A 72,089-nucleotide genomic window follows, 5' to 3' on the forward strand; every position below is an offset into this window, starting at 1 on the left:
TGATAAAAGGCACAAGAGAAGCCCAAGCCCGTTTTCTGATCCGTTGGTCAACCTGCACAATCACCGCTGCAGTAAGGGGCTGTGTGAACTCAGGACTCGTTCCCAGGCACACATTCCAGAGCAACTACCAGTAGTGTCACAGTACAAATGTTTGTGTGGGGTAGGGGGGAAGGGGAGTACAGGCCGCCCCAGGTGTCACACTCAGGGCACCTCAAGTGACTCCTACAGCTGGAAAAACACATTTCTTATGTATAAATGTTCCAGGTTGACGGGCACAGCCGAACCCACATATACGTTCTCCTTTTGATTTTGTGTTGCAGGAAAGTCATAGCGTGGCAGGCATCAGTTTTTGACTTCCAATGCAGACATTTCAGGCACTAGGCCTGAAATGTTACTTGTCACAGTGATGACACTGAATATTTTGGGCATGTGGGGAAAAAAAGAATGGGTGGGAGCGAAATCATTTCAGTGTTATCAAGGGGGAGGGGCTGCCCACACTAAAGAGAAGCAGGCGTATCCTGAGATTTCCAAGTCTCTTTTTGCAAAGGCGGCGTGACACCAACCCATCTGTTTTCAGAAGACACTTTGGGAAAAAGCTGTGAAATGCTTCTCATGGGGAATCTGGAGCCTAGGCTACAACAGGGATATGTGGGTGGGCTGGTGGTTTGCACACAGCTATATCCTGTGGCCAGAGAGGGTCCAAAAGGAGGAAAGGGGTCATGTGCTTCTATCATTAGAGGCGAACCCAGAATTTCACTGGGAGCTCTGTCCTCTGATCTATACCACCAGGGCCGTGTTCATGCCTATATGCCACAGGCATGCATAATAAGGCATGGAGCCACAGTTAAATTCCTGCGCATCTCAGCTTTCAATTAAAAAATAAATAAACAGGGTTCTAGTCCTTATGGCTGCAATGAAAGGCTTTCAGTAATGGGAATAGCAAAAAGGCAACTTCCTAGCCTAGCAAGGCCTTAGTCTGTAAAGTGGTCAGTTTTCAAAGGCGATGTGATGTGCTAGCCCTTACAGTTCCATAGTCAAAAGCACATGGAAAATCCCTGCCAAAGCTAGGGATGTGGCTTGTCAAAGTCAGAGGTGTGGCTGAAGATTGCCGGTACGTGGGGTGGAGCTTCAGCTTGAGCTCGTTTCTCAATGGTAAATTTGGTTACTGCAATAGAAATTTCAGAATAAATTTGGGAGAAAAATGAGAACTTGCATAATTTGGGGTGGTGGTGGACAGGTCAATGAAAGTGTCGACCCAATGTGCGGCAGCAGTGAAGAAGGCCAATTCTATGCTTGGGATCATTAGGAAGGGTATTGAGAACAAAACGGCTAGTATTATAATGCCGTTGTACAAATCGATGGTAAGGCCACACCTGGAGTATTGTGTCCAGTTCTGGTCGCCGCATCTCAAAAAAGACATAGTGGAAATGGAAAAGGTGCAAAAGAGAGCAACTAAGATGATTACGGGGCTGGGGCACCTTCCTTATGAGGAAAGGCTACAGCGTTTGGGCCTCTTCAGCCTAGAAAAGAGACGCCTGAGAGGGGACATGATTGAGACATACAAAATTATGGATAGGGAGATGCTCTTAACACACTCACATAACACGAGAACCAGGGGACATCCACTAAAATTGAGTGTTGGGCGGGTTAGGACAGACAAAAGAAAATATTTCTTTACTCAGCGTGTGGTCGGTCTGTGGAACTCCTTGCCACAGGATGTGGTGCTGGCGTCTAGCCTAGACGCCTTTAAAAGGGGATTGGACAAGTTTCTGGAGGAAAAATCCATTACGGGGTACAAGCCATGATGTGTATGCGCAACCTCCTGATTTTAGGAATGGGTTAAGTCAGAATGCCAGATGTAGGGGAGAGCACCAGGATGAGGTCTCTTGTTATCTGGTGTGCTCCCTGGGGCATTTGGTGGGCCGCTGTGAGATACAGGAAGCTGGACTAGATGGGCCTATGGCCTGATCCAGTGGGGCTGTTCTTAGGTTCTTATGTTCTTATGTTCCTCCCGCTGAACAGGCCTTGCCGGGGCTGAAGCAAACATGCCATATGGATGCTTCCACACACACCCCCCAGGAGGGGCTGTAACTTAGTGGTACAGTCCTTGCTTTGGCATCTTCAGGTAGGGTTCTGAAATCCTGGCTGCCAGGCTGCATGGATCCAAGTCGCTCTCTATAGTCTGTTTTAGTGGAAAGCAAAGCATGACCGGTGTGTGATTCTCCAGAAACGTGGGGTGTTTCCCATCATCTCCGATTCCTTCAGCTGCCAGAAGTAAAGGATGGCAATGCTGCCCCCTCCCTGCCCTGCCCCACCGCGCACACTTCTTCTGGGTTTGGCGACAAGCCCAGCCTTCCTCCATCTCAGCACAGCCAGCTGGTGCTGTGATGCACTCAGCAGCCTGAATCATCTGGAGAGGACAGAGGGATGAGGGGGGAAAAAAGAGAGACAAACCTTTTCCCTTGTCTTCCTCTCTGTGCCTCCATCCCAGGGCCTGTGCCATCATTAGGCCAACTAGGCGGCCGCCTAAGGTGCAGACCCCAAAGAGGCGCAGTGGTGACTTTTGAGGGGCACCGTTGAATGCAGATTAGTATTTTTAACCCATGTAAAAACTGTTACCCTGCACATGCCTGATCTCATCTGATCTTGGAAGCTAAGCAGGGTCAGGCCTGGTTAGTACTTGGATGGGAGACCGCCTGGGAATACCAAGTGCTGTCGGCTTATACCATAGTCTTTCGAGACTGAAGGTGGCCAACCAAAAAACCAAAAAAATGCAACTGACAATTTATATTTTTTTAAATTTCATTTTTATTTTTCCCATGAGACGTCTGTTTATGAAAATTGAAACTGGCAATATTTGGGAGGGGAGGGGTGCAAGTAGGTAGCTTTGCCTAGGGGGCAAAATAGCCTGGCACCCGCCCTGCTACACCCCCAGCCCCCCAACATCTCTGCTCCTTTGCTTCTCCAGGGTTACATTCCTCCCTTGCTTTCCTGGCAGTCTCCTTCTGCAAGAGGCTGGCTTGGGGTAGCCACGATCCCCTGTCCACCCTTCCTTCCACCTTGCCTTGTTTTATTCCTGCAGCATTTCCCATTTATGAGATTCTGTGGTGTGTGTGTGTGTGTGTGTGGCGGGGGTCAAACAGGTGGAGGCTCCCTCTCCCCTCCATCTCATCTCGCTAAGTGCTGTGCAGGGGGAAGCAGGAGAGGGGATTAGTTCCGCTGCCAATTAACCACTTCCCTGCCACTCCAGTTTCCATTTTCCAGCTCCCCCTTTGCCATCATTCCCCACCTCCCCTCCCATGTAGAAGATTCTGGGGCAGGTAGCAGTTGGGAGGCTGCTCAACCCTCTTTGTTCCCCCCTTTTTTATCCGGATGTCTGACCGCGCTCCACCCTGGCCTGGAGGGAGGTCAACCTGCAGCCAAACTCCAACAGCTGTTTAATGGCAGAGCAGCGGCTTAGCCAGAGGCTCCAACTTAATCCGGGCCTGGCTTCTCCATTGTCCTCCCCCCTTACTCTGATGCACCCCCGCCCATGCCATTTTTCCCAGTCCAATGGGAAAGTGCGGCCCCCCCACGGGCATTGCACATGCCCCCCCCCTGCTCTTGTTCTCTGTCCCCTCTTCTCCCACCTTGTGTTTTCAGGCTGGATAAGGGATTCCTCATTTCCAGCCATTTTTGCCCCCTGGCACTAGCAGGATTCTGACAGCCTTAGTTCAATCCCAGAAGAACCAAGACTGCAGGGGAAGTGGGAGTGGCATGAACCCTGGCAATTCTGCCAGCCTGATCCACAGCCGTCCTGGGCCTCTCCTGTCTCCCTCCCCGCCTCCCGCCATTGGGTGCCGCTACTGCAGCCACCACCCTCTCAACTCATTCTCCAACCACCTTGTCTCTTCTCAGCCCCTGCTCTGGCTGGTTCTCATCTTTGGCCTTGAGCCACCCCGGCGCTGCCACTGCTGGTTTCTCAAGCTCTGGACTCCCATCAGTGCCCTTGCCTTCAAATGCTCTGCCTAGCACCAGCGGGAGTTCCTTTCTGCATTCTGGGTGCTTCCTGGTCTGTGGCCCTTGGAGCAGCAGCATCGCCAAAAGGGGCAGGGGGCTGCACTATCCTGGGTACCACGCCTTGAGTCAGAGGCCTCCGAAAGCCACTCCCAGTTTTCAGTAAAAAAAGACACCCCCTCAAGGCGTGGTACCTTCCTGCCCCCGTAGGTGCACCACTGATATAGGGGATGTTAAAATTTGGAAGGGGCATGGGTTGCAATGGGGGCATGGCGGTATGAAGGCTTTTTGTGCCCCTGGGTGCCTTAGCTACACCACCGGCATCGAGAGTTCTTTTGGCCAGGCTGGATGAAGTCATGAAAACCATTTTGATTCCAGAGCTGGGCAGTGGCATTGCAGGGGCCACAGACCGGGACCCCTTGGCAGGGTGGGAATCAGGAGTCTGGGACAGTACCTGCTTCTCAGCCCTGATGCTGGCAGGTTGAGCTGCTCACTGCCAGATGTGGAGGCCCCATCTGGACTTGCCCTGAGGGTGACGTCCTGAGAAGAGGCAGAGATGCGCTGAGACACTGGGACTCATTAAGATGGGAGGGACAGAGCCAAGATGAGAGGGGTGCTGGGAAAGGAACAGAGGGGAAGGCCGGAGAGGGGAGGGAGAGGAAGTAGAAGGTGAAGCAGGGTGGGGGGGGGGAGAAAAGGAGGTACCCAGCCAGTGGGAGTGGGCCCAAGCCGAGCAATGGCTAAGGGAGGGGCTGGTGATGCAGTGTTCATTTCCATCTGGGAGCTGGTCTCCATGGCAACAGAGAAGATCTGGCAACTCCGTGGGGAGTGGTTACCACAGCAACAACATCCCTGCCCACCAAGTGATGGCGGTGCAGACAAAGGGAGGGGGAAGGTAGAGGTGGAGATTTGGGTTGGCAGGGGAGCAACAGCAGGAGAGGCCTCTTCATCCTTGCTCTTGCCAGGCATCGGACTCTCCTGGCACTGCAAACACACCCACGTGTGCCAGGGAGCGCAACAGGAGGGATGAGCGGTTTTTGAAAGGTGCTGGTCTCTTTCCCCTCCCTTTGGTGTGTTGCAGGGGACGGGAGCGGCACTCAGGCCAGCGCTCGGGGACCCCCAGGTGGCCCTGTTCTGTGGGAAGCTGGTCTTGCATCTCAGTGTCCAGATGGGGCACTGGCAGCCCCACGCCTTTGGGACCCACACTTGTTTCTGCACCAGGGAGGAGATCCGCAGCTGCTGCCAAGAGGTACAGCAGCCCCACACACCCAGCTGGACTCCCAGAGCTCACTCAGACCCTCTTCCCCTCGTCCCTTTTCAAATCCTGCTCCCCGAACCTTTGCCTCCACCTGCACACCTGGCCTTGTCTCCTCTTGCTGCTGCTATTAGGATGAGGACGATGATGATGATGAATACTGCTTTTCAACAGTTAGTAGCAAAATAAATCAAGAAATGGTTTCCTGTCACCAAAGGGCTCACCGTCTTAAAACAATACAGAAGAGACACCAGCAATAGCCACTGGAGAAGATGCCATGCTGGGGTGAAGAGGGACAGTTGCTCTCCCCCGGCTAAATAGAAGAGGACACCCCTTTGAAAGCTGCCTCTTTGCCCAGTTAGCAGGGGTTAACTGTTCTGACTTGGCCCTAAGGTTCCACCAGCACGGAATCCCCACTTTGTCCCTCTCGTCCCAACAAGGGCTATTTCTCTCTCTTCTTCCCATGTGTGCCATTGGATCTGTTCAATCTCCGTGGGTTCAAAACAAGGGTCTGATGGTACTGATATAGCTGAATATAGGTGCCCCCCTGAAGCTTAGCAGGTGGGGTAACCCGGGTGAGGGACCAACTGGAAACCCCACATCCACTGGGCTGAGCACCTTGAAGGAAAGACAAGCTGCAACGGACCCAGTTGTAAAATAAAGAAGCACACTTGATCTGTGGCATGGTTCTTGTTTTGCAAGCCTGTTGGAATGCCACAGTGGTCCACTTTATGAGATTGGGACAACTGGGCTATACAAGACTTGCTGGCATACAAAGCTTGGGTCAGGTGTTCCCTCGTTAGGGGTGCGCACTTCCAGTCTCACATGCATTGATATGAACCCCCTCCAAGCATGCAAACATCTCCAGCTGTTGCCACCTGGTTACACACACACACACACAGAGTAGTGATGCTTTGGTGTACTATTCCTGCACAAGGGAAAACCACTCCCCCTTTATTCACAACCCACGTGTTACACCCTTCTCACAGCCCGTGCTCATTCCCATGAGTGTCAGGCCAGCACATGAGCACCGCCCATATGAGCATTACTGGCAGTGCCACCCCTTCTTGGGGCACATATTCTCTGCAAGGCACATCAGAGCCTGCTCATCAGCCGTTTGTCCTAAGGCAGGGTCCTCTGTCTGGGTGGCCTTGATCCTTTTTCTCCTACTCCTGTTGATCGCACCCATTTAGCTGCACTCTCTGAGGTGTCTCGCTGTCTTTGCACAGTTCAGTGCTCTCCTTGAGCACGCAACTCTCTTACCCCACAAATGCCTATGTATGATATGCGCATGCTGAGTGCTTCCTTTAGGAATCCCGTTCATGGATACCCCTAATATTTCACTTTAATCCCACCCTCCCACCAAGTAGCTCCCTAAATAACTCCAAGTAGCAATACGTAGCTTCACAGCAATCATGTGAAGTGGGGTATGACTTAAAGTAGCCTGAGGTCACCCAGTGAGTTTCATCACTGTGCAGGGATTGGAATCCAGATCTCCCCTGGTTCTGGTCTGACACCACACCGGTAAGTTGCTTCTCATTCTGGAAGTCCAGTCGACCTCATTCGATAGTGCTGAGCCCGATGTGTAGCCTGCAGGAGCCAGAGTTACTTCCGTCTCTGAAACGGAGCAGGTCTGGACTTGTCCAGTTTCTGACTGGTAAACTATTTAGGGCAGTGGTTTTCAACCTTTTTCATCGAATGGCACACAAACATGTGCTAACATTTCAAGGCGCACCATTGATTTTTGGACAATTGACAAGGCACACCATGCTGTTGGATGGAGGCTCACATCACCCCGTGGCCATACCAATAAATGCCCCTTCCCCAAGTATACCTGCAAGAACATTCGTAGCACACCAGTGTTGAAAATCCAGCATGAAAATCACTGATTTAGGTGGTCTGGGTATGCGGCTCTGAGTCTCTTTGGAGCAAGGAAGGTCAGCGTACAAATGCAACCTTGTTCCTTGTCACGCGCAGTGGAAAGGGACAAGAGAGGGTTAAGGGACAGGGAGCCATTAGTTATTTGATTTTTTTCTTCTGTAAACTGCTTTGTGAACTTTTTGTTGAAAAGTGGTATATAAATACTGTTAATAATAATAATAATAATTAAGGGGTACCCATTTGACCCCTCCCCATTCCTCAGTTTCCTGCTGTGATGATTATCCTCTTTTCCATCAGGTGTATGCTGAGTTGCAAATCACTAAAGCCGTGGAGGGGACCCAGCCAGTCACAATTGACAACTGGGGCAAGAAGGGGAGGCCCAACTGCAAGGGTCATCAGCACATTGTAGTGCCCTGTCGATGCCTGGGTAGGTGCCTCTGATGCAGAATGGACCCCTTGTGTTCCAGGGGACAGTGAAATCTGGATTCTTATTCCCTGCCCACTCTGTGGGATCCTTAGTCTCTCAGTTTGTAAAATGGACATGAAGATGAACTTTGGTGCTATGCAGATAAAGGTAGTTACTTTCAGGGTGCTGCAAGTGTTTGTGCCTTATGGGGCAATTCTACACATCCCTTATGGGGCAATTCTGCATGTTTTTGACTCTGAAGGAAGTCCTGCTGAGTTCAGTGAGGTTCACTTCTAAGTATGGAGGCATAGGGTTGCAGCCTGAAAGTGCAAGACTGCCCATATTAACTCAGAAGTGAGCCCTACTTTGCCCAGGGGGGTTTGCTCCTGGTTGCATGTGTGTAGGAGTGCAGATTGAGGCTGCAATAGTAACCACACTTTCCTGAGAGTAAGTCCCATTGAACAAAATAGAACTTACTTCTGAGTAGACCCGGTTAGGATTGTGCCCTAAGTCCCTTTAATGTGGACAGCTGTGAAATCACTTCTGGGGAGTATTTCTGATGTCTAGGGCTTCTCTTGCAAAATGGTTGTATATTACCTGTTGACAAATTGGTACTGATGGATGTGTGCCATCTTACATTATATTCTGGATGGTGCAATTTCTTATGGGGCAATTTTACACGTGCCTTACGGATCAATTCTACACATCTTTCTAAGGCCTAGGCAGAGACACTCTAGTCTACCACTCTCTTATCTTCCACACTTCTGCTCTGTTCCCCATTTCCTTTTTGAATCTCAAGAGCGGACAAAGACGTTGCAGAGTTGGGTTGATGTGCACCTTGCCCCCCCTTACCAATCCACAACCTGAAGCATCCATCTCAGCTGGCCTTGTGGATGAGCCAGCCCTGTCCTCTGTCACAGGGCCTTGAAGGAGACAACAGCTCTATCTCTTGCTTTCTCTCTTCCCCAGTGGGTGAATTTGTGAGCGAAGCCCTCCTTGTGCCCTTCCTGCACCAGGAGAAGACAGACTCCTGCGAGAGCTGCTTGTATTGGCACAGTGTGGCCAAAGAGGTGAGTTGTCTTGATTTTCTTTGTGAAGGACGGTGGGTGTCTACCCATCAAGCAAACTCTGCTGGGGGCGGGGTGTGTGTGTGTGTGAAGAGCCTCCAAGTCTGTTAAAAGATGCTGAGAGCACAGCACAGTTGGCCCTGCCGGCATGGAAGTGATTTCAGCTGACTGAACTCACAGCTTCCTTTGAGTCGGGTGCCAGAAACAGTGGTTTGCTGAGAGTTTCCTGTTAAAAATCCCTGAAAGGTGCCACAATGCTCCATGTGTGCGTGCCTGCCTGACATCAGGAAAGCAACGGAATGTGGTATTAGTGGTGCAATTCCAATGAAGAACATCAGTTTTGATTATTTTTTTTAAAGCAAGTTTAACGAAGGCTAAGATACCATTGGAACAATGCCTGGAACCTCGAGAGGGAGGGCAGCGCATCAGTGGCACTGGTCAGAAGGGTGGAGGGTCTGTATAGCTCCTTGTCCTTCCCCACTAGTGGCAGAATTCTGCCAGCGAGTTAAAATGTCAAATATAACATGCGCAGATGACACTTTGGGGGCTTGAACCTGGGGCTTTTTGTGTGTAGAGCACACACTAAGTGTACGGTCTTTTTTTCTTGTAGTGCTCAAAGAGATCAAGCATGTGTAAACTATGCAGGCGGAACAATTCAGCACAGTTTGTGTTATGTTGATGCACAGTTGCTTTTTAAATGTGATTTTATTTGTCTTTTGAGCATAGAGTGTGCGCCACCCAGGTGGCCAAAAAGTGTTGCTCTGCGAGGGTTCTGATGTTGTCCTCCAGTTCCTAGGCCTGCAGCAGAGAGCAGCTGGAGCTTCACAGCTATGGGATGCCACTGCCCTGCGGGGCTGACCACTTCCGAGGGGTGGAATATGTCTGCTGCCCCGCTCGTCCTTTGCCGGTCAGAGTGGAGCAATCCACCGAGGCCGGCCCCCCCGAGCCTTGCTCACCTGAGGGAAGAGGCCTTGCACAGGTGAGCATCTGTCTCACTGTTGGGACAGCCCCTTGCAGGGGTTGGCCAGGTACAGGCTACTTCCTGATTTGGAGCTGGGGAGAAGCTTTGCACCTGCTAGGAGAAACACAACCACATTTGCTTGTGTGTAAAAATTTTGCGCTTTGCTCCCCCCGCAGGGAATGGCTCCGAAGGGAGGGGCCACTTGCCCGCTGCACTGAGGCTCCCTGCCAGCTGAGTGCTCTGCCCCCCCTCCAGCTACGCCACTGGGTGCAGGCAGGTGTGCGGAGCCAGCTGCTTGCAGGGACCAGGGCGTGCCACCTTCTGTGACAGACAGAAAGCACCTAGTGACACCAGAACACTCATTCCGACACTGCTGAATTCCAGGGCCTAAATCTGGTTTCTACTTCCACATCAGCCATGGTCATGATTCTGCAGGTATTTGACTGATTGCGAGTTCGAAGCACATACTGTACTCACCAGTTCTTCCCTGCAGTATTCCGGTGGGTGCTTTCCTGTTGGCAAACACAGCCTGGCACAGTGGGACAAAAAGCCCTTGAAGCCTTTTTTACTGTGCTCCCTGAAGACCCGGTGTAAGATGGTCTTGGTGGCAGCACCAACCAATCAGCCTTCCTCATTTACATCACTGGTTTGAAGCCCTGAATGGGTGAGAGAGAAGGCCAATCAATCAGAGATGCCTGCTGGACCTTTTTCTTCTTTTAACTACAAAGTCTGTTTTGTTTCTTATTTGTTTGTGCCTATCTCCATGCACTGAAATCCCCTTTTCTGTCCAACTTTCTCAGTCCATCCCAAGCCACCACTACCCTCTTCTGCAGTAGCTGTAATCGCACCGCTGTGTCCCTGAGCTCTTATACACTCCTTCCTGGAAAGTGGATCCACAAACTAAAGAGCTACTGCAGCAGGCCGGTTGCCTCCTGGATCTGACACCGTGTTAAGGAGTGTCATGTATGCATTCCCTGGCCCGGTGCATATGGCTTGCAGCAGCCAATGCCGCAGCAACCCCAGCATCCCAAGTCCAGGTGAGAAATTTCTGTGGCCCCTCCTTTGGCTGCTGGGCCCCCTTTTTCACTCTGCCTGGGTACAAATTATCCCCTCTCATGGGCACTGTTGCCTTGACAGACACCCGCTAGTCATCGCCACAGGACTGCCTCCTCCTCCCTGCCACCCTCTTGCAGTGGCTGCAGTGGCTGTCCTAACTCTGTCGCTGTTTCACCATGTTCCTCCGAGCTTCACCGAGATCTTTCCAGACTAGAGGACCACATATTTTGGCAGTCAATAGCAAGCAACCTTCAACTGATCTAATGGAGGGTCAAGCAACTGTTCAATACGGGATTCTCTGATCTCATTCCGATGGAGGCCAGGGAGGAGTTGCAATGAAGGGGCATCCGTTGTATGGTGGGATGAGTCGAAGCTGTTTCTTTCCCTTGCAGACATGCTGATAAATTCCTCCTTGAACCAAGACTCTATCAAGAATGCACTCCGCATCCTGAATGCAACTGATGTAGCGCTACCAACCATCTTCAGGAACAACAGCTGCATCCTGGTCAGAGTAAGTTAGCCACACAAGGGACAGAGTACTCCTGACCCCATATGAGAGTGAGTGACAGCACAATCCTATCCTTGGGCTGCTCTGCTGGAACTTGTGTTCCAGCAGCACAACCTGACTTATCACATTGCGAAATAGAACACTTGAGCACACTGCTGGGTGGCTGCCAGAAACAGTTAGTGGTGCTGACCAGGCAGCAGTGGGTTTCCTATATCCCCCAACAACAGGTCAGCGGGGAGGGCAGGTGTGTGCACGGAAGGGGAGGACTGGGGCATTCCGTGGGAGGGACAGAGGCAGGAGGGGGTGGATCCAGCAGCAATGGTGCATGCTGAATCTAATCCCCCCTTTCAGAAACCTCCCTGCCCCTTTTCCCACCTTTGGACAGGTGGTGTATGTCCAAAGAGACCCATCGCTAGCCCCAGGGCTTATGTGGGGTTAGTTAAAAAAATAAGTAAATGCTTTTTACTTGCCTCCCATAAGAAGATAAGAACAGCCCCACTGAATCAGGCCATAGGCCCATCTAGCGCAGCTTCCTGCAGTGGCGTAGCTAATGAATGTGTAGCCCAGTGCGGAGCTCAAAATGATGCCCTGGAAGTGATTTCACAGCAGGAAGTGATATCAAGCCCAGGCTTTTTTAAAAGTGCAAATTGGGGGGAAACTTGCCTCCTCCCCCAAGGAGCTCATCACCCACTTGATCTGCCATCTCCCCCCAGCCAGTGGCATAGCTAAGGCATCTATCTGCTACCTGGAATCAAAGATTTTGTGGCCACCCCCATGACAAAATCAAACTTTATTAAGTAAATACATAAAAAGTTTTCCCCTTATTGGTTCAAGACACTGTGCTGGGGTGATGAGGGACGGTTGTTCTCCCCCTGCTAAATAGAAGAGGAGCACCACTTGAAAAAGTGCCTCTTTACCAGTTAGCAGGAGTAGCTGTATTATGATACATGGAAAAGAGAGCTGACTCATATTCACACCTTACTGGTTCCCTTCTGTATCATAAGAACATCTCATTGGCTCTCAGAAAAATCAGTCTCATAAGTCAGTTTTGAGTTAAAGTTGGTTTTTGTTCTTTAAGGCAGTTGTATTTTCGTTTTCTGGTTAATTGGCCATAACTTTTGATATAATACAGTTATTCTAATGTGGTTTGTTTAACTGAATTCTGCATTAAATAACCTTTCTAATGATATATAACATGATGGTATTATTCGTATATACAAGATTTGCACAATGTTGGCCACTAGTGTCAAGCTCAGCTTGTTGCCCCCCTAAAGCTTGTTGCCCGGTGTGACTGCTACCCCCTGCACTGCTACCCCACTGGCTTCCTGTATGTCACAGTGGCCCACCAAATGTCTCAGGGAGCACACAAGACAACAAGAGACCTACATCCCGGTGCCATCCCTTGCATATGGTGTTCTAAGGTAACCCACTTCTAAAATCAGGAGGTTGCACATACACTTCACGGCTTGTAACCCGTGATGGACTTTTCCTCCAGAAATTTGTCCAATCTCCTTTTAAAGGCACCTAGGCCAGATGCCATCACCACATCCCATTTGTCTTCAGGTAGTCCCCACCTACCATAGGATGCAGTGTGCTCCTTTGAGGTGCACCTGCATTGCTGCTGCTGGTGGGTGAAAGGATTGGGGCCTGAGTGTGTGTGTATATGGGGGACATCTAATTCATTCCTAATTCATTCCTCCCTTTGACTCACCATTCATTTTTTTGGCTTTCTACCCCTTTGTTTCTTGTGTCTGGCTCTATAGTTTCTATCTATTAACCTTTCCACCCCTCCCTGGCTATGCAACATTTTACTAGTAATAATTTAGACCCGTCTCTTGGTCCAAAGGAAAACATATGAGAAAAGCAAGGAGGAAAGGGTGTGAAGCCTTCCATGGTCTGAGGCCTCACTGCGTCCTAAACTTCAGGGTTCTTCCAACCTGGAAAGGAAGAGGAATGGGGCTGAAAGACTGGGGGAAAATGTAGGTGCTTGGAGGTTAAGCCAGTAGTTCTCAACCATTTTAGCCCCATGATCCACCTTCAGCATGGAGCTGAGCAACCCAGATGTTTTGGCGGTGGCGTAATGATGCCATCACATCGCTGCCCAAACATCTGGGTTGCTGAGCTTTTGCATTTTTTTAAACACAAAAAGCTCACCTGTGGAACATGTTTTTGTCAGCAAGAACACAATGCATCTCAGCCCAGAGGGGGCCAAGCATTCTGCTTTCCGTTCTACAGCCCACTCTGGTCCTTGTCGCGTTGTGTTCTTGCTCATGAAAACATGCTCAATGAGAAAAACACACTCCAGAAGGTGTGCTTTACAAGTAATAAAAAAAAAAAAACCCACAATAGCTCAGCAAGCTCATGCCATGTTATGCAACCTGCCAAAAATCAGTTTGTGACCCACTTGTAGTTGTGACCCCCAGTTTGAGAGCCACTGGTTAAGCCAGGCGCAAACACAAGATGTTCAGTTGTGTTCAATACAAGATGTTCAATACAATAATGTGTATTATTGCTAACATGGCAATAATGAAGTGAAGGCAAATAACCTTAACTAACCATTTCCATGCTTTTTTTGGTGCACATAAGCACCTTCATTGTTGGCTTAAACCAGTAGTGCGCAATCTTTAGGAGCCTGCAGACCACTGAGGCAAAAATGAGAATTGTCGTGGACAATGTGGAACCCCCCCCCCCTCGTTCCCACCTCACCCCCTACACACAAAAAATGCACAATCAGAGAGAATGGACCGCCCACAACCACAGCTAATATTTCAGTGCTGGCTGTGGGCGGTCTGATCTCCACGCTCTATGGTGGTCCATGTGGAAATGCTCACTTGGCAACATGGAAGTGATTAAAGGCGTTTTTTTTCCTGAGACTGTGTGGACCACTTCTCAGGGTCTCACGGACCACCTGTGGACCACAGCTTGGGAACCAAAGGTTTAAACCAAAGGTGGTGGTGTTTTATTTTCATCTTAATCATTGTTAAATATTTACAGTCACATGAAAGCGTAAGACCCAGTAGTTGAGAGACAGGTTGGAAATAAGAATAAGGGCCCAATCCTTTCCAACTTTCCAGTGCTGATGGAGGCACAATGCAGCCCTGAGGTATGGGAACAAATGTTCCCTTACCTTGAGGTGGCTTCCTTGACTGCTTCCCCACTGCAGGATGCGGCACACACCCCTTTGGTATGCTGCATCAGCACTGGAAAGTTGGATAGGATTGGGCCCTAAGGCAAATTCATGGCTCCTGACAAATGTGACTCAAATGGAACCTTCTCAGTTGATGAAAAGGCTTTTGAACTGATTAACACAGTGGTCCCCAAAATGTGGTTTGGGACCCACTGGTGGGTCACGCCCTGATTTTTGGTGGGTAGCATAAGGATGATGGAATGATCAGATAACTAATTGCCTCAAGCCCTGAAGCTATTCAAAAATGAATGAGTGAATGAATAAACCTTGATTGGGCATAGACAGAGAAATCATAAAAGCAAACATAATTAGTCCTAATCCCGTTGATCAAAAACGGAGTTAAGATATTAAATTACTAATAAAACATACAGTTCAACATAAAATATCAACATTTTTGACAAATTACATTAAGAAAGCTTAGAAATCACCAAAAGTAAAAATTTAGAAATTCCCTCTAGCACATCTGGTGAGCAGTCATTTAGGAGACACTTCGGTTTTGCCTCATCCGAAAGCCCATTCATTTTGCCGATTAGTGGAGTCATGTAAGTGTGGCGGGATCTAGTGTGCCAAGGACAATAAAAAAGAATGTGTATGATTGATTCAACATTTCCCAAATTACAAGGGCAGAGGCGTTCTTTATATGGTATTTGCCTATATCTGCCTTCTGTGACCTTGGATGGAAACACATTGAATCTTGCCAAGGAGATTGCACGACGTTCAGAAGGGTTGATCAGAATACTTAGATAAGGAGCCATTTGCCCATACTTTAGCGGGATAGAGAAATTAAGAGGGGAGCAAATTCTAGAAGCAAGTTCAAAGAGGTTTTGTGCCTCAATGTCTAGTATTCTTTGCTTTACCCTTTGATAAACTCCAGGGAATGGATAGAAACTTAAAAAATCCAATGAAAAACCAATTGATTCGATTTTTGATTTAATTTGGCTATACCATTTAGAAGAACCAGACTCAGATAGCATTCTGGATAGGAGACTGCCTGGTTTCACGTTATAATGGAATTGGAGCCAATAGCGTACGGTTAAAAGCCATGCTCTTGATACTAAGAGCGATTGTCCGGTCTCCAAACATAATGCAGAGTATGGTACAGATTTAGGTAAACCCAGGATAGCCCTCAAAAATTTAGCTTGGATACTCTCAAGGGTGTGATTTATAGCACTAATCCAGATAGGGCACCCATACAGGAGCTGTGCCGATAACTTGGCATTAAATACCTTGAGAGCAGCTGGTATATAACGATTGCCCTGACTAAAAAAGAATCGATTGGTGCTCTGCAAAGTGACACGGGCCAAGTTGGTAAGCAATTTATGATGAGTACCCCAGCAAAGATTGTAGTGGAAGTGAATTCCAAGATATTGAAAGCTTTTGACCTGTTCCAGTTTCTCCCCTCCAATAGACCAAGTGCCTGGGCTCCATGATTTTGAAAAAAACCATAACTTTGGTTTTCTGAGAGTTCAATTCGAGTTTGTTGCACTTCAGATAGTCAGAAGTTCTATTTAAAAGTCGCTTAAGTCCACTAGGTGTACAGGAAACTAGCACTGCATCATCTGCATAAAGCAATGTTGGAATATGCATTGAACCTAGTTTGGAAAAATGTCCATCTATTCGAAGCAAAAAGGGGGTAAAATCGTGTAGAAAAAGATGAAAAAGAGTGGGTGCTAAAATGCACCCCTGTTTCACTCCCCTTTTGACTTGAATTTGGGGGGTCAATTTCCCCAGATGTCAATTTAATTTGGCAGGTGGTGACTGTATAAAGTTTCTGAATAAGAGATAGAAGTCCAGGGTCTATATTGAGTTGAACTAGTTTGTCCCATAGCAGCGATCTATTAACAGAGTCAAAGGCTCCTTTAAGATCCAGAAAAGCAACATATAATTTTTGATTTTTTAGCCTTGTGTACTTGTCAGTCAAATGAGCTAAAACAGCACAGTGATCAATTGGTGAAGATCCTTTTCAAAATCCTATCTGATCCCACCCTGGAAGGCCCAGATCTTCCATCCAGGATAGCAGCTTGTTTAAAAGATGTTTTGTATAAAGTTTTGCCCCCACTGATAAAAGGCTTATAGGTCTAAAATGGGAGGGATCAGGATGGTCGCCTTTTTTTGTAAATAGGCTCTATAGTAGCATTTGTCCATTCAGCTGGTATTATATCTGTTTGGTCCACCACTGTGAATAATGAGGATAGAATAGGGGCCCACCATTCGGGATCCACTTTCAGGATCTCTGACAATACCAAATCTGGCCCAGGAGCTTTCCCTTGTTTACTTTGAGAGACTAGCTCTATCATTTCTTCAGTGGATACAGGAGGCCATGGGGTGGTTGCTGAAGGATTTAAAGTCAAAGATGCTAAGCCACTTTCACCCTCTTGGCAATAGAAGGTGGAGAAAAAGCGGCACCACTCGTGTGGGGAGATGACCATCTGAGAGCGAGGTGCAGTTTTCTGAGCAGAATTGGTGATTATACCCCAAAATGGCTTAGAATTTTTTTGTTCTATGGCGGCTAGTAGTTTATACCACAAGCGGGAAGCATCATTATGTGGCTTTTCTTGGATCAGTTGTTGCAGCTGCTTCTTTAGAATAAAATATGTATCGGGAATTTGAATATCCCCTGAATAGCGGTACTGCTGGTAAACGGATCTAATCTGATTTTGGAGATCCATACAATCCCTATCAAACCAAGGGGATATTGTTTGGGATCCCTCCCCTGTAGCACCTTTAGCAGAGGGTATACTAGTGTAGGAGACTAAAGTGGATGAAACCCTAGAGATTAATAACTCATATATCTGAATTAGTTCTATCGGATCTGACTCATTTAAAAGTTGGATTCTATAGCTCTTGTACGGCTCCGTGTAGAGCAGTTTGCTCATTTTCTGATTAATTGTAGTATTCCACATGATTTTAGGCCTAATTTCATATTCATTTTCAAGCTCTACTTCAGGGGTAGAGTACTGGAAAGAACCTAAATCTAACTTGAGTATTAAAGGAAAATGGTCACTCATTCCTAGATCACCAAGCAAAAAAATCAATAACATTGACCTTGAGGTGAAGTGGGAACCCAGAAATAATCTATAACACTGGAACCAATGGCTGAATCAGAAGTGAATTCACTTGAATTGGGGAAATCTACAAGGCCATTTAACCATATTGTATTAAAATTGAGACAGAATCTGGCCAAATAGAGGCCAGCTGCATTCGTTTTATTATCTTTGGAAAATCTTTCTAAAGAAAATAAATCAAGGAGAGATGAATCAGGGTCGAAGTTTGCGGCAGTACTGAGCAACGGCTCTGAATTTCCAAGCCTGGCATTGAAATACCCACCAATAAGCCAATGGCATGAAGGAAATTCCATGTCTAACTCCTTGACAATTTTAGAGAAGGTGCTCCAATTCTGGGATAATAATTGGCTGTTCAAGCCAGGAGGAAGATAAACCTTTCCAATTATTAATTGGAGATGGTTAAGAATAAGCTTGACTGCATGACATAATTTGCTAGTTGTCTTGGTGACCACCAGTTCTGAATTGAGCTGGGAAGAGACAAAAATTGTCATCCCCGCTTGCAAACGCCCCTTGGAGCTTATTCTATAAACTGGAATGTTGTAGGAATTAAAACCTTGAAGGTGTAAAGGAATTTGAGACCAGGTTTCCTGCAAAAGGATTATGTGAAAATCACATAAATATCTCTGGAAAGTCTCATGGTTAACCTTTCTACGCCATCCCGCAATATTCCAAGAAAGAAGTTTTAAATATGTCCTTGATGTGAGATCATGTATTGCAGATGTAAGTCAATCTCCCATCAGATTGACTTACATCTGCAATACCTATTCAAAAATCAAATAGCTGCTAATTGACCTGCAAAGAGCTCAGCTTCTGCAGTCTGCAAGGTAGCTGCTAACTCTTTTTTTCTGGGCATTATTGCTTGTAAATAAATCAATATTTTTTTCTAGATGGCCTTTCATTTAAAGTCTGTTAAAGCTAGGTGGGTCCCAATAGAGTGTTGTATTAAGAAGTGGGTCATGGTGCTGAAATGTTTGGGAATCTTCTGGATTTGATCATTGTTGTACATTGGACTGTTTATGTTTTACGTTCGGTTGTATGTTCTGAACTTGTAAGCTGCTTTGGACATTTTCTTTCACTAAAAGACCAAGACCATTTTCCATGGAAAAGTGGAGTATAAATAGTTGAATAAACCAAGCAAGATTTGACGCTCAGAGATGTTGCATTGTTTCAGGTCTTTGGTGCATTCCTGACTCCTGAAGAACTCTTGGAAGCCGTGGCCTTCCTATCCGGAGCTGTCCAGAACTCCTTTGAGGTGTTTGATATATATTGCTTGCTCCGTCAACTCCTCAAGCAGTTTGGCAGCAAGGTAGTGAAGGTAAGGAACTGCAAAGATATTATTATTATAGAAATGTATACCCCACCATTCCCATGCTGAAGCAATTACCCAAGAGGACTTACAAAGCTCCATAATAAAATACAAAGTATCATAACAGGTCAGAAGGAAAAACATCCAACAAAGCATTAAAAACATGTTAACAGTAAGCAGTGAAACACAAAACGAAGAAACAAAGTAAGACCTGACACATATTATTGAGCCGTTGGGAGAACAAATAAATCCAGAGAGACAGTCTGGATAGCACAGAAGGATCTTGGTTTTGAACTGGATCTCTTGGAGTTGTAAATCAATCCCATGCCATTGGGATCCTTAGCATGTTTTGAAGGATATATTTTTGAGCATATCATGCCAGTACTAACCAAAGGACTTTGAAAGACCATATGTCAGGTGAGTGGCCTTAGAGGTGAAAATATAAACCCCCCTCCCCCCCTCAAGTTTAGCTCGGTGTTCCTGAATTCTAAGTTCTGCAATAACCCCAAGTTTCAGCATGGAACAGATGTCAGGTACCAATCCTAATATATCTGTCATCTCCCAAAAGATACGTATGCAAGAGAGGCAAACCATAAGATGCTAAGGGTTTGTGTGAAATCCATGGCTGAAATCAGTGGTTCTCAGACTTTTTTAGAACTGGGATCTGCTTTTTAGAATGGCAATCTGTCAGGGCTCACCAGAATTGATGTCATTGACCAGGAAGTAATGTCATGGCTGGAAGTGAGATCATCAGACAGGACAATTTAACACCCCTCACATGACAAAGTCAAATCAAATTAATTAAGGGTGCAATCCTAAGCCACTTTCCAGCAGTGACATAAGGGCAATGCAGCTGTGAGGTAAGGGAACAAACATTGCCTTACTTTGAGGAGGCCTCAGTGATTGCCACCCAACTGCAGGATGCAGCACTTGACCTGTTGCAAAGCTATGCCAGTGCTGGACAGTTGGTTAGGATTTGAGCCTAAGTATATTAAAATGTTACAATAAGTATAAGTTTAAAAAGTTATTTAAACTAAAGAAGAACCCTCCTAACTTTCCCAAGCAATTGATGATCTGTTTCAAAAAAATTCCCCAAATATCCCAAAGGCTGCAATTCTGTCTGCGCTTACCCAGGAGTAAGCCCTATTGACTATCAATGTGAAAAGCATTTACATAGTATCCTGTTGAAAGTACAGATCCATAACATTTCCCTAAATGTTTCCCTAAATGCAGTCACACACTCTTCTCTCATAGGGAAGGGAGAGATGGAGAGGGAGTTTGGCGTGAAGGAGAGAGAACTGCTCTTCTTGTTCCTCTTCTCACTCCATCTCCTTCTTTGTTTTCAAATCCAGGTAGTGGGAGGAGAAAAAAGGTTTAGTAAAGGTTTTTGTAGCAATTGCCTTGGGCAGCAAATCGGTGGGCAGAAACCAACAAATGGAGTTGGGTCCCCGTCCCCCCCCCACAGGGTGACCAGGTATCTTCTTTTTCCAGGACATATCCTCTTTTTAACCTCGTGTCCTGGAAAAGAACTTTAATGTCCTCCTTTTCCCTGTGAGTGGGCCCCTGCAGGCAGCACAGAACTGTCTTGTAATTAATGTTATATATAATAAATTATAAGTAATATAGTTTTGAATTTAAGAAGTAATATTGTTTTATGATTGTGCCCTAAGTGTTTAAATTAACCACATGAAATCAATACATGAATGTTCATAGCTTTTATTGTGTCATGTCCTACATTTTTCTTGGAATTCCTACATTTTGGGGTGCCTGATCCTCTTTTTGCCGTTATGACATCTGGTCACCCTCCCCCGTCCACCAGTCTGCTACCTGAGGAATTCATCTCACCTGGCCTCATGGATGTTGCCCTGCCTAGGACGGCAACAGCCTCTGAGACATTTTGCTTCTGGGTACCTTAGCAGTGGCCCTTTGCTTTCCTGACAGGTTGAGACATTGCTGGAACACTTCTTTGAAAAGTGTAAAACGGAAAGGAGGGGTGAAAGCAACATGCCCTTCTTAGGTTTTGGCGTGCTTGCGAGTGAGAACGTGGTCCAAGTGGTGAACTTTCTCCTCCAGCATCCTTTCAGGTATCTATTTATTTAAAGCATTTCTCCCTCTCTGTTAGTATTTATAAAAAACCACCCAAAGCAGCTATAGGGGATTTCAGCTTGTACTGCCTTGGATGGCCCATTGGGGATCTATGGGGCTTACAGTAGTGCCTAAGGGCCCAATCCTATCCAACTTTCCAGCACTGGTGTAGCGACAATGCAGCCCCAAGGTAAGGGAACAAATGTCCCCATACCTTGAGGAGGCCTTTGTGACTGCCTCCCCACCACAGCATGCAGCGCATGCCCGGTTTGCACGGCTGCACCAGTACTGGAAAGTTGGATAGGATTGGGCCCTAAGTATCATGTCTCTGCACCCAGGACAAACTTAAAGCAGGGTTCCCCACCACCCTCTCTGCCTGCCTACCAGAATGAAGAATACTCTGCTCTGGAGCATCTCTACGGGTGTCCGGTCACATCTAGTTCATGGTTTAGTTTCCTAATATTTCAAACTTGATTTGTATTAGGAGCCAGGAATTGTAGCCTTGTATGCACATAGACCAGCGTTCCTCAATGTTCATCCCACACTGTACCACTTTGCATGATCCACCTATTGGAAGTACCAGCAGAAGTGATTGCCAGTTACTTCTGGGTTGAGAGGCCAGATGCCACATGACAAACACCAATCAGGAAGAGGCTCAGGGTGAACAGGAGGGCTTTTTAGAGTAGGTGAAAAGCCTGATGCTCACTGAGCCAAGCCTCCTACTGAAGTTGGTCACATCAGTTCATTTGTCTTGCTGCCAGAAGCAGATGCCTGGGGGTCCCACAAGTACTATCAGACACAACCTCAAGTATCGCTGGTGGTGCACATAGCATTGGTTGAGAAACACGGACATAGGGCGCAATCCTCACCTCTTATGTCAGTACTTTCCAGCACTGGCATAGCGGTGCCAATGGAACATGTGCTGCAACCTGCAGTTGGGTGTCACTCATGGAGGCCTCCTCAAAGTAAGGGAATGTTTGTTCCCTTACCTTGGAGCTGCATGGCCCTTAGTGCTGGAAAGCACTGACATAAGGGGTTAGGATTGCACCCATAGGCTCATTATGTATGCGCATGCTTCTGTGCCTGGCTGAGATTTAGTGGCAGTTCTGTGGGCACTGGAGACCTGTACAGCCATTTTATTTTATTTTATTTTTATTGCTTAAACAGAAACCCCCCCAAAATAGCATTACATGGATACATGCTTATGAGTTACATACTTAAAAAAAGGGGGTGCGGAATGTATATTTAAACACACACACATTTACAAAGTATCTGCATATCAACACTTCATGCAGCTTAGGTTATTAGAGCAAGTAATGGCCTCCAGATCCTCAAATATATACAGTGGCGTAGCTAGGTCACTTGACAACTGGGGCCCATAAATTTTTGTCTCCTCATGCAACATAATTATTTAATTATTAATTAATCATATTAATTCTTTCACATTTTTATACCACCCTTCCTCTAAGCAGCTCAGGATGGTGTGTGTGGTTCCTCCCTTTATTTTGTCCTCACAACAACCCTGTGAGGTAGGTGAGACTGAGAGATAGTAATAGTCATGACATGAAGTGAGTAGTAATAATGGCCAGAAAATTAATGCAGTGAATATTTCCCCACAAGCAATAGATGAAATTCTGCATCAAATGGTCTCATGATGGTATTATTCCTAACATGATGGCATTATTCCTAAAAGCCACGCTTTCCAGAATTTTGGTCACTAGGGTGTCAAACCCCCCCCCCCAGATGTCTCATTGGCCTGTTTTGAATTAAGGCAGTGGTTCTCTCATGTTTAACACTGGGACCCACTTTTTAGAATGACAATGTCTGGGACCCACCGGAAGTGATGTCAGGAAAAATTCCTGGTCCTGATCAGTAAGTTGATGTAAAAATTGCCCTATCAGTCCAGCTACTCCATCAAAAAGATTCCCTATTGTCCCCAAAATGCCCAGCTCACAATATTGAAATACCCACAAGGCCCAAATGCTCTGACTAAAAGCCCCTCTCTGACCCTTGTCCAAGAATGATACCAGCCAGCATCTAATATCCTTCTCAGAAAACAAGCTGGCTGCAGTATGGGCCCCAAGGATGAACAGAAAGCCATAAACAATGGCAAGAAACAAATCAGGATGAAAGGGTTAGGGTAAAAGGGATGTTGATGGAGCACCAGATCCTCTGCAATGGATAGGTCTGTAAACAAAGTGTCTATGCGCGTCAAACTGCCCTTCTCAAATCAACATCCTGAACTGATAACAAATGCCAAATGTTGTTCTTTTGCCTGTTGGTCTGTTAATTTTCCCATGGATGTTCTCCTCTCTTTGTGTGCTCTTGTACCCCTCCCCTATCTAGAATACCCTATAAAACCTGCATCATTGTAGTTTTTTGGGATCCTCCACCTGTGTGTGTGGGGGTCCCGTTTGCAAACGAGTAAAGGTTTACTTTTGTCAGAAGTCCTCTGAATTCTCCTGTCTGTTGTTTGCCGCTCCAAAAATCCGAACTAACAGTGTGCCCATTTGGCATCACTATTAATCTGTAAAGTTGGATTCACTGTGCAGGCATAACTCATTGACTACCATATGTTCTGCATCATGTATGGGAAAGCCCCTAGCTCAGTGATAGGGCACGCGCTTTGTACATAGAATGACTTGGGTTCAATCCCTGGCATCTGCTGGTAGGGGTGGAAAGTGGAATTGACCCGTCTCGGAAACGCTGAAGAGCCATCGCCAGTCAGAATAGGCAATGCTAAGTGAGATGGTATCAGGCAGTTTTGCACTCTCTGGGATTCCAGTGTTCATGATTATTACAGTTCTTCTTGCTCAGTTACTGCTCCCTGTGGGTACATCTGACATGTAGGAATGCCAGAAGAAAGTAAGGAATCCTGGGGCTTGTAGTTTGCCAAAGAGCATGCTACATAGGGCGGCTCCAAGGCTGACTCCAGGTTGGAGGGGGCCATCAGTAAGGTAGGCAGATGTTGCCACGCCTGGCCCAAGGGACCTAACTGTCTGTTTTTCAATTCACAGCGCTTGTCAGGAGCACTGGCCGGTGGTGTTTGCCTGTGCAGATACAACCCTGCTCCTTGAAGCCCTGCTGTATGAGATGCGGGGAAAGCCAGAAGAGCAGACAAGTGTGGTAAGAGTTGTGCTGTGGAACTGTGTCACGATTCCCTTCTCCCGGTAGCGTATGAGTATATCCTGCAGCTCCACGCAAGGAGAGAGAAGCCACGGGAGTTGGTACTGAGGGCAAAATCTACACACCAAAATTCACCCTGGAGAATATCAACTTCTTCAATATCAATGAATGTTAATATCCACAACAATCCAGAATATGATTTCAGGGTTTGAACCACAAGTGTGAATGACTGTCCCTCGTGCATGATGTGCTCTCCTTTTGTCAGGAAGGAAGGAGAGAATTGATTTCTGTTGGAGGGACTGCTCTTGATGTGGTATACTCTAGCACAGGGATTTTCAACCAGTGTGCCATGGCACATTGGTGTGCTGCCAGTGGTTCACAGGGGTGCTGCAGGAGTTTGGGAGAGGGTCATTTATCAGTAGGGCCTTTGGGGTGTGCAAGCCCCGCACTTGTAGTGCAATGTGCCTTGTTAATTGTCCAAAACTGATGGTGCGCCTTGACAATTTGAGCACCTTGTCAGTGTACCATGAAATGAAAAGGGTTGAAAATCTCTGCTGTTGCTGACATCTTTGCAATGTAGCTCTCCATCCAATGCTGGGTTGTTGGCAGAGACCAAACCCCAAAAGATGCATTTTGCAGGAAAGCCGAGATCGGCAGCTTTGTATGAGACTTGAGTTCAAGACTCAGACATCAGTTAATTTAAGGAACATGCATGTGAGTTTGAGAGGATGGAAGTGAATCCCATAGCTAGTCTGTCTAGCTCCATGGCTTCTTTTCAGGGGAAGAGGGAGCAGGAAGGAAGTAAAGCCTGAGGATTGTCCTCTAGGTATGCTTTACCAGAGGATAGAAAAGATAGAGAGAACACCTTATCCCACTACCATTATCCACCTAGCCTTATGACCTCCCCACTGGTACAGTTACAAGAGTACCACTTTGTTGCAAACTCCAATATGGGAGACCTGCCAAGAGACAATATGAAGTGCTCACTGGAAGTGAGAGATTTTTGAACTGTGGCTGAGTGAGAGACAAACCCATCTGACCCCATGGGGATGCCCTTTTCTTCAAGTCCTAGTGAAATGAATGGAGGCTGTGAAAGAAAAAGATGCAGGATCCATTCCTATCACTGGGGATTGTGCAGGAAACCTTCTGCCCAGCTGAGTTCATGAACAGGAAGGGGGTCATTTGTATTTTTCACCCTCGGTCAGGATTGGGCCAACCCTGCCTCAGCTGGAGTTTGGGTTGGTGAGGAAGTGAGGGGAAGGGGGTGGAGGACGAGCCCAGTCCCCGGCAGGTACCAGGCAGATTGCAGTGGAGGACTCCCCCTGCAGCTGAGAGAGATGAGCAGGTGCATACACACAGGATCTCACCCTCTGCTGCATGGCATTCTGGTCCAGGACAAAGAAGAAGCTGTAAGAGCACCGGGCATCTCTTTTTCCTTTTCTCCTAGCAACATGCCACCCAAGCCATGAGGAGCTTTCTCTGTGCTGCTGCCAACAAAAGAAGGGTGAGAGAGCAGTTTCCCAAGTTACTTCTGACATTGCTGGGGCAAATCTCGGTCTCCTTGAAGGACGGCAGCAATGTGAGGTAAGTTGTCTCTGCAAGAGATCTTTTGGGTTTTGGTGCTAGCTTTTGGATTGACCATGCCAGGTATTGAATCTGGAACACGGTGCTTGCAAGGCATGGAGGATACAACTCAGCCACGGCCACTTGCCCAGCATGTGGCCCTTTTTTCCGCTTGGACCACAGTGGCCAAACTCACTACCGGCACACACAGGAAAAGCAGTTCCTGTTTGGACTACATCTTTCCATTCCACCCAGGCGCCATGTATAATCCTCCATGATTGGGGGACGCTCTGGGCAGTCACATCTGCTGCCTGGCGTCCCAGAAGGCCACGTGACAGGACATTCAGGCACATGTGACTGCCCAGAGCATCTCTGTCTCCTGATCGTGGAGGACCACATGCAGCACCCAGGCTGAATGGTAAGGTCTGCTCACCGGGCGCACAGATTTGTTGGAATCCCGGATTTGGCACCCAGGCCGGGGTTCCCTTGGACATGAGCTCATCTGGGAAATTGACCTGACAATCTCACACACTCAAAAGAAGAAGAATATTACTCCTGAGCCAGCAACTTGTTCCATTTCTGACTTAAATGAAACTCTTGGATTCTATAGAAGTGGGACCCTTAGTCACACTCCTGGTGTATCTGTGGCAGTGACCCTCCTGGTCTTACTTCTTTTATCTTGCTTGCAGAGAGCCGCTGAAAACACTCCAGCTTCTCTGTAACATCATGAGAACTGTGACAGAGGAAACCGAGTGCTGGGATCAGCTGAGCAGTCCTCAATCTTTTAGTGAGGGATTGTCCAGCTTAGTAAGGTAGGAGGAAGACTGCTGGGTTTCTCAAGGAGTGTCAGATAGCTGAAGTTGTGGGATGTGAATGTGCATCATTTGTCTTCCACTGACATCTTTCGTGACTCTTTTCCTTTTTCTTTTCTTTTTTTTTTGCATGGTCCTGTTACCTATTCCAGGATTCTCCTCTCCAGCTCACACTCCTTGGTCCCTGGCATCATTGAGTTCCTTCTGGACATCTTTGGGGCTGAGGAGCATGCATGGCTCTATGAAACAGCAGTGATGCTCTACCACAAGGTGAGGGGTACTGCAGTAGTTGAGAGGCTTCATTAGTGGCGATGCACCCTGCAGCCTTTCCCTGGATAGGATTACGCCAGTGGTTCCCAAACGGTGAGTTGTGGCTTCCCAGACAGCCATGGAAATCAGCTAGGGGAGCCACAGCATCCTTGTGAAAAACCTGCCTGCATAGGATTGTAGCCCTAATGGAGAGCTACGGCCAATGGCAAAGTAGATCAAGAGAGCCACCAGTCGAAAAAGTTTGGGAACCACTGGATTAGGCCATGTAACTGCTATGGAAACCAATGGTCCTAAAGATTGGTTGGCATGTGGATGGCAAATTATGGGCACCATTACAGGGCATCAAATGATCAGTTAGAGTCTACTTGTGTTTACAGAGGGGTGTGTGAATTTTATACCCTCTGGGCTGGCTTTGCCCTGAATCTATGACCTCAAGGTCAGGGAGACAAGGCATGTGAATGACTTGGAATTCAATCTTTGAGTCTTTGCTTCAGCTTGCAGAAGAGACTGTGATAGATGTTTCTGGGTGTGTCCAGGCAACTCTATGCCCTAAACTTCTATCCATTTCCTGTTCAGTTCAACTGATGCAGTTCCTTCCAGCAAATCTTGGGAATTGTGATGGCACTGCCAATGCAAGAGTTTTCTGGCTCCGCTCACAGAAATAAAGTTCCCAGGATGCTCTGAGGAGAGGAAATGGCTTTTCACCAAATTTAAACCAGTGATATAGCTGTGCCCTCTGCATCTGTATGTGGTGGATAAAGCCATGAACACTCATCTGCAAAGAGCTCAACAAGGTGAACCAAAGTGTTCACCCCAATTAATTTGCTTCTGTTGTCCTTCTTGGGCTTTCAGTTGCTCCTGAACCGTGTGAAGGAGCTTGGAAACATCATGTCAAAAGACTCTCTCCTTCAGTGGCTGGATCATGGGAAACTCGGGGTTCGGAAGCTGAGCCTCAGAGGACTTTCTTCCCTGATCTTTGAATCTGATTTGGTAAGTCATCCTCGAAAGACAGGGATAATAAAAATGTAACTCCTCAGATAGTTGGCCGGCACATGCACAGATTCCATTCTTGCATATCCACAGGGACTTTGACAGAAGATTGCTGGGATGGGTGTACTCCTCTCTGCACCTATCAAGTGGTGGGAACTCTGTAATAAAAGAAGCTGCACCCATGATAGTTCAGTTCAGTTCCTCTTTATATGTGCATTTGCTTATGTTCGAGGGGCAGAATTGCTACCTACTTCTAGTTATCTGACTCTGTTCTCATTACCTGTGAATATCGTGCTGGTGCACTGGGATGGGGAGCAGTGCAGCTAAGAGCAGGCAGGCAGGTGGGGGCAAGAGAGGTTGCATGAGGAGGAGGAGAAGAGACAGTGGCCTCCTCGTGAGCAGAAGGCAGTGTTGGTGCTCTGCAGGGCTGAGAGGAAGAGACAGTATACAGTATATGGCCAACAGTATATGGAAGGAATGGGCGTAATTGCATCCAGTCAGTTTTTTAGAAAATTGTCTACTTTAGGTCAGTTTTGGATACCAAAGGGACTTTGGGATTGGCCCATGGAGAATGGTTGGGCACACTTGTGTCCACTTCCTGACTTGCCCCGCCATCTTGGGCACCATCTTGGGGACTTGCTGCTGAACCTTCAGAATGGCAATGATGAGAGGCCAATGGAAGTCTACCTGAGGGCTGCTCTGGGGCAAGCCTATGTAAGGAGCCAAGAGTCAGGTTGAGGAGGAGGACAGGTGAAGCTACTCCCTTCCCACTGCTGAACTATGAGGCTTGTTGTTGGGTCAGCAACCTTGAACTAGTCAAGGGACAGCCAGCACAGAGGCGGAAGCATCAGATGTTGATGAGCCTTCGCTATCACCTAACCCTATAGACATCAGGTTCATAAAGTGCATAGAGTATATGTTGAAGAGGTTTCCCTGGAACCGAACCCCATGTTTCCCATAGGCTCAATGATTCAGTATCTGCTAACACGGTATCCACTCGATTTTCCAGGAACCTACCCTAGAGGATAACAAGAACTGACTGTATATATTTAAATGAGCCACCTCTTTTGTTTTAGATGAAGAGCCCCTGGTGCATACAGCTGGCTCTCTTCAATCAGCTGGGCATGAGCGAGCCAGAAACCCTCCCCAAAATTTTGGATGTGTTAGAGAGCACCTTGTCCTCTATCACAGGGGAGGAAGAAACCAGCTACATCAGAATGTTGTCTGCAACCTACTCTGCTCTGGTTGACCATGTGAGTGTTTTAGATTGTCATGTCAGACACTGTACAGGTGACCCATGGAGTTCCTTGGTACTGGGCACGCTATCAAGAGTGTGTGTGCTAAATTCAGGAGAAGAGACATGGGTTCCTCATCCTTGTAGCCACAGACAATGAAGGGCTAAAACCAGAAACAACATCTCTGTTGCACATTGTCACCAGTAATTTAGTGTTGGGAGAATTAGAACAGATATAAGAAAGTATTTATTTATTTATCTACCCACCCACTCAGTAACTGTAATTATTCTTTGTAACTCCTTACCACAGGATGTGGTGATGGCATCTGGCTTAGATACCTTGAAAAAGGGATTGGACAAATGTAAGGAGGAAGAGTCCATCACAGGTTACAAACCATGATTGGTGTGTGCAACCTCCTGCTTTTAGAAGCAGGCTACCTCACAATGCCAAGTGCAAGGGAGTGGCACCAGCAAGCAGTCTTGTGTGCTTCCTGAGTTATCTGGTGGGCCTGTGAAATACAGGAAATTGGACTAGATGGGCCTTTGGCCTGATCCAGCAGGGCTCTTCTTATGCTCTTATGAGATTAGAAACCTGGCAAGTATCAACCTCTGGTGACTCTTCCTATTTGTTTCCTATTTGCAGGAGGAAGCAAGCGTCCGTGCCCTAGTGATAAAGCACTTGTGGTTGCTTCGGAGCCGGAAGGGGAAACAGTGGCTCCCACATACAACAGAAGCAGCCATTTCTGAAATGGTGAACATTCTTGTTCATCTCCAGGATAAGAGTGAGGTGGTGGAGGTGAGTGGCCACCTGCGTGACTTACATTAGCAGGAGAGAGGAATCACCTCCAAGAGCAGGGACCAAGACTCTTGTTGCCGGGGGTGACCTGCCATTGACTGTTCTGGGAAATTCTCCCATGTTGTAGCTCAACTCTTGCTTGCTGTGCCCGTGGGGGAAGGATGATGCTAAGGATAGGCAGGGCAGGCCCAAGACCTCCTAAGGCAGCATGCCAAATATTGTCCCCCTTTAACTGATGATGTGCCAGTCTCTGTTCCTCCCCTTCCCCATGTTCTTGTTCAACTCTCTCCTGCCCTCCAGCTTTCTCTTCCTCTGCTCTTCTCTATCCCTTCTTCCCTTTCCAATGCAGGGAGTGGGAGGAGGAGGAGGAGGAGCAGTGGAGGTAGGCAGGCAGGCAGAGATGGGCAGCCCCACCAATCTGCGTTAGCTGGCCTCATGAATGGGCTGGCCCTGCTCAAGGGTTTCTTGTACATGTTGGCTTCGCAAGACTGACCACCGTCTTCGGCTTCATTCCCCCTGCAGGTCCTGTCTTGACTAATTTGCTTCCCTCTCTGCAGTGGCGTCACCAGGGTTTGTGTCACCCGGTGCGGGACGCCAGCGCATCACCCCTGTGATTGATCTCCTCCCATGCGACGGGGGGGCAATGCTTTGAGTGGCATTGTACCATCACCCCACCCCCGCTGTTTTTTTTATAACTTTTGATGGAAAAGAGCTAGTTTAAGGTTTGTTTCATTGAAGTTACATGAACTTCATACATGAAATTATGCTTTGATTGATATATAACATGATTGTATTATTTGGAAATACAAAGATTTTAAAAATTTGGGTGAGTAGTGGTATCACTCCCCGTGCGCGTCACGCAGTGTGGCCCGCACCCATCTAGCAATGCCATTGCCATTGTTATATCTTGGCTTTCTGACATCAGAAAATATACAGGTCCAGTCTTGTTATACACGGATTTGACTCAGCATGAATGGCCACTGCAAATGAGAAGGAATGTGCTGATCCCTGGAGAAGGTGGAAAATGCATGCCTTTAAAATCAGTTTAAAAATCGGAACAGTTCTTTAACAATAGCCTCCTTAATGGGAGGGGGGCAGCTGGCTGACAATCCATCAATCCTTCTCTCTCCAGGTGACCCCTCCCTTCCCCCTGAGCACATGAAAGAAAGGTGATCACTTTGCATTGGTGAAGGGAGGGGCGGAGTGAATTGGAGGACTGATTGATGGATTGTCTTCTTAATGATCTTACATCACAAAGATCAGCAAGGCTGTTTTTAAATCACCTGAGCCAAAAACTTTTTTTAATTTTTTAAAAAAATTGATTTGCTATAGTATGTTTTTTTGCCATCCACTTAAGTGCTTGGAATGGAACCCACGCGAATAATGAGGCTTCACCTGTAGATCTAGTGCATGTTTTCCAGCTCAAAGCTGACATGAAACAAACCTGTTTCCAGTCCACTCAAAGTATCTGAGAAATAACCAGTTTCCACTGTATTACTCTTTTCTTGCTAGCTAGCTAGCTGAATGCTTGAATATTTTAGTTTTCCTATGTACGTACATTTGTACTCCGACCTTTCTCTAAGGATCACACAATGGTAGATGAAGATCTAGACATTTGCCCAGCATGCTTCAGTCCTAAATAGCTCTTTGATTAACCTCTCCAGGCCTTGTGTCTTGCTGGCACATCAGGGAGAAGGCGCCCCAACTCGGGGTGATAGGGTCCTGCTGCAAACGTAGACATAGGGTACCTTACAGCCTGATGCTATGCGGCCGCTATGCTGATTGCTCAGGGCTGCCTGCGCTTTGTCTGCTGATTCCAATGTGCCATCATGTTGGAGAGGTTAACTGTGTGTGTGTGTGGGGGGGGTGAGATGGTTGGCCACCTTCAGTCTCGAAAGACTATGGTATAAGCTTACAGCAGGCGGTATTCCCAGGCGGTCTCCCATCCAAGTACTAACCAGGCCTGAGCCTGCTTAGCTTCCGAGATCAGACAAGATCGGGCATGTGCAGGGTAACAGACCTCTGAAAGACTTACCCGCATGGCATGACTCCTGTGCAGGGCTATACCAGCTACTCCATGGGACTCCTATGAGCTACACAAGCTACGTTGCCAGCTTTGGAGCCACTGGGGGCATGTACAGCTCAGAACGGGATTTTGGGATCTAACTTTATCTATCCCACCTTGCTTCCCTCCCCCCTTTTTCAACATCTCTGCTGGTGAGCTTGTGGCCAGGGACTTTCTTCAACCTGCTGGTGGTGGGGCATGGCTTTCTGGTGTACTGCTGTGCTTGTGTGAGTGCAGCACCTGTCAGGCTTCTGCACTGGTGGGGCTGCCTGTGTGCTGGTGTGTGTGACAGTATGCTGGTGTTTCCCCTGGCTAGGATTGTTTCCTGAGGTTTCCATAAGAAGCCTTCCATAGGAGAAAAATTCTTCTCCAGTGCAAAGGACGCCTTAGGACAGAGTTCTCCAAACTTTTTGGCCAGAGGGCCACATCAAATATCTGGCACGGTATTGAGGGCCGGGAAAAAAAATTAAATATAACATTTATATAAATAAATCAGAGATGGAACTTAGATGAGTGAATAAATAATGAATGGGCTCATTCATTCAACCTCTCCGGCCCTTCAGACCAGAAGCCACCCTCCAGACGCAACCAGAGCACTGCTCTAGTCATGTTCCGCCAAGTGGGCCAGAGGCTTTCAGGGAACAAGAGGCTGGTCGTGTGCCAGATAGAGGCTGTCCATGGGCCACATATGGCCCCCGGGCCAGGGTTTGGAGGCCCCTGCCTTAGGATATGATCTTTTTTGACTCCATGTGCTGCAGGAAGCAATGGCCTATCTCAGAGTGCTGGTCCCAAGAGTGAGGAGGTACGTGAAGCCCCAAAGCCACGACCTTCACTTGGTGCTCTACCATGTTGCCAAACATTTGGTAAGTCTTTGTTGCTGTCTTCCCAGGGTACCACTTTAAATCCCACCTGTTCGTCAAGAATAGAGTAGAACTACTTACAAAGCTTTATCTTACTGAGCTTTATCTCAACAAAACTCATACAGGTATAATATCATTAGCTGAGGATTTTTCACCTTCAATTTTATTTCAGTGTGATGAGAATGGTCCTTTAAATTAAAGGAAAAACATCCTTTAACAATAGCCTCACTTACCATTGTAATCTCTCTCCAAGGGCTTAGAGAGGCTTCACTCCAAGGCAAGCAACCCCTCCCTTCCCCCTGGAGCACTGAAAAGAATACAAAGGGAAGTGATTATTGCCTCCCTCTTTGCATTCTTTCCCTGTGCTTCAGGTGAAGGGAAGTGTCACTGCCTAGGAGTGAGGCCTTTCTAAGCACCTGGAGAGAGAGAGAGAGAGAGAGAGAGAGAGAGAGAGAGAGAGAGAGAGAGAGAGAGAGATTGTCTGCTTTCTGCTTCTGCTCTCCCTCACAATGTTAAGTGAAGCTGTTTTTAAACCACTGAGAAAAGGGACATTGTTTTTTAAATGGATTTCATTTAGCATGATTTTTGGCATCCGCAGGGATTCTCAGAACGGAACCCTCATGGATGCCAAGACTCAACCTGTATAAATTTTCTCATATACCATGGGGAATTTCCACATCACACTATAAGGTAGTATGATGTTCGTTGTCCCATAGTCCTCTAGTGAAATTCATAGATGAGCATGGATTTGAACCCAGGTCTGCTTAGTCTACCTCCAACTTCATGGGTTTCACTACTTTATTTGTGATCCAAGGGTGGTAGGATCAGTACAGAGTGTTCCCTTTGCACAAATATGCCTGATGCCAGTTCTCATTGTTATTTTCTGCAAGACCAAGACCTACAGCCCAGATCTCATTAGGGGTGCTGCCCTGAGCTGTGTGTTCCATCCTTGTGTGAAGGAGGCAGCAATATTCAAGGTGGCAGCTTGCTTTGTGGGTAAGTCAAGGAGCATCCCTCACTTCAGTGCTGAACATCAGCCCCCACCCGTTTCTCTAATCCAATAAACAGTGTGACTGTTTCAAAGACACCCCCTCTTTTTCACCTGGCAGATCCTCCCAAACTGCAGAGCACCCCTGAAAACCATCCTAATTGTTGGAGACTATTTTTGCTTGTTTGTATTTTGGCAAAAGTGTATTTTGGCTTAAAAAACATTAGGTCAGCATTTGGCTGTGCGAGAACTTGTGATATCTGGGTGACTGAACAGAGAAGTCCCTTTGATTCAACAGGTCTCTTGGTGCAGAAACTAGAACCAGTATTTGGCATACGATATTCTTGCAGCAGTTGTCATCTATAAAAACATAGTTTCATAGTCTTTCTGAATTGAATCATCCAATATTCCCAACAAAATAGTGTCTTGTTTCATCTGTAAATTTACCTTAAATGTCAACTGCATTTGCTGGTCTATCAAAGTCCAATATATTTTTGCTTTTGTACAAGTCCACCACATATGGTAGAACATTCCTTCTTGTCTTGTACACTTCCAACATCTATTTGGTATATTAATACATTTTTGCCAGTTTACCTGGAGTCAGACACCATCTATACATCATTTTATAAAAGTTCTCTAAGATTTGCATTCAATAAGCAGGAAACGTTTTCACAGTCATAGGCTGCAATCCTACCCGTGCTTATCTAGCAGTAAGTCCCATTTACTGTGTTACATTCTAGCCTGTAAAAAGTACAAGTTTGTCACATTTCCCCAAATGGTAGCATCAAGTCTAATATAGTAAAAACAAAATATTGAAATGATATGGGGAGCCACCTGAAATTGGCTCTCGGTTCACCTAGTGGGTCCTGACCCACAGTTTGAGAAACACTGACCTAGGGAGATCTCTGGCAGTCCTAGGTGCTGTCTTGACAGTCCAAGAATCAACATTCCGTCCATTGTCGATGGCAACACCATGAAGGAAGTCCCAAAAGGCATCCCCTGAGCACTGAAGCTGTCCTTCAAGATGGGTCTCTCCAGAGGTCTCATGGCACTTTACAACCACTTCAGAGCACTGCCTCATAAGCTAATACTGATTCAGGTTGGTTTTCCAAGAGTAACTTCCTATTTATTCCACTGTCTCTCTAGGACACCTGGCTCATATTAATGGGAGCTTCCTAAGAGGAGAAGATTTTCCTGCCTACTTCATGTGTAAGTGAGGAGTGCAGCTTTGCCCTTTCATAAACTCCCTATATTTTTTAAGGATTTTGTGGTCCAAGTTCATCCAGGAGGGAGCAGGTTCATCACTGGTCTCTGATAATCTCATTACATGACTGTTTTAACTTCCAGAAGAAAAGGAACCCACTAGATTTTGGGGCTCTCTGTTCACCAAGGAGGGCGGGTCCCCAAGGTAGCCTCCTTCTGACTCAGCTCCCTAGGTGGCAGAGAAAGCTATCATTTTTTCCCAGTTAATCGCAAACGGACCAATAGGAAGAATAGAGTGGACAGCAAGAGATCAAGGGCCGTCACTAACTGCTAGGCTTTGAGTCCTTTTAACCCTTCTCTTTCATCACAATTTACATTCAAATACACATTTTTTAGGGGGAGGGGAACAAAAACAGTGCACAATTATTGTGTACCTTGGTATCTGTTGATTTTGTTTTGCTTTTCTATTGACCTTATTGGGGGGGGGGGTTGTTGTTTAAACTTCATGATTTATTTATTGTATTTTGATATATTTTTAAGTTCATTGTTTTTTGTTTTTTCTGGAATTTTAATTTGTGATTGTGACCCACCCTGGACTTCCTGTTGTTCTGGAGAAGGGCAGGATATAAATCTATTAAAAAAATAAATAAAAATTACGTGAAGCTGTCTTTTTCTGCCCACTCATAAGGCACAGTTAGATAGAGAGGTCAAAAAGCAGAGAGGGCAGTGGTGGCTTGGGATGGACTGAGGAAGTTGGAAAGAAAAGGGGATTTCCCGTGCATGGAGATAGGCACAAACAAATAAGAGAACAAAACAGACTTTGTAGTTAAAAGAAGAAAAAGGTCCAGCAGGCATCTCTGATTGATTGGCCTTCTCTCTCACCCATTCAGGTCTTGAAAGCAGGGATGTCAATGAGGAAGGCAAAGTGGTTGGTGCTGCCACCAAGGCCATTTTACAGCGGGTCTTCATCAAGCACAGCAAAAAAGGCATCCAGGGCTTTATGTGCCACTGTGCCAGGCTGTGTTTGCCAACAGGAAAGCACCCACCAGAATACTACAGGGAAGATCTGGTGAGTACAGTATGTGCTTTGAATTCGCAATCAGTCAAATACCTGCAGAATCATGACCATGGCTGATGTGGAAGTATAAACCAGATTTAGGCCCTGGAATTCAGCAGTGTCGGAATGAGTGTTCTGGTGTCACTAGGTGCTTTCTGTCTGTCACAGAAGGGAGCATATCACATATTAGCATAATACTTCATTAGCTCCTAAAGTCTTGACTGGAATTCAGACTCCTGAGAGTCTAAATAAAAAATGCCCATCTAAACACTTGGCAGAGTGTGAAAATTGACATATTAATTAATTAATTAAAAAATACAATTTTCAGATGAGCCCTGAAGCTAAATACTCTCTTAACAAAAGACAGAAGAAAAGAGGGAAGACCCTTTGATTCAGCAGCACAAGGAAGATTTTGACACAAATGATTTCGTGCAAGGAATTGTTGGCCTTGGTCTCCTCTGCTCACCCTTTTCCTTCTTCTCTTTATTTCTTTGCCTCTCTTTTGCACTGTCTCTCTGTCTGCCTCTGCCAAATTCCCTCCTGTTTCCCTTATTCTTTGCAAGATCATCTGCTCCCTAGTCTGATCTTGTAAGAGGGTCACCTTGGGCAGTCATTCTCTGAACACCTTGGGTGCCATCTGTGCTGAGGTGGGGTGGGCTACTTCTGCTGAGAGGATCTCCTTGGCTGTGGTGCCCTACCTGTCAAATGCTGTCCCAATGGAAGCTCATCTGGTTTCTACCTTGTCTGATTGGGTACCAGGCAATAACCATTTTTATTTTGCAAGGTGCTTAACTGGGTTAGAATAGATGGTTTTAGTGCTGCCACTTTATCTGCTGTTTTTATCTTTGTGTTGCCTCACTGTTAGGAGGTAATTTGTTTTCTTATTAAATTTACTTTTAAACATTTCTATCCTGCCTTCCTTGCCTCTAAAAAGCAAACCAACAAAGAAAAAAATGAATTAAAAAGCAAAACAATATAGACAGTGTCGGTTGCCATTACTGAGTTAGGTGATCAGTGGCCGTGCACTGAGCAGGGGTTTGAAATAAGAGCCCAATCCTAAACCCTCCGAGCAATGGCACTGGGTGTCACAAACGTACTGTAAGGCACATCTACATCACCCAGTGAGGAATGTCCATGAGCCCTGGGCCTCAGCGCCAAGTAGAGATGCCAGGGGTGTTGGCAACCTGCAGTCTCGAAAGGCTATGGTATCGCGCTCTGAATGGTGGTTCTGGAACAGCGTCTAGTGTGGCTGAAAAGGCCGATTCGGGAGTGACAATCCCTTCCACACCGGGAGCAAGTGCAGTCTGTCCCTGGTCTGTCTCCCTGGCTGTGGGCCTTCCTTCTTTGCCTCTTTGCCTCAGTCTGTTGGCCAAGTGTCTCTTCAAACTGGGAAAGGCCATGCTGCACAGCCTGCCTCCAAGCGGGCCGCTCAGAGGCCAGGGTTTCCCACCTGTTGAGGTCCACTCCTAAGGCCTTCAGATCCCTCTTGCAGATGTCCTTGTATCGCAGCTGTGGTCTACCTGTAGGGCACTTTCCCTGCACGAGTTCTCCATAGAGGAGATCCTTTGGGATCCGGCCATCATCCATTCTCACGACATGACCGAGCCAATGCAGGCATCTCTCAGGACTGTGTTGTTTGGAACTTTGTCCTGCCAGGTGATGCCGAGGGTGCGCCGGAGTCAGCGCATGTGGAAAGCGTTCAGCTGCCTCTCCTGTTGTGAGCGAAGAGTGCACCCAAAGGTAAGTCACGACCCCAGGTGGTGGTGCAGGTTTTTGGGGAGGGGGAAGGCATTCCGGGGCGGGGTGCAGGAGTGACAGGCCCAGGGAGGGGTGGGACTGGTGAAGATTCTTTCCTCCATGTCAGGCTGCAAAGTGGCGGTTCAGCCAGCGCAGACTTGAGTAGCCCCATTGCGGGGCCTGTGCCCTGGCTTGCCCCTGCTCTTCAAGTTCCCTTCCAACTCTAACAGCATATGCTTCTTCCATTCTTCAAATGAATAAAATCATTCCTCATCTTTCCAGGAGCTCCCTGCTGGATCTCAATTGGATCCCTGCAAATGACACACGGAAGCTGACACCTGTGCCCAGCGGCAGTCTTCCGTCTCTTCTCTCCCTCCTGTAGTTCACCAGGTGAGCCGGCAGATTTTTCAAAGCACGCTTGGAGCTTGATTGGCTCTTCTTGTTTCACAGACTGCTAAGCAGCACTGCTGCCACCTTTTTCTCTGGCTGTGCTCCTGGGCTTGTCTTAGGAGCACAAAGATCTCCCATTTCCTTTCTGATGGTCAGAGCAGAGCCCTTGACGAAGGCTGGGAAGGTCCGTGGATGTTCAGAAGCAAGAGTTGGCTAAACCCCTAAAAGAGACAAAGGGCACAATCCTAACCGTGCCTTGGGCCACAAGTTTATTGCGCCGGCCCGGGAGGGTCGCTAACGTGCCAGAAGCCACAAGGAGATGCGCCAACACATGGAGGCTGAATCCAGCCTCTGTGGCGGCTTCCCTGCTGAGTCTTGCGATGGCCTGGGTGGGCCGATGCAAGAGTGAAAGGTAGGCGTGGGGGAGGCAGTGGGCGTCAGGGAGGAGGCAGGACAGAGGCATTCCTGGGTGGGGTGTGGGTGAGCAGTGGACAGCCCCGGGGGTGGGTGGGGGTGGGCGGGCAGAGAGAGATAGTTGGGCTGGGATCCGGCAGTTATGCCAGATCCCAACCCCTGTTCCCAGGGAGAACGGAGCAGTTTGAAGCCACTGCGCTCTCCTCCAGAGGTGGCACAAATTCAAGGAGACCCATACTGGCCAGCAGCTGTTACCCAGGGGTAAAGCGAGAGACAAGGGCAAGGATGGGAGAGTGGAGGCAAATGTAGGGGTAAGAGCTAATAAATAGGCCAGGCCTGAGTAGATCTGGGATGGGATGGGCACATTGGTGTGGGTTCCGTCCCCCTTCTTGAGTTTTCAGCCTCTCTGCTCCTCTTTCTTGCAGATCCCCCTGTCGTCATGCTGTCGGTGCGGCCGCAAACGGTCGCCGAGGGTGGCAAAGTGAGCTTTCTCTGCACGGCCACCTCCAACCCGGAGCTGACAGGCGACAGGTAAAAAGGCCAACAGACTCCAACCTCCCAGAGATCACACAGCAATAGTGATGTTGCTGCGATGCCCTCTACTGGCAGCTTTGGGGATTACAATGAGCCGGGCTCGTCTGATGCCAGTGCATGCCTTCGCAGGTGGGCCAAAGGAGGTGTGCCCATTCCGGAGGCCAACGGGGACAGCGATGAGGCGATAGTCAATCAATCGTTTTTCATGGAGCCCGTGTCGTGCGAGGGCTCGAATGCCGTCGGCAGCACACTGGTGGATGTGCATTGTAAGTGAAGGAGGCAGGTTGGGTCTGTGTATCCTGGGATAGGTGGGAACACTTTGGAAGAGGAGGATGGACAAGGAGATGACGAGGGTGACCTTGGTGCCAGATTGGTGCCAGATACTGAGTGTGGGCAGGTCAGATGTGGGGCTCCCCCCACCAGGATCTTCTCTCCTGTAACCCCACTTGCCGTTCCAGCAGGTAGACCTCAAAGGCCTCCCACCTGCGACCATCATAGTGGTAAAAATTAGGCATTTGTGCCATATTTTTGACACATTCACAGCTGGGTTTGCACCCAATTAGAGCGAGGTGACTAATATATCCATTACCTTTGCATCAATTTACATATGAGTAAAAATAACCATTTCTGAAGCAAGAAAGCATGCTTAATTTGTTTTTTTATATTATGCACACGGATCAAGACCCTTAATTGACTATAAAGCTACCCCCAATTAATTTTATAAGTACTTGTATGAAGCAGCACAGGCAGATGTGTATCTACATACAAATTTTTTGAAAACAAACTATTTAATACATGCATAAACACACGTTCATTCACACTATTGAAGACAACAGTGTATAAAACTGCAGATTTTAAGAAGAATGTTTAATGAACTGCTTGTCAACCAAAAAGCCATTCACAAAGAAGGCAAGCGCTGTCTTTAAAAGAAAAAAAAGAAAATCCACTCCTGGGACCTTCTGCATGGAAAGCAGGTCTCTACTACTGAGCGATGGGCCCCCCTAACCCCTGTTTTCCTCTTTTTTCCTGCAGTTGGAGCCCGCCTTATCTCCCAGCCCAAGCCCCTGACTGTAGGTGTTGGTTCTGATGCCTCTTTCACCTGTACCTGGGCAGGGAGTCCACCTCTCACCCTAGCCTGGACCAAGAAGGAGTTCAGGTTCCCAAGTTGTGTGTAATTTACCAAACACAAATCTGGGAACACCAACTTCTACCCCCTCCTGTTGTCTTGTAGCACAGTGGGCCTGGTGGAAGACCATGGTGGTAGTAAGAGAGATATAGAACCTTTGCTTTATTCTGACTGTCTGCCAAGGTCAACGGGGGGCACCCCTTTCTGCCTTCCTCCCCACCTGAACTGAGCCTGTGAACACACAGGACACAGTTTTGGTTGTGGCACCAGGAGACCCACCCACTTTGAATCCTCAGAAAAATTGTGAAGCCCTTCTGTCCAAACAGGCCTTCAGTTTAGGATGTTCTGTTCCCTGGTTAGATAACTGAGGCCGGGTATCCTTTTTTTGGCTGGAAAAAGAGCACTGATACCTTCATTTCAGTAAATAAATCTGAATTCACTTGTACCCACAGGTGTTGAGCAATGGAAACGCGCTACACCTCAAGGCTGTGACGCAGGAAGATGCCGGCATGTACGTCTGCAAAGCCATCGTGCCACGCATTGGAGTGGCTGAGAAGGCACTAGCTGTGAATGGTGAGGGGTCTTGGAACCAGGTCATGCACAGCAACCTATTGCAGTGAGCCTGGCGGAAATCTGACCAGACCTGATTGCATCCGTCATTTTTGTCTTTTCCTCAGGGCCGCCCATTATCGGCGCGGAACCAAGCCTGCAGACTGCAGTGGGGGCCAAGGCACGGCTGGAGTGTTTGGTGGGGAGCGTCCCACCCCCCAACAGGATTGTAAGTGCTTGACTCGCCTTTGCCCTCCACCCTCATGCCTTAACCAGGCCTGAATGTACCAGATGGTCCTCCTTATCCATGGAGTTGTGATCCATGGAGTTGACTCAACATGGATTGCAAGCCCACACTGGAGCAGCAACTGTTGCCCTGCACATGCCTGATCTCATCTGATCTCGGAAGCTAAGCAGGGTCAGGCCTGGTTAGTACTTGGACGGGAGACCGCTTGGGAATACCGGGTGCTGTAGGCTTCTACCATAGTCTTTCGAGACTGAAGGTTGCCAACCACTGGAGGACCTCAGAGGACCTCCCAGGCATGACTGGAAGTCGTGTCTAGGAGGTCTTCTGAGTTCAGCCGGAGCCTTTGGAGAGGCACTTCCAGGTTTTCACAAAATGTCTTTCTGAAGACTCTGGCTGACCTTCTGAGGTGCAAGGAGGTAGCCTGCAGTGACCCTGCACCTCATAAAGCCTCCTGGAGACCTTCTGGAGTCCTGAAGGCACCCCTGGTTTTCAAGCAAAGCTGGAAGTGCTTTTCAAAGACCTTCTGAGGCCTGGGCAGGCTGTGTACAACCTCCCCTCACCTCAGAAGGCCAGCCCCAGTCTTTGGAAAGGCAGTAGGATATGTCATATGCAAAAGAAACCAGATATTATTTGTGAAGTTGGATGAAAAGGTGGAATGCATGTGTGCCAAAGTAATTAGAATGTACAGATATTGAACCCATGATTTTAAACCCACACTGCTTAGTTCAGGGTTCTTAACCCTTTTACTATTACAGACCCCCACCCCCCATAGATTGCCCAGTGTGTCCCCATACCTTCTTCACTAGTCTGTAGGAATCAGCATCATCACCAGTCCTATTAGGTACCACTATTTTGTCAGCAGCGGGGTTCTACTTTACATATGGATAGCAAGGATCAGAATGCCTCAATCTGCATTGACAGTGGTGATACTTAATAATCTTATCCATATAAATAATGGTAATAGTTAATCATCTAATCTAACAACAATTTTTTTAAATTGTTCAGAGATTGAGAGCACAATCCTAACCAGGTCTACTCAGAAGTAAGTCCTATTTTGTTCAATGGGGCTTACTCTCAGGAAAGTGTGGTTAGGATTGCAGCCTGAGTCCCATACCTCCCTCATTGGGTTCTGGTACCTCCAAAGGGTATGGATAACCCTGGTTAAGAATCCCTAGTTTAGATTTTCCCACAAAACCTTGGAAGGTTCTGAATGGCCAATCGTCCCCGTAGCGTCTAGAGTCGATCCTTGGGCTTGGTACCCATCGGGAACGAGGCTAACCAGGTGTACTCAGAAGTAAGTCCTATTTTGTTCACTGGGGCTTACTCTCAGGAAAGTGTGGTTAGCATTGCAGCCATCATCTTCTACCTGTCCAGGCTTCTGATTTGCCCTCCTGTCTCTTTGCAACAGGCCTGGTCGTGGGGTGAATGGGTGCTGGATGCTGGCTCACTAGATCGGTTCACGGTGGACACCATGGTGATCGACCAAGGGGTACTCTCTGCTTTGCTGATCGACCCAACGCATGACAGCGACTTCACCTTGGCCTACAACTGTACCACATGGAATCGCTTTGGCGCACGTTCCGCTACCGTCAGCTTATGCCGCCAAGGTAAGATTCCCCATCCCCCTCTACTAATTTCACCAGGAACAAGCTTCATGGTGAACTCACTGGGGCCCCGCCAGATCTCCTGTTTTCAAAGCAGAGAGATCCGAGTGCAGAGCCCAGCAGAGCAGTGAAACTCACCTTAGCAAGCCACTGTCTCTCTGTACAGCATACTTTGGCAGGGATTGTTGGGAGAATAAAAGGGGATAATCTCCAGCTTGAGACTGAGGTCCTGGAGGAGGAGGGCAGAATACTGATGTGACACAACATGACCTTGACTTTCATCCCCCCTTGGGCAGTGGTTCCCAAACCTTTCCAACTAGCAGTTCCCTTGACCTACTGGGCCTTTGGCCACAGCTCCCCATTAGGGCTACAATCCTATAGTGTATAGGGTGGCAGATTTTCACCAGGATTCTGCATCTCCCCTGGCTGGATTCCATGGCTTCCCAGGGAGCCTCAGTTTGGGAATCACTGCACTTGACGTTCATGACTTTGCTCTTTCAGCTGTGTTCAGCCTGGGCTGATGCAAGCCTCTGGGGTGGGCGGGAAGGAAGGTGGGGAGGGAGGCATTCCTGGGTGGGGGGAGGGCGGGCGGTGGGCAGGTGGGGAGCGGGAGGCGGGGCTGGGAAGTTTCCTCTTGCCTCTGGCCCCTGCTTGGGCCCCTGTCCTGGGCTGGATACAACGCAAGCCTCTTGGCTTGCCTGTTCCAGCGCAGGGTAGGATTGCAACCAAAAAAGTTATGTTTTTTTGCTGGCCAAAATAAATTTTCAAGCTAAGTCTGTGCTTTGACACCCGTCCATTTTTGACTTGCATTCGTGCTCTGGTCCCCAATCAGAAGAAAACACAAGGTATCATTTAAGATGGCATGAAATCAAATGCCAGTAATTAAAGGCATGAATTCTCCCCGCAGAGGTCTTGTCCGTCCTGATCATGGGGGGCTTAGCTGCCTCCGGGGTTGCTGTTCTCCTGCTCCTGGTGGTTATCATCTCTTTCTGCTACCGACGGAAGCGCTGTGGGAAAGGTGAGGTGTCATTCTCAGAAGCTAAGCAGGGTCAGGCCTGGTGAATCCTTGGATGGGAGACCGCTTGGGAATACTGGGTGCTGCAGGCTTCTACCATAGTCTTTCGAGACTGAAGGTTGCCAACCAACGGTTCTCAGCCCTCCCAGGAATTACGTGGGGCCTTGTGCCCCTGAGCTGCAGCCCACGTCACCAATCCTTGAGTGACCTTTGGGGAGAAAGTTGGGGTACAAAATCAAATGATCTGTTTGCTGCCAGCCTATAGTTAAGGCTGCATTGTCAGAATGCTGGATAGAGGCAGGGTTATTCCCTCTTCCTCTGAGCTCCTCTGGTCTGTGGACTTGGTTAGGCCCACTGAATATCCCCACCTGGTCTTCAAAGCCTCTCCCCCTCCTTTTCCATTGGCCTGACATCTCCCTGCTACGGACGGCGGCTCCAGATGCAACCATTTGAGCTGTTTTCCTGGGGTCCCGCAGACACTTGCCCCTGCACAGTTTCTTGGGAAAACCAGTGGGTGGAATGGTGCCACCAGTGGAGCTTGCGAACAGCAGATATATGGGCCTGCTCTTCTCCCAGCTAGCTGCCCAAGGGGATAGGGATCCACCCATGCCTCCGTTGAATAATGCTACCCAATCTACATAGGGATAGATCAAAGAAGGGCTTCAGTGCATCTTGCCACTTCCTGGTGTTTTCACATGCCCATCCCAGAGCTTTCCAAGATCTGGAATGTGCGCAGATGTCATTGTTTAAATCCCCTGGAGTGAAATCCTGTAGAAGACCAAGTTTTCAGCTCACACCTCTGTCTGTCCATAAATCCTGCAGCCAAGCGGGGGGCGCAGCTCTCCAAAGCAGATATCCTTGTGCAGATCACCACGAGCGATAGCAGCCCAAGCCGGCCGAGTGAGACAGAGGGTGATGGCAAGGAGCCCATGGTGACGGGGAGCCAAGAACTGAAGGTGAGCTCAACTGGGAGTGTGGGAGACTCACAGTAGATCCACCCAAACTGAGGCTCTAAGTCAGTGTGGTCCAGCAAAGATGTGTACAGTAATGTACACTTTGAACCCCCAGAGATGTGTGGCCTTACTGGGTGATGCCAAAAGGTCCTTCTCTTTCCACAAGTGCCAACCAGATGAATCGACATGCTCAAAAGCAGGGTGTGATGGTGACATTTATTCATTGATTTAAGACATGTATACCCTGCCTTCCCAGTGTTTTTAGAACACGAACATCATCCCTGGCATCTTTTCCTCAGCAGGTGGTACCTGCTGGCATCCTGCCTTTGAAACAGAAAAGTTCTGTTCTCCACTAATAGTTAGGATAGCAGATTTGTGGGCAGTGGGTCTAATGCTCTCTTAATGCTGTCTAACCTAGTGCCCACCACACCTGACGGCAAAGAGGCCTACCTGTGAACTTCTCCATAATTGGTCCATTCTTTTCATTCTTTCCTAAAGCAGCTATGGGAGGTGAACCTGGGGTTCCCTTGTTGGAGTCCAATGCTCTAACCATTGCACCACACTGTGAATCGGCCCTCCAAATAATTTGGTGGTACCTTAACCTTGCTTCATTGGCATTTCTGTCTTTGTCCTCCCCAGGATCCCACCAATGGCTACTACAAGGTCAGCGCCCATGAGGAGCAATGTTTAGGAAGCAGCTTCTCTGAGTACACGCCAACCACCCGACCTTTGTTTGGGGCATCTTCTCTCTACCCTTCCGCTGGGCCGGTCCAGCCCAAGTTGAATGAGTATGCCCACCAGTACACCCTGGGTACACCAGGCTCTCATGCAGCCTATGACCCACACGAGCGACTTTTCCCTCAGGAAAGCATGTACAGCGGGACGGCCTACCTCACAGCCCCCTACAGCCGGGCTTTCACCAGCTACGTCAAGCCCAGCAGCTACGAGAAGGCCAAGAGCGGGTATGAGCAGTCGGACCAGGCCAGTAAGACCTCGGGCTGCTCCCGCTTCTCTTATACCTCCCTGTCCCAGCAGTCCGACTATGGGCGCCCTGCCCACCAACACATGCAGACCCACGTATGACTCGTGCCTGACCCCTGCCAACCTCCGGTCGTCTTCAGAAGGGAGAGAACAGGGAGCGGACTCTTCATGTGGCTAATGGACTCCAAAACAGCCAGATAGACTCGGTACCGAAGACCTGGGCTGAGACATGCCATTCTCATCCTCCGGGGAAGATGGCTGCCAGGCTAGCTTAGCAACGCAGAGTTGCTGTCAAGATGGCCAATAGCCTGCTTGTAAGTCATCTTCATCTGTAGCCAGGTCCATCTCTCTTGGGGAGCGTGAGAGGAAACTGTTTTTAGCCACCTCCACGTCAGGACGTGAAAGTGGATTTTGGACAGCCAAAGGCACATCTCTGCTGAAACTGGAAACAGGTTTTCATGGCTTATTAAGAAGTCTTGGTCTAGGTCTGACTTCAAAATGGTGGACGTGGCTGCCAGGCCAAGAGCGCTAGTGGAAGCAGCCAGCAGCTCAGCACTTTCAAAATGGTGCTAGGACACGGAGTCGGCAATGGGACTACAGGACTCTCTCGCTCTTTGCTCACTGATAGACTTGCCCAGGAAGGAAAGACTCCAGACTCTGCTCCAGACGCATGATCTTGGGAAATCTCTAAGCATGGGTGCTAGGCTTTCCTGATACCCACAAAACCCTCTCTTCCCCCTCCCCCCTGCATCCCATTTGTCTCACCACTGCTCCCTCTCCAATTTCCTGATACCCACAAACCCCTCTCTTCCCCCTCCCCAGTGCATCCCGTTTGTCAAAATTTATCAATCAATCAATCAATCAATCAATCAATCAATCAATCAATCAATCAAATCCTTTATTGCTTAACCATAGGTCATTACATTTGGAAAGAAAAATAAAATATATAAAATGTATATATACTTTAGTATAATAGTGCCATACAGTAAAACTCAGTTATTAACAAATTGAATAAAACACGATCTTATCTTTTTAGCCGCAAGGGCAAAATGTGCCACAGCAAAAGTAACATTTGATTGTAAATCCTCAAGTAGATAATAAACTAATTGTTCAGGGGAATAACCACACAGGGATTTTACTATTGGTTCCAAAAAACGGCTTCTCGGATTCCCATATAAGGGGCAAATCAGTAAATAATGTAACACATCTTCAACTTGCCCACATGCATAAACACAAAGGCGCTTTGCTATAGGAATTTTTTTATATCTACCCTCTAAATATGCTGAAGGCATTTGTTGAAATCTCAGTTCAGTAAAAGCTCTTCTTAACTGTGGGTAAGTCAGAGTCTCAAAATAAATGGACATCATATGCTGGATATTAATATGGGGATACCAGCTCGAATATCGAGATTCCCATAAAGAAACTTTATCTTGGTAAGTTTCCCAGTCATAAATCCATTCCCTGAGCTCTTTAGGACTCAGGCACAGAAACTTGTCATACTCCAGGTTAAAATACTTTAACTTAAAAAAAACCTGATTGACCCATCCTCCAATAAGCATCTGTTCGTTCCAGCATTCTTTTGCTAGAGCTGACTCTTCCATAGCATTGATCCTTCTCCAAAATCGGAAGTAAGCAAGGTCCATTCTAATGGCTAAAGATGGCAGTCCTAGCTCTGCTCTAATATGAACCGCAGGAGTGCCTGGAGACAGTCCTAATATTTGTCTCAAAAATTTATTTTGTCAGACTTCTAAGTTTCCCTTAAATGAGTCTCCCCACAACTCTGCCCCATATAACATATGAGGTAAGATCTTTGCTTCATGAACTTTAATCAGTGGGGGAATTAACTGTCCGCCTCTAGCATAAAATTTTTTTTTTAACAAACCCATCTGTCTGGCACTGGAGATTAAAATCATCTCACTATGTTGTTTCCAGGTCAGACTCTTTGAAAATTGTATGCCAAGATATTTAAATGAATTTACCTGCTCTATAACATGCCCATCAAGCTTCCATTTATGATTGACACAGCCCTTCCCAAAAATCATGATCTTAGTTTTAGAGTAATTTATTTTTAAATGCTCTTCCTTGCAAAGTTGACCAAATCTATACAACATCCTCTTAAGTCCAATTTGATTCTGAGACATCATAACTAAATCATCTGCATACAGCAGAATAGAAATCTTCCTATCTCCTATAGAAGGAGGAAAAAAAGATAGAGGACATTTGTGGGATCAAATTATTTACATAAAAGTTAAATAAAAAAGGAGCTAATATACAGCCCTGTTTAACCCCCCTATTGACCTGGATCTTTATGGTCAAATAACCTAAATTGCCTAATCGCCCTTGAAGTGTATTTTGGCTGTGTAATATCTCAATAAGCCACAATAGGCGTTTATCTATATTGGTCATGGATAATTTGGTCCACAGCCTCTCTCTATCAATTAAATCAAAAGCTGATGTAAAATCCACAAAGGCCAAATAAAGAGATCTTTTAGCATGCTTGGTGTATTTACATATAATATGATGTAATATAAATGCTTGATCAATAGTACTCCTGCCTTTTCTAAATCCAGCCTGTTCATCATGAATAATAGCCTGGGTGTTATCCCACTCTATAAGTTTATTCAATAAAAATCTGGCATATAATTTGGCTGCCACATTGATTAAACTGATAGGCCTATAGTTTGAGGGTTCCTTAGGATCACCCTTTTTATATCTAGGTATCACTATGCTATTTAACCATTCGGAAGGCACTCTACCGGAGTGATTAATCCACGTGAAAAGATTGGCAAAAATAGGGGACCACCAATGCAGGTCCATCTTAAAGATCTCCGCTGGTATCATAGCATCACCTGGCGCCTTACCCGTCCTCATAATCTCAATCAATTGTACAGTTTCATTACATGAGACCGGAGGCCATTCAGAGCAGTTAGGTATATCTACTGATGGTAAGGGAAAGTCTATCTCTCTCCCAAAGATATAACTAAAGTGAGAAATCCAGGTTACAGGTGAGATAGAATTTACAATTCCTCTGGTTTGATGTAAGAAACCTCTATTAATTAAACTCCAGAATTGAATTTGATTTTTTTCTTTCTTTGCAGCTTCCAGGGCCTTCCAATTTGCTACATAAAAGCCTTTCTTTTTTATTTTGAAGAAGTCGTTTATACGCCTTGCGAGTAGTCAAATAACATTCCATAGCTTCTTTATTGGCAGCGACTTTTGCATATCTCAGTGTTCTAGTTAACTGCTTTTTATGCATCATACATTCTTTATCATACCATGAATCATTGCCCTTCTTCGACTTCTTTTGAAAGGGAGCCGATACTACGGGTCTAAGAGCCATAATAATTTGCTGGTAAGTCCCACCTATATCAGAGTGGGACTGTATCACCTGCCTTCTTTTCTCTAGTAATTGTTCAGAGTACAACAAGGCTCTAGCACTTGTATCAATCTCCAATGACCATTTTAATCTTCTAACTCCTTGTTCCAAATCTTGCAATGTAGTATTTGTCAACACCCTTGTATGAATTGAATTACAGTTAAAGGACATCATAAGTGGAAGATGATCACTGTCCGCTCTATCTCCTATTGCCATACAGTTTATCCATCCAAACAGAACATTTGAACAAAAAATATAGTCTATTACACTTGCCCCTTTCTCCCTAAGGAATGTATAGTATCCTTTGGAGCTATCCAGATTGGAACCATTTAAACAAATGAGCTGGAATTGGAATATTAACTTCATTAGAGAGCGACCATAATTATTGATCATTTTATCACAAGACACTCTAAATGGACAATGACTCACTTCTGACTCAATACCAAAAGCCAACTCCATTTTGAGACTGTCACCGATTCTGGCGTTGAAATCCCCACAGATCATAAAGGGGATATTAGGATATTCAACAGTTAATGTGTCAAGTAAACCCCCAAAAGGATCCCAAATGACAATTGCTGAGTTCACAATTCTCGGGGGAATATATACATTTATACAAATCCAAGAACTCCTTCTGCATCCCTTAATCAGTATAACTTGCCAATAATTAGAAGACAAACAGGTGAGTTCTGTGCCTTCCAGGCCTGTGGTAGCTGCAATAAAAAGGGCCAAACCTCCACTCCCTCTTCTTTGAAAAGAAACTTTGACCGCAGGCATATGCCATACATTACAACCCTGCAAAAAAGGGCTTTCAGAATCTGTAAGCCATGTTTCTTGGAGACATATAATTTCAAAGGATAACAGATACTGAGTAATATCTGGGTCAATTAACTTATTTTGCCAACCAGCAATGTTCCAGGATAAAAGATTTATAGACTGAGTATGAGGCCTTCACCATTCTGGTCAATCCCTATCATAAAATGGGGCGCGCTGAACTGTTTGATAGTTATAATAATCCAAGGGTTTAAAATTCTCAGGCAATGGTTCCTCAATTCTGCATGATTTACTTTTGCAGAATAACTTATCCGAGACCTGTTTAAGGGCTATATTATTCGGAAAGGTCACAAAGGAGGGACAAGGCTCCGGTCCCCTAATTCGTCTGATTAAGTCCTTAGCTGTCCCGCTATGCTTTCCAAAGTCATTTCTGGACTTAAACTGGGAAGTTGATTTATTTTTCCCTTGCCATGAGGCATATTTACCTACAAACCTTCCCTTTTTTTCCCTTCTAGGGGGCTGAAAATTTCTATCAAATTTATCATTCAGACCCCATTTAAAAGATATTTGCATAAACTCAAATTTATAGAGTAGTCCCCAGAAATGGTGTGCATGTTCCAGATTGCTAAAAATTAACAGAATTCTTCCCCATTTTATATCAGGATTATTTGGATATCGACAAATACAAAAAAAAAAAAAAAAGACTCTTTTGCATTCCAATCCTCACCCAGGATCTTCTTTATGGTCTGTTCAACTTCTCTGGCAGACCTCCATGTATTAGTTGGACGACCCAGGGGCCAATTATTTATAGTAATGTAATAACCATTAGAATTTGGATCAGCCTCCAAGGTAGAGGAATATTCCATTGCTCTACAAGGAAGGAACAAACCTTTAGAATAAAGCTGAGAAGACGGTGCAGGAATCCTATCTGTAGCAGAAGCAATGGGACTAATATTATTTTCTTCATCATGCCAATCATCGATAACTATGAGGTCATTATTAGAAAAGGTCAAATTTGATCTTAATTCTTCTATACTTGAGTCCTGATTATACTTGAGTCCAACCTGACAAGGTTGGAAATCAAAGGAAGGTTGCAAATTATCTTGTGCATCATTCAGCTGACAATCGTGACTTCTTGGGATCATAACTTGTTTCTCCATTCGGCTAGATCTTTCATTGACATCTCTAACTCCAATTGTTGTTACATCCACTGTCTGCTGATCTCCAATGGGTTTAAGAGGATCAATAGTTGGAGCTGCTCTTAAAATTCCATCACTTATTAAATTTACATTGAGTTGTAATAAAGCTTTCATTCCCATAATTTCTTGATGCATCATACTTAACTTCTCAAATATTGCCTTAGTCGTTATAGCCATATGGAAACATCGATCACGCATCTGAGAGCAGAAAAAACTAGAGTGTCCATCATTAGCACCAGTAAGATTATGGGAAAAAACTTCGTCCGGAGTATCTTGTATAGTCATTTTGGGGTCTTCTGAAATATTATAAGATCCCACAACAGGCCACGTAAGCTTCTGAAATCAATTAGGATCCAAAGACCAATTTCCAATATCAAGTGAAATATCAAGTGAAGTATCAAGCCCCTCATTTACTAAGTCCATGTCATAGTTTTCCCTCCCACATAGGGTTTGTACAAACAGGCTATTATCTGCAGGGTCACTATGCACATTCCTAATTGGAGAAGCGGCTGTATCGACATTTAGAGTTTCATTTAAAAAAGACTTTTCATGAGTAGAACCTACTTTAGAAGAAATACAAAAATCATCCATTAGCATTTGAATACACTTGGACTTATTCCCTTGTGTGGGAGAACGAGCACTCTGTGCCCTAGTAACCACCATCTTGAAAGTTGGAATTAAAGCACTTGTATAAATAAAACTGAAACTGTAAAAACAGAACCGGCTACTCTTGTTTGGAGAGCTGTTTTCCTTTCACTTCAAGTTAATTTTAAACATACAATTCTGCATTCCAGCAAAATCAGTTTTTATACGTAGCAATGTTGTTAAAAGCTACTAGCGACGGCTTTCCCTTCAAGATGGCTGCTGTAGCAAATCTTTATCTTGTTTGACAAATTAGGGCTGATAGTGTCTAATTAAATGCAATTGATGTGCATTCCAAAGAGCCGACTCTCCGCCAAAATATAAAATATCTTTTCTTATCAAATCCTAGGACAGAAGGCACTAAAAACTTGAAAAATAACCTTGTGGAGACGGAGCTCTCCCAAAGGCAGCTACTTCCTCCAGCCACCTGGTCCCCTACCAACCCGTTTGTCTCACCACTGCTCCCTCTTCAATTTCCTGATACCCACAAACCCCTCTCTTTCTTCTCCACTCTCTTCCCCCTCCACTTCCCCCTCTCTTCCCCCTCCACTGGAGAGGATACTCCAACTTCGCCATATGGTGTCGGCACAACACGGGAAGCAGCAGTTACCAGTTATAAGTCTTCCCTTGATTGCCATAGAGCGTGACGCCAGGGGCTGTTTCCGACGGTGGGAGAGATAATTGCATCTCGCTGGGCAGTCCCCAGCCAGTAAGGTGTTGCCTCGCCATGGTCTGTTAACCTCACGGGGTGTGTGGGGTGAAAACCGACAAGTGGATAGACAACTCTGCACCATGCAACAGAAAACAGAAAACTCCTGCCCTAAAGCTGGGCACCTGGAGCATAAGGACAATGACACCTGGCTTCTCTGATGACCTGCAAGTAATAGATGATGCATGCAAAACAGCTGTCATCGACATGGAGCTGAGCAGACTGCAGATGGACATCGTCGCCCTTCAAGAGACTAGGCTGCCAGATTCCGGATCTGTCAAGGAGAGAAGATTCTCATTTTTCTGGCAGGGAAAACCACCAAACGAAACCAGGGAACACGGTGTTGGCTTTGCGGTCAGAAATACCCTGCTGAAATCCATCATCCCACCTACTGTGGGAAGTGAAAGAATTTTGTCCCTGCAGCTCCAGTCATCAGCAGGACCTGTCACTCTCATCAGTGCTTATGCACCGACTCTGTTGTCTCCAGCAGAAGCCAAAGACAAATTCTATGACGATCTGGCCACCATTATCAAGAAGATCCCCGTAAAAGATCCATTGTTCATCCTCGGCGATTTCAATGCTAGAGTTGGTGCTGATAACAGTTCATGGCCCAATTGCTTAGGTCAGTTCGGCATTGGGAAGATGAACGAAAATGACCAACGCCTGCTAGAGTTTTGCTGTCATCACGGTCTCTGTGTCAGCAACACGTTCTTCAAAACGAAGCCCCAACGTGGAGTCTCTTAGAGACACCCAAGATCAAAGCACTGGCACCAGCTCGACCTGATTCTCACCAGACGCTCCAGCCTTCCCAGCATCAAGATCACACGCAGCTATCAGGGTGCTGCCTGCGACACCGACCACTCCCTGGTGTGCAGCAGAGTGAAACTGCAAACAAAGCGACTGTACTACATGAAAAAGGAAGGAAGACCTCGCATTGATTCCAGCAAGACCCGGGATCAGAGAAAAGTGGAGGAATTTGCACGAGTGCTTGAGGAATCTCTTCCAGGCCCGGTCGATGCAAACGCATCCAACAGATGGGAACATTTCAAGAATGCCGTTTACAACAACGCCTTGTCCATATTTGGCAAGAAGACCAACAAGACGGCAGACTGGTTTGAAGCCCACTCTGAGGAGTGGACACCAGTCATTGAGGAAAAGAGGAGAGCTCAAGCAGCATACAAGGCCTGTCCCAGTGAGCACAACCTGCAGGTCCTCCGAGCTGCTCGCAGCAAAGTCCAGCAGATTGCCAGGAGATGTGCTAACGACTACTGGCTCCAGCTCTGCTCCCAGATACAGATAGCAGCTGACACGGGCAACATCAAGGGGATGTATGACGGTATCAAGCAGGCCCTGGGTCCAACACAGAAGAAAATTGCCCCTCTGAAGTCTGCCACAGGCGAGGTCATCCAGGATCGGACACAGCAGATGGAACGCTGGGTGCAGCACTACTCTGAGCTATATTCCAGAGAAAATGTAGTCACCGAAGAAGCGCTGAACAACATTGAGTGCCTGCCTGTGCAGGAGGAGCTTGACAGTGAACCAACCCTAGAAGAACTTCACGTGACCCTGGACTCCCTTGCCTTTGGCAAGGCACCTGGAAAAGACAGCATCCCTGCTGCAGTCCTCAAGTGCTGCAAAGAGATCATCGTCACTGAGCTGCATGAAATCCTCTGTCTCTGCTGGAGAGAAGGTGGAGTACCTCAAGACATGAGGGATGCAAACATCATCACGCTGTACAAGAACAAAGGCGACAGGGGTGACTGCAACAACTACCGTGGCATCTCTCTCCTTAGCATTGTAGGAAAGCTGTTTGCCCGAGTTGCCCTAAAGAGGCTCCAGGTACTTGCAGAGAGCGTCTATCCAGAATCACAGTGCGGATTCCGAGCCAACAGGTCCACCACTGATATGGTATTCTCCCTTAGACAACTGCTGGAGAAATGCAGGGAACAATGACAGCCACTCTTTATAGCCTTCAGAGATCTCACGAAGGCCTTCGACCTGGTCAGCAGGGATGGCCTCTTCAAGATTCTCCCCAAGATTGGATGTCCACCCAGGCTCCTCAGCATCATCAGATCCTTCCACAAGGACGTGAAGGGCACTGTTGTCTTCGATGGCTCCTCGTCAGACCCCTTTGACATCCGAAGCGGAGTGAAGCAGGGCTGTGTTCTTGCACCAACCTTGTTTGGGATTTTCTTTGCTGTTTTGCTGAAGCATGCCTTTGGAACTGCAACAGAAGGCATCTATCTCCGGACCAGATCAGACGGAAAACTCTTCATCCTCTCCAGACTGAGAGCAAAGTCCAAAGTCCAGTTGAAATGTCTGCGTGACTTCCTCTTTGCCGACGATGCAGCTGTCACTACCCACTCTGCCAAAGATCTCCAGCAGCTCATGGATCATTTTAGCAAGGCCTGCCAAGATTTTGGACTGAATCAGCCTGAAGAGAACACAGGCCATTGTTCAGGATGTGGACTCACCTCCCTGCATTACAATCTCTGTGCATGAAATGGAGGTTGTCCATGACTTTGTGTACCTTGGCTCAACTATCTCCAACACTCTTTCTCTTGATACCGAGCTAAACAAAGGCATCGGTAAAGCAGCTACCACGTTTTCCAGACTCACAAAGAGAGTCTGGTCCAACAAGGAGCTGACGGAACATACCAAGATACAGGTCTACAGAGCTTGCGTCCTGAGTACACTTCTGTACTGCAGCGAGTCATGGACTCTTCGCTCACAACAGGAGAGGAGACTGAACGCTTTCCACATGCGCTGCTTCCGCCGTATTCTCGGCATCACCTGGCAGGACAAAGTTCCAAACAACACAGTCCTGGAACGTGCTGGAATCCCTAGCATGTATGCACTGCTGAAACAGAGATGCCTGCGTTGGCTCGGTCATGTCGTGAGAATGGATAATGGCCGGATCCCAAAGGATCTCCTCTGTGGAGAACTCGTGCAAGGAAAGCGCCCTACAGGTAGACCACAGCTGCGATACAAGGACATCTGCAAGAGGGATCCGAAGGCCTTAGGAGTGGACCTCAACAAGTGGGAATCCCTGGCCTCTGAGCGGCCCGCTTGGAGGCAGGCTGTGCAGCACGACCTTTCCCAGTTTGAAGAGACACTTGGCCAACAGTCTGAGGCTAAGAGGCAAAGAAGGAAGGCCCATAGCCAGAGAGACAGACCAGGGACAGACTGCACTTGCTCCCGGTGTGGAAGGGATTGTCACTCCCGAATTGGCCTTTTCAGCCACACTAGACGCTATTCCAGAACCACCATTCAGAGCGTGATACCAGAATCTTTCGAGACTGAAGGTTGCCAACATGAGGGTGCTTGGCTTGCATTTTTATTTTCCTGGATTGATGCAACGGTTAAAAAAATATTCCCTCCCTCCTCCTCCTTAGCAGGGGTGCCTCTGAACAGACACAAATGCAGCTTGATTCCTCCCCACCGCCTCCCTGCCCCTTTCGTAAAACTTCCAGTGGAGAGGCACTTGCACTGAGCCAAGTGGACCAGGAGGTGGCGATAGTGTTCAACATTTTTCTGCCATTGAAGCTCGAAAGGACTCCTTGGGGGACCAGATATTGAAAAAATAGGATGAAGTTAAGAATGAAAAATCCAATATAGCAAGCAAGGGACTGATCATGGGAGAAAGCAGGAAGCAAAAAGCCAATGGGATCTGTTGCTTTGGGGGATTTAATTTTTGTATACAAAAATAAGTTATTCCTTGTTGTTACTTTTGCCTTAAGTGTATTTACCAGCCGTGGATGTTTTATTTTTTGTTTGTTTGTTTCAGTTTTCCAGAGTGACTGGGGAAAGGGGGTTGTTTGTTTGTATTTTTCATTTTTTTTTTTAAAGAATGGGATTCCACATTGGCATTCTATGATCATGCCTGTTTTCAGTCTGCATTTTTATATACAGAGGGGAGATTGCAAATGTATTGTCTACTGCAGAACTCAAAAATATTTATATTTAATTTAAAAAGTGGGAATGGAGTGACGATCCTTTATTATTTCTGGGATGTGTACTGGAAAACCCAGAGTCTGGAATAGAAGGAGAGAGAAAGGGAAGCACACACTAAGTTTGCTGGGTGACGTTGGGCCAGTCGGTCACTCACTCTCAGCCTCACCTACCTCACAGGGTTGGTGTGAGGACCAAAGCTGGGGAGGAAACATGTTCATCACCCTGAGTTCCTTGGAGGAAGGGCAGTAGAAAAATGTGAAATTTGAAAGTGCACAGGTATGCCCAGAAAAGCTCGATCCCCTGTGCCATCTGAATTTTTTTATTTCTCACCTATGCAAACTAGTTTGACTCCAGTTATTAAAAATGCAGTGTTCCTATCTGCAGATATATCTACCCACCACTCCGGCATAGCTTCTCTATAGCTTATTGAAGGCAGCTACCCAAGACGTTCATATGTTGGGTAGTATGAATGCCATATTGTAACATAAGCGTCTGCACTCCTAGCAATTGACATTTTGAACATAAGAACATAAGAGCAGCCCCACTGGATCAGGCCATAGGCCCATCTAGTCCAGCTTCCTGTATCTCAAAGCCACCCACCAAATGCCCCAGGGAGCACACCAGATAACAAGAGACCTCATCCTGGTGCCCTCCCTTGCATCTGGCATTCTGACATAACCCATTTCTAAAATCAGGAGGTTGCGCATACACATCATGGCTTGTACCCCGTAATGGATTTTTCCTCCAGAAACTTATCCAATCCCCTTTTAAAGGTGTCTAGGCTAGACGCCAGCACCACATCCTGTGGCCAGGAGTTCCACAGACCGACCACACGCTGAGTAAAGAAATATTTTCTTTTGTCTGTCCTAACCCTCCCAACACTCAATTTTAGTGGATGTCCCCTGGTTCTGGTGTTATGTGAGAGTGTTAAGAGCATCTCCCTATCCACTCTGTCCATCCCTTGCATAATTTTGTATGTCTCAATCATGTCCCCCCTCAGGCATCTCTTTTCTAGGCTGAAGAGGCCCAAACGCCCTAGCCTTTCCTCATAAGGAAGGTGCCCCAGCCCCGTAATCATCTTAGTCGCTGTCTTTTGCACCTTTTCCATTTCCACTATGTCTTTTTTGAGATGCGGCGACCAGAACTGGACACAATACTCCAGGTGTTGCCTTATCATAGATTTGTACAACGGCATTATAATATAAGCCATTTTGTTCTCAATACTCTTCCTAATGATCCCAAGCATAGAATTGGCCTTCTTCACTGCCGCCGCACATTGGGTCGACACTTTCATCGACCTGTCCACCAACACCCCAAATTATGCAAGTTCTCATTTTTCTCCCAAATTTATTCTGAAATTTCTATTGCAGTAACCAAATTTGCCATTGAGAAACGAGCTCAAGCTGAAACTCCACCCCACGTACTGGCAATCTTCAGCCACACCTCCGACTTTGACAAGCCACATCCCTAGCTTTGGCAGGGATTTCCCATGTGCTTTTGACTATGGAACTATAAGGGCTAGCACATCACATCACCTTTGAAAACTGACCACTTTACAGACTAAGGCCTTGCTAGGCTAGGAAGTTGCCTTTTTGCTATTCCCATTACTGAAAGCCTTTCATTGCAGCCATAAGGACTAGAACCCTGTTTATTTTTTTTTTTTGAATTGAAAGCTGAGATGCGCAGGAATTTGAATGTGGCTCCATGCCTTATTTTGCCTGCCTGTGGCATATAGGCATGAACACGGCCCTGGTGGTATAGATCAGAAGACAGAGCTCCCAGTGAAATTCTGGGTTCGCCTCTAATGTTAGAAGCACGTGACCCCTTTCCTCCTTTTGGACCCTCTCTGGCCACAGGATATAGCTGTGTGCAAACCACCATCCCACCCACATATCCCTGTTGTAGCCTAGGCTCCAGATTCCCCATGAGAAGCATTCCACAGCTTTTTCCCAAAGTGTCTTCTGAAAACAGATGGGTTGGTGTCACGCTGCCTTTGCAAAAAGAGACTTGGAAATCTCAGGATACGCCTGCTTCTCTTTAGTGTGGGCAGCCCCTCCCCCTTGATAACATTGAAATGATTTCGCTCCCACCCATTCTTTTTCTCCCCACATGCCCAAAATATTCAGTGTCATCACTGTGACAAGTAACATTTCAGGCCTAGTGCCTGAAATGTCTGCATTGGAAGTCAAAAACTGATGCCTGCCACGCTATGACTTTCCTGCAACACAAAATCAAAAGGAGAACGTATATGTGGGTTCGGTTGTGCCCGTCAACCTGGAACATTTATACATAAGAAATGTGTTTTTCCAGCTGTAGGAGTCACTTGAGGTGCCCTGAGTGTGACACCTGGGGCGGCCTGTACTCCCCTTCCCCCCCCACACACAAACACTTGTACTGTGACACTACTGGTGGTTGCTCTGGAATGTGCGCCTGGGAACGAGTCCTGAGTTCACACAGCCTCTTACTGCAGCGGTGATTGTGCAGGTTGACCAACGGATCAGAAAACAGGCTTGGGCTTCTCTTGTGCCTTTTATCATCAGGTTAAGGCAGGGGTGTCCAAAGTTTTTGGCAGCAGGGCCACATCGTCTCTCTGACACTGTATCGGGGGCCAGGGAAAAAAAGAATTAATTTACATTTAGAATTTGAATAAATGTACATAAGTTTACATAAATGAATATATTAAAGATGAACTTCTATGAATGAATGAAGGTCTTGCAATAGCTCAAGACCCATAAAAGGCCTTGCACAAAGCAAGGCTGGCCTTCCCTTTGCTGCTGCTACTGCATCACAGACATGAAACAGCAAGCAGTGGAGGAAGCCCTCATTCCACAGCTCACGCAAGAGGTCAAACAGTTGCTCTCATGCTGAGAGCAGTTGCGTCAGGCCAGTGTGGGCTCCAACAAATTTCCGGAGGGCCAGAGGCTCATTGGAGACTGGGGGCTCCCTGAGGGCCGCACTGGGTGGCCTCCAGGGCCGCAAGAGGCCCCAGGGCCAGGGTTTGGGCACCCCTGGGTTAAGGCACAGAAAACAGCAGATAAAAATGTTCACTGCACTGGTAAGCATTGTCACTTGCGGATTGAACACAGAAAGCTGTCTAATACACACAGGGCCCAATCCAATCTAACATTGCAGCACCACTGCAGCCATGCCAAGGAGATGTGTGCTGCATCTTGGGGTGGGGGGGGGCAGTCATTGAGGTCTCCTCAAAGGAAGGGAACATTTGTGCAGTGCTTCATTGTGGCTGCATCAGCACCGGAAAGTTGGAGAGCATCAGCGGCGTCACTAGGGTTTGCGTCACCCCATATGGGAGGCCAGCACGTCACCCCATGATGGACCTCCTCCCATTCAGTGGCCCAGGCAATGCCTTGGGCAGGGGGTATGGTGATGTACCCAGGGCTTCTGAGAGGAATTTTATCAGGGGGTACAAAGTTTCTTTTGGGCCCCTTTGCAAAGGGGGGCGAGTGAAACAGCGCGGTGGAGGGTGGTGATAGGCAAGCAGAATAGGGATAGGGAGGGGAGAAACAGGGTACAAGGAAGGTAGAGACAGCTGGAAAAGTCTTTGACACCCAGGTCTACCAACCCATGTGGCATCAGTAGTGTCCCCAGCAGACAGCAAGTCTGAGTAGATAGGAAAACGTAAGATCCCAGGAAATTTCACCCCCCTCCTCCCGTGCGTGTCACCCTAGCATGCGGGCTGCACCGAGTGACGCGCACAGGGGGATGACACATTCCTGGCCAAAATTTGGGGCCCTAAGGCTGCAATCCTATAACACTTTCCTAGGAGTAAGCCTCATTGAACTTACAATGGGACTTACTAGTAGACATATATCAGATTGTACAGAAAGGGCCCAATGCTAACCAGCTTTCCAGCACCGATGAGGCCACAATACAGCCCCAAAGAAAGGGAGGACATGTTCCTTTACCTCGAGGAGGCCTCCATGACTGGCCCCCCACCGCAGGATGCAGTGCATGCCCCATTGGCATGACTGCATCAGTGCTGGAATGTTGGATAGGACGGGACTCTAAGTCTGCAAGTTACATGCTGGCTCTGTTCCGGAGGTTCCCTGCTTTTCTACAGAGGTCCCAGGTTCAATCTGTGGTATGTCCATGTATGGTGGGGAAAAAATGCCACCCTGAAACCCTGGGGCAGCTTTCAAAAGACACGGAATTTCTTCTGGGGGAGGAACCAACTGGCACTCTTCAATTTCCTCTCTCTCCATTCCTCTCTGCTCCATTAATGAGGCCTAGATTGTGCGACACCCTTTGGCACAAACGTCACACGGAGAGTGAAATGCAGCATTTATTATCTGGAAAAACCCTCCCCCTCCCCCGAGGGCTTCTTCCACAGCAGCTGGCAGACGGTGACTTCATTCGGCCTACCGAAGCGCATCATGCTACACCAGGGGTCGGCAACCTTAAACACTCAAAGAGCCATTTGGACCCATTTTCTGGAGGAAAAAAAACTTCAGGAGCCACAAACCCTTTTGACATCTAAAATGAAAATATGTAGTTCTTTTTTAACCTTTATGCTCTTATAGGTCCCATTTTTATAATGTAGCCCCCTCTTGTAGCTTTTAGTTAGTTTTGTCACACATTCTTGTCCTGTGTTTTCAGACACCTGGTCCTCTATGGTGTTTTGCCTGATTCCAAGGCCATTCTCTGCCTGGAAAATTAGGCCCACTTTAAGCAAATTAGCTCCCCTTCTTTCCCCCAACAAATGACCCTGGTTCTGCCCTGCAGCCCTGCTGGACCCCACCTCCAGGGTAGCTCGCCTGTTCAACCTGCAGAGGTCCTCTCTCCTGCCAGCAGCCTCCCACCACTACAGCAGACCCTGTGTCCTCTGCAGGTCTTGGGCACAGCAGCCACACTTCAAACTCCAGTGTCTCCAGCAGTCCGTTAGTCACAAAGTCAGTCAGAGTATCCAGGGCAGAGTCCAAAGTCAATAAACCAAGTCACAGTCCAAGGTCAGATTCCAAAGTGAGTCAGTCAAATCAGTCAGAGTATCCAAGTCAGCATCAATAAGCCAAGTGAGTCAGTTTCCACTCTAACCTGCACTCCTTCTCCAACCCACACCCCCTTCCTGGTGCTCCTTATATCCCTGAGGGCCCTATTGCCTTCAAGTGGCTGCAGCTGTGCAGCACACGCTGCTGGATGCCCAGGGCTTACCCTTAAAGGGGCCACTGCTGACACCACATCTACCTCCTCACCAGATCTTCCTTGATTCCAGTACATATGACGGTTATGACATCTGCTTATCTTACATGGATACTAAAGAACTCCCCCCACCTTCCAGAGGCACACTGCTGGAAGGAAAAAAGGACACAGACTCCAGAGGTGGGGAAGAGAAGAAGCCAGAGCTGGGGGGGAGGTGGGGGGGCAGCCACAGGCCAGCTTCTGCCCTGCCTGCCTGTCCTCCCTCACTCAGGCTGCAACCCTCTCCACACTATCCTGGGAGTAAGCCCCATTGACTACAATGGGACTTCTGAGCAGTTGGTTGGAGCTCTCAGGTTGCAGTCCTCTCCACATCTTCCTGGGAGGAAGCCCCACTGACTACAGTGGGGCTTACTTGGGAGTAGACCTGCACAGGAGGGAGCTGAGGCTACAGCCCTCCACACCTTCCTGGGAGTAGCCCAGGGACTACAGCGGGGCTTGCTCGAGAACAGACCTGGTGGGCGCAGGCTCCCGCTCAGCCGTCCTTGTGCTTGGCCTTGAGCAGGCTCCAAGGCTGCCATCCCAGGCACCCTTTCCTGGGAGTAAGCTTCATCCGCTGTAATGGGGCTTACTACTGAGTAGACACACAGGATGTCTCCTCTGCTGTGAAGGAAAAGCCTCTCCTTGCACTCAGTGGGGACCTGCTCAGGGAAAGGCGGTCTGCAAGGGCTCGCAATGGCTGAGGAGGAGGGCGTCCTGCTGGAGAGTTGGGGAAGGGAAAAACAGGGAGCTTAAGCCTGCAGAGCGGGCAAAATTGAAAAGGGAAACCAATGCGGGGCAGGTGGGGGTGAAGGAAGAGGAAGGCAGGGGGTGGAGGGAAGCAGCCTGCCCTCCCAACACAGGTGCCTCCTGTCACCCCCTTTGCCACGTTCACCCAGAGGAGCCGCAGCAGACGGCTGAAAGAGCCACATGCGGCTCCAGAGCCACGGGTTGCCGACCCCTGACCTAACCCCATAGACATCAGGTTCATAAAGTGCATAGAGTATATGTTGAAGAGGTTCCCCTGGAACCGAACCCCATGTTTCCCATAGGCTCAATGAGTCAGTATCTGCTAACACGGTATCCACTCGATTTTCCAGGAACCTACCCTAGAGGATATCAAGAACTGACTGTATCAATCAATCAATCAATCAATCAATCAACAGTATTTATACTCTGTGGAGCCCGGCGGGGGAGGGGCTGCCAGGGGGACCTGCTTCTCACCCTCCGCCCACCCCTAGTGTGGAGAAGGGGAGGGGGCTTCCTGCAGCCCCGCCAGGCAAGGTGGAGAAAGCGAGCCCACCTCCCCACCCGCCCACCTCCTCGGGCAGCCATCTATTATTATTATTATTATTATTATTATTATTATTATTATTATTATTATTATTAACAGTATTTATATACCGCTTTTCAACTAAAAGTTCACAAAGTGGTTTACAGAGAAAAATCAAATAACTAAATGGCTCCCTGTCCTCTATCTATTTCTGTGGGCACGCGCGTGCGCTGAGCCACGCAGCCTGGAGGGGGCGCTGAAGCCGCTGCCTCCTCTCCCTTCACTCCGTTGCCCTGAGTTTGCTTCCCTCCCTGTCTTTCCCTTCCCTTCCCCAACTCTCCAGCAGGCTCAGCCAATCAGCATCCAGCAGACTCCTGGCTTTTCCGGTTAGAATGGCTCAGGGCCCTTCACTGGCTGCAGACCAGCCAATCCGGAGCTGCTCTCCTCCTCAGCCATTTGAGCCTTTGCAGCCCGCCTTTCCAACTGCCCACTCAGCGCCAGGAGAGGCTTTTCCTCCGCAGCACAGGCGCAGCTGGGGGGGAGCAGCGCAGCCAGAGACAAATCCTGCCTGTCTACTCCGAAGGAAGGAAGGAAGTCCCATTAGAGTCAGTGGGGCTTGCTCCCAGGAAAGCGTGGCTGGGATTGCAGCCTGAGAGCCCACTCCTCTGCAGGTCTACTCAGAAGGAAGTCCATTGCAGTCAGTGGGGCTACTCCCAAGAATGTGAGGGAAGGATTGCAGCCTGAGGGTGCAGCGCGGACATTCCCGTGGTGGGCTTGGAGAGGAGCTGGGCTGGAGGGGAGCAGAGCTCACAGCCTGGCATCGCTGGAGGGGAGCAGAGCTCACAGCCTGGCATCGCTGGAGGGGAGCAGAGCGCTTGGGCCACAGCTTGGGCTTTGTGGCGCCAGCCCTGCACCTGCTGCTGGCCCTGCCTTATCGCCTTATGGCACATGCTGGAGGCTTATCTGTAAGAATGTCACACAAAACTAATTTTTATATGATCTTAAAGGTAAACCACAGAATTGCTTCTCCAAACCTATTGGAAAAGAAGTGCATGCACAATTTCACATAGCTGTGAGCATGAAATACAGCATGATGCAGCCATCCAACCAGCCCCATTAGAGTTGATGAGACTTACTCCCAGGAAAGAGTGGCTGGGATTGCAGCCTTGGAGCCTGCTCCTGTGCATGCCTACTCAGAAGTAAGCCTCATTAGAGTCAATGAGGCTTACTCCTAGAAAAGAGTGGCTGGGATTGCAGCCTTAGAGCCCACTTAGAGCTTTAATTTTTTTTTTCTTGTTTGAGAAAATGAGCAGCGGTAAGGTCTTGCAGCCACCCCTTCCCTGCCAATATTTCCTTACCCAGCATGTAATTAGTCTGTGGAACTCTTTGCCACAGGAAGCAGTGATGACAACTTGCCTAGATGCCTTTAAGAAGGGATTGGACAAATTTCTAGAGGAAAAGTTCATTACGGGTTACAAGTAATAGTAGGTAAAAGATGTTAATGTATGAGTTGTTTTTTCTAAACGAAAACCTCAGTATTCAGGTTAAATTGCTGTGTTGGCACTTTGCGAGAAATAAGTGGGTTTTGGGTTGCAGTTTGGGCACTCGGTCTCTAAAAGGTTCACCATCATTGCCCTAAGTGACTCACGTATTTCTGGATCTCTGTCAGCAGATCTGAACACTTTTCCAGAGCCTGTGACCGGATCAGATTGTTTGGGCTGATCATCTGATTCAGGATAGTGACCAGATCACACGTCAGCCTCTCTTTCTCAAATTTGTCTGGGACTTCAGCACAATCGGGAACCCCGTCAGAATATTCCAGGTTTCTGGGAGAAGGAGACAGATAGAGAAGAAAAAACACACACAAACTGATGTGGGCTAACAATGTCCACGTAACCTCCATGGATTCCCTCAAGGAATAGTGTAGCATGTTGAGGAGCTGAGACTGACAGCAGGTCTGCACTTCAAGTGACACAGACTCAAAATTTGCAAAATTTGTCAGCAGATCTGAACACTTTTCCAGAGCCTGTGACCGGATCAGATTGTTTGGGCTTATCATTTGATTCAGGATAGTGGCCAGATCACACGTCAGCCTCTCTTTCTCAAATTTGTCTGGGACTTCAGCACAATCGGGACCCCCGTCAGAATATCCCAGGTTTCTGGGAGAAGGAGACAGATGGAGAAGAAAAAACACACACAACAAACTGATGTGGGCTAACAATATCCGGGTAACCTCCACGGATTCCCACAAGGAATAGTGTAGCATGTTGAGGAGCTGAGATTGACAGCAGGTCTGCACTTCAAGTGACACAGACTCAAAATTTGCACCCCAGGATCCCTTCCTTGTCACCAGAGATGGTAAAGCTAAAATGGACTGCAGGATAGTGAGAGTTGTTGGACCTGTATAAAGGCTCTGAAATGAGGGATGCTGTTCCATCACTTGTGCAGGATCCTGACCCCGTTCCTGGGCAGCATAGCGCAGCTCCAGGCTGCTCAGATCTACAACACCTCTTTAGGTGGCGAAGATCAGAGTCACAAGCTTTGGGGCTGCCGAAGCAAAGAGCCAGAGGCCAAGTACACACAACAGTGCTTTCCAGATATCCTGCTGGAACAGGCAGGTTGGTGGCAGGGGCAGTTCAGGGGAGAATCATGGGTAGTTTGGGGCAGGCAGTAGGCTGGGCAGGGGGCTGTTCAGGGGCACTACCTCACCGCCTAATCCTAATCCCCTTTCCCTGCCCTGAACCAATCCAGAAGTCTCCTTGGACTTACGCAAGCAGAATAGCTACTATAGGTTTGATGAAACCCATTGGGGGCCAGGTGGCCTATGGGGAAGTAAGTAGGAAAACATTTTACTTATCTCCTGGGCTGTCTGATACACACACACACACACACACACACACCCCATAGCATGCAACATGTGCTCTGTCTGCAGCACTGTTCACTATGGGCTTGCAGGGGGGATAGGTTTGGGCCCCATGTTTCTGGCTTTGAGCCACTAAAGATGACAGGAAATTCACAACACTTTACCTTAAAGAATCATCCACCTCTTCTCCCAGGCTAAGGGAGGTGCTGGTGTCACTGCTGAACTCACTAACCTGTGAATGAGAAAGCAAGGAGAACCAGGGAGGTGAGATGTGAGAAGCACACCTGCAGTTGGGTCCTTTCTAGTTGTCCTTCGAGGACCCTGGCGGCTGCGGTTTCTGCTACGTTCCTGACCAAATAAGGAATAAATGGTCCCTCCCAACATCAGTGCTTCCAATCCCTTACTTGCCAGTCTCTTGCTGTGGTAGGTGCCCCCACCCTCAGAGAAGCTACCTTTCTAGCTCAATGGAGCACCTCTTGGCTGCATTTTTCTCTCCAGAAACCAGGACTCCTGCAACCCTGCCCAGATGGTAAAGATGTAGGAATAAGACTGGGCTCACTCACAAAAGACCAGGTGCGGTTGTGGGACACTTGGGAATCTCTGCAACACCCTCAAATCATCACTACCCTAAAGTGCTCTCCCTACCTGGGGTTTGGAGCAGACAGTTTCTGGATCTGAATGGTCTTAACTAGACACATTAGATTTTGCCCATGGAATGTGAAATGCATTGTCTTTTAATGGCTTTCAGTACATAAAATCTACCATACAGAAACCCTTCCTCCAGCACAAACCTGCAATGTGGAACAAACAGTATTTATTATTATTATTATTTTGCTCTTCCTCCAAAGAGTCAGGCTGGCATACATTCGATCCTCTGCCATTTTATCCTAATGACCTTACACAGTAGGTAAGGCTGAGATGTTGTGACTGGCTCAAAGTCACCAAGCAAGCTTCAGGACCAAATGCGGATTTAAACCCAAGCCTCCCTGAGTCTCATCCTACACGCTAATCACTATACCTCTCTCTCTTCTCATTGTGGAGCTACACAAATATTGTTGTGGTACTGTTGTGCCCCTCCTTAGGTTGGACCGAGTTGCAGCCCAGCAACCCCACATTTATTGATTGATTGATTGATACAAGTATTTATAGACCGCCTTTCTTTTGGTCGTCAGATTTCTCCTCAGACTTTAATCCAAGGCGGTTTACATAGGCAGGCTGTTCTAAACCCCCATAGGGATTTTTACAATTGAATATTTCTAGTCTTTCCTAGAACTCCTCGTTCCAACTGGATTCCTTCCCGGTCTGGTCTCTCTCTGGCCCTTCGCCTCCCACACTCCACTTGATGGCAACTCCTCTCTGCCACTGAGGGTCAGCTCATCTGTATATCAGCGTGTGGTCAGTTCTCTGGTACTTCCAGTTGTTTCGAACTGGCAGCCTCAGATCTTCAGGCATACAAGGCGGCAGCTCTACCAACTGAACCAGACCTCCACATCTAGAACCACATCTAGAAGGCACCTTGGGAGAATCAAAAATCCACTTACCTCATCGGGTTCTGGAGACGCCATGTTTCAAGCACACAAAGGAGGCTCACGCCAACAAACCCTATGACGAAACTGATGCAACAAACTAGGGCTACAAAAAAGAAAGAAAGAAAATGCCCTGGAATGTTACAGCCTAACATATGAGCTTCCAGAGCAATAAACAAACACAACAAAGATGGATGTATCCAGTGTACGATGAATGCAGCAAAAAAAAAAAAAAAAAAAAAACAGTGTATGCAGCAAAACCAAAGCTATTCAGAAATGTTAATGGCCAAGAGCTTCCACAAAAGAAACTCTATGTACATAGATAACCAGTGCCAAAAAGTCTCCTCCTACCTAGGAGCCCAAAGCCCCAAGCTCATAGGACTTGATAAGTCAACCACCAGCCCTTTGCGACATCAAGAGACTGCAGTGCCTGGCAGCCATGACCTAGGAACATTCAGCTTGGTGAGTGTCATAATGTTTCTCCAGGAGGTGTGAGAAGTTTGTCTTTGGTTCCCCTTCAAAACATCCCTCCCACACTGGCTACCAAAACCTGCCATTTATGTAGTCATAGTCCGCTTTTCCTTGGTCCTTCCTTTCTTCACCTCCATGATTCCACTATGGTGTTTCCTAAAGTGTGTTCCTAGGCACACTGGTTCTCCCTGTGATCCCTTCAGGAGCTCCGCAATCACACCATTAAGTGGCTGCCATCTGCCCCCAGCTGGTTTACTCATCTGCCTTCCTGCCTTCCATTGTAGCTCTCCTTCCTCATTCTCCTCCAGTTCTAGCTCTTCACCAATAGTCAGTGTTGGGCTCTGTGCTTTGCCACTCTGTGCGTCACCAAAGTTTCAGAACTTCAAGATGTCGGAGGGGGGGTGAGCATAAACAGAATGCTAGACACAGGGAAGTGGCAGCAAGTTGCAATCTTGTGGTCTTGTGTGATCCCCGAGGTATCTGGTGGGCCGCTGTGAGATACAAGAAGCTAGATTGGATTGGCCCTGGGCCTGATCCAGCAGGGCTGTTCCTATGTTCTAATGAGAAGTGCTGCCCCAGTGGCGTACCTATGCCATCTGTCACCCAGGGCAACCTAAACGTTTAGTGCCCCCCCCCACTGTGAGTTGGGACCCATTCGGTGTGTTATTGGCCAATATCAGGTGGGTCTCCATTCATTTAAAAGTGTTAAATTTAAATTTTTAATAAAACACCCACCTCCTTGCAGGACAGTTAGCAGCTACCTTGCAAACTGTGGGACCTTCGCTCTTTGCAGAGCAGTTAGCAGCTACCTTGCAAACTGTGGGACCTTCGCTCTTTGCAGGGCAGTTAGCAGCTTCCTTGCAAAGCTGCAGGAGCTCCACTCTTTGCAGGGCAGTTGGCAGCAACCTTGCAAACTGCAAGAGCTCCGTTCTTTGCAGGGCAGTTGGCAGCAACCTTGCAAACTGCTGGAGCTTTGCTCTTTGCAGGGCAATCCCAAACTGCTTTAGACAGCAACTGCATTACTATCACAACAACAGCTGAGTGACAAGAAGATAAAAAACAGCAAGACATCTTTGCCACGTTGAACTCAAGTTTTGAGAACCAGTGTCTCCCAATGGCTTCTATTCTTTTTCCTCCTATCAGAAAAATCTTACAGAGAGCTTTTCTGAGTTAATGAACAAAACACGCTGCAAAATATTTGCAGTGAGCAGAGTTCAGATGGACACCCCAAATTCTTGGCATGAAGAGCAGAGACCCAAGAGCGCAGGAGAATCCAAAGAGTGGCAAGACCAATCTGTATGGGATAGGTGAAACAACAATGACATGTATCCATTCCGTTCCACTCAAAGTATGCTTTTCGAAATGTTCTAACTCACTGTTTGAAGAATGCAAAGCAAAGATGGGTCTGAGGAGGTTCTTGAAGGACAGCTGCGTTTCTGTTTGGATCCAGTGACAGGGAAGATCTGTAAAGGGTTGTAATAGAGCAACAAAAAGATACACACACAGGTGTTACTGCAAGCATAATCACAATCTAAACAAAAGTTAAACACCTGGGGAAATTTAAACAAGAGTAGTTACCTAGTGCTGCAAGGTCAACAATGTGGATTCCGGGTGACCTTCCCTGGGAGGAACTGCATCACAGCGTAGATGGCTTCCCAATAGCAGCCTAGCAGCCCAATCCTTTCACACTCCCTGTGCAGCAATGCAGCTGCCCCAATGTGGTGCCTCCTGGGGAGTAAGAGAACACAGATTCCCTTGCCCCAGGCAACAAGCCCGTGCCCTGGCAAGGAGTCTACTCAGATCTGCACCAGCTCCATAGCTGGCATAAGTCTGCATGAACCTGGGTTGGGGGATCGAGGCTGGGAAGGGGGGTAAGATTTGGCAGACACCTCCACTGTCAAACCTGCCCACCTTCCTGGTCCCAATCCACCCTCCTTCCTGCCTTGTTGCTGCCTCATTCCACCCACCTGCCACCCACCCCTTGAACATAAGAACATAAGAACATAAGAACAGCCCCACTGGATCAGGCCATAGGCCCATCTAGTCCAGCTTCCTGTATTTCACAGCAGCCCACCAAATGCCCCAGGGAGCACACCAGATAACAAGAGACCTCATCCTGGTGCTCTCCCCTACATCTGGCATTCTGACTTAACCCATTCCTAAAATCAGGAGGTTGCGCATACACATCATGGCTTGTACCCCATAATGGATTTTTCCTCCAGAAACTCGTCCAATCCCCTTTTAAAGGCGTCTAGGCTAGACGCCAGCACCACATCCTGTGGCAAGGAGTTCCACAGACCGACCACGCGCTGAGTAAAGAAATATTTTCTTTTGTCTGTCCTAACCCGCCCAACACTCAATTTTAGTGGATGTCCCCTGGTTCTGGTATTATGTGAGAGTGTAAAGAGCATCTCCCTATCCACTCTGTCCATCCCCTGCATAATTTTGTATGTCTCAATCATGTCCCCCCTCAAGCGTCTCTTTTCTAGGCTGAAGAGGCCCAAACGCCGTAGCCTTTCCTCATAAGGAAGGTGCCCCAGCCCCATAATCATCTTAGTCGCTCTCTTTTGCACCTTTTCCATTTCCACTATGTCTTTTTTGAGATGCGGCGACCAGAACTGGACACAATACTCCAGGTGTGGCCTTACCATCGATTTGTACAACGGCATTATAATACTAACCGTTTTGTTCTCAATACCCTTCCTAATGATCCCAAGCATAGAATTGGCCTTCTTCACTGCCACCGCACATTGGGTCGACACTTTCATCGACCTGTCCACCACCACCCCAAGATCTCTCTCCTGATCTGTCACAGACAGCTCAGAACCCATCAGCCTATATCTAAAGTTTTGATTTTTTGCCCCAATGTGCATGACTTTACACTTACTGACATTGAAGCGCATCTGCCATTTTGCTGCCCATTCTGCCAGTCTGGAGAGATCCTTCTGGAGCTCCTCACAATCACTTCTGGTCTTTACCACTCGGACAAGTGCCCGTAGGTGACTGGTGGTGGCAGTGGCGTAGCTGGAGGGGGATGGTGCAGCCAGTCTGGCGGGGGGCAAGTAGTCGATCCCTTCAGAGCCATTCCCGGCAGGGGGAGCAAAACGGAGCCGTACGGGAATGGCTCCGAAGGGAGGGGCCACTTGCCCTCCACGCTGAGGCTCCCTGCCAGCTGAGTGCTCTGCCCACCTTCAGCTACGCCACTGGGTGCAGGCAGGTGTGCGGAGCCAGCTGCTTGCAGGGACCAGGGCGTGCCACCTTCTGTGACAGCCAGAAAGCACCTAGTGACACCAGAACACTCATTCCGACACTGCTGAATTCCAGGGCCTAAATCTGGTTTCTACTTCCACATGAGCCATGGTCATGATTCTGCAGGTATTTGACTGATTGCGAGTTCGAAGCACATACTGTACTCACCAGTTATTCCCTGCAGTATTCCGGTGGGTGCTTTCCTGTTGGCGAACACAGCCTGGCACAGTGGGACATAAGTCCGTGGAAGCCTTTTTTGCTGTGCTCCCTGAAGACCCGCTGTAAGAGGGTCTTGGTGGCAGCACCAACCAATTTGCCTTCCTCAGTTCTGCCTTCCTCACTGGTTTCATTTTGAAGCCCTGAATGGGTGAAAGAGAAAGCCAATCAATCAGAGATGCCTGCTGGACCTTTTTCTTCTTTTAACTACAAAGTCTGTTTTGTTCTCTTATTTGTTTGTGCCTATCTCCATGCACGGGAAATCCCCTTTTCTTTCCAACTTCCTCAGTCCATCCCAAGCCACCACTGCCCTCTCTGCTTTTTGTCCTCTCTATCTAACTGTGCCTTATGAGTGGGCAGAAAAAGACAGCTTCACGCAATTTTCATTTATTTTTTCATTAGATTTATATCCTGCCCTTCTCCAGAACAACAGGAACTCCAGGGTGGGTCACAATCACAAATTAAAATTCCAGAAAAAACAAATTACAATGAACTTAAAAATATATCAAAATACAATAAATAAAACATGAAGTTTAAACACCCCCCTTCCCTCAAGGTAGGGGAACATTTGTTCCCTTACCTTGGGGCTGCATTGTGGCTACACCAGTGCTGGAAAGTTGGATAGGATTGGGCCCTTAGGCACTACTGTAAGCCCCATAGATCCCCAATGGGCCATCCAAGGCAGTACAAGCTGAAATCCCCTATAGCTGCTTTGGGTGGTTTTTTATAAATACTAACAGTGAGGGAGAAATGCTTTAAATAAATAGATACCTGAAAGGATTCTGGAGGAGAAAGTTCACCACTTTGACAACGTTCTCACCCGCGAGCACGCCAAAACCTAAGAACGGCATGTTGCTTTCACCCATCCTTTGCGTTTTACTCTTTTCAAAGAAGTGTTACTTCCACATCAGCCATGGTCATGATGCTGTAGGTATTTGACTGATTGCGAATTCAAAGCACATACTCTACTCACCAGTTCTTCCCTGCAGTATTCTGGTGGGTACTTTCCTGTTGCCAAACATTTCCTGACACAGTGGGACATAAAGCCCTGGATGCCTTTTTTGCTGTGCTCCCTGAAGACCCGGTTTAAGAGGGTCTTGGTGGCAGCACCAACCAATCTGCCTTCCTCAGTTACTCACTGGTTTCATTTTGAAGCCCTGAATGGGTGAGAGAGAAGGCCAATCAATCAGAGATGCCTGCTGGACCTTTTTCTTCTTTTAACTACAAAGTCTGTTTTGTTCTCTTATTTGTTTGTGCCTATCTCCATGCACGGGAAATCCCCTTTTCTTTCCAACTTCCTCAGTCCATCCCAAGCCACCACTGCCCTCTCTGCTTTTTGACCTCTCTATCTAACTGTGCCTTA

The 72,089-nt window shown here is 47.4% G+C and overlaps 1 protein-coding gene and 1 pseudogene across 1 annotated transcript; both read left to right on the forward strand.

Moving 5' to 3' along the window:
* Positions 1–4,265: 4,265 nt before the first annotated feature.
* On the forward strand, positions 4,266–42,325 carry LOC136661496 (kin of IRRE-like protein 1; the record flags this gene model as incomplete). Its single annotated transcript, XM_066638775.1, has 11 exons — positions 4,266–4,271; positions 5,078–5,245; positions 7,430–7,559; positions 8,508–8,608; positions 9,402–9,584; positions 38,712–38,809; positions 38,942–39,078; positions 39,845–39,981; positions 40,391–40,511; positions 40,616–40,716; positions 42,143–42,325. Coding segments are annotated over exons 1-11 (1,365 nt in total), but the record flags the coding sequence as incomplete, so codon positions are not given.
* LOC136661968 (5S ribosomal RNA) lies at positions 40,848–40,964 on the forward strand (annotated as a pseudogene).
* Positions 42,326–72,089: the final 29,764 nt, after the last annotated feature.

This window comes from Tiliqua scincoides, chromosome 10 (assembly GCF_035046505.1).
Source record: "Tiliqua scincoides isolate rTilSci1 chromosome 10, rTilSci1.hap2, whole genome shotgun sequence".
Taxonomy (NCBI): domain Eukaryota; kingdom Metazoa; phylum Chordata; class Lepidosauria; order Squamata; family Scincidae; genus Tiliqua; species Tiliqua scincoides.